This window comes from Nannobrachium achirus, assembly GCF_963921795.1.
Source record: "Nannobrachium achirus genome assembly, chromosome: 8".
NCBI lineage: Eukaryota > Metazoa > Chordata > Actinopteri > Myctophiformes > Myctophidae > Nannobrachium > Nannobrachium achirus.
This window is the reverse complement of record NC_137817.1, coordinates 49,189,489-49,251,410: the sequence shown is the minus strand read 5'-3', so window position 1 is coordinate 49,251,410 and position 61,922 is coordinate 49,189,489. Positions and strand designations below refer to the sequence as shown.

Genomic DNA, 61,922 nt, shown 5'->3' with positions numbered 1-61,922 from the left:
AAAGAGACACAACATTATCATGTTTTATGTTTATTATAGTAGACCAGAAGGCCGTGTAAACAATATGAACAAAGTCTGATATAAAAACACGACTACAATTACTTTCTAAAGCCTTCATAACAGTCAGTGTCAACAATGAAGGTTAGCAGATCAACCTCCCAATTTACCAACTTTACTTCACGAGGCATTTCTGACAACACTGAAGGCACATAACTAACTGTAAACCCCATACAGAGTAGAAATAAGAAGCCGTGAGGGAGTGAAAAGTGGTGATATGTTATACTTTACGCAAAAGAACAAATTATGTGATTTATTAGACGTCATATGGGTAAAATAAAAACACATATTACATGACAAAAAAAATAAATTGTAGCACTTCTACAACCTCACAATGCGTTGTTGTGAGCTTGTAGATCAGCTATTTTTGGTGTGCGACATCAGTTGGATACATAGTACACACACACAAACACGCACACGCGCGCACACACACACGCACACACACGCACACGCACACGTACACACACTACTGGCAACCTTCCCGTCACCATTTCATGCTTGGGGAAATCTGCATGTATTATTTAGTGCATGCTGTGAACGACGGGCCCTATTCAAGTAAAGGTCATTTCTTCACTTCGGTGACATCATTACAAGATAAAGAAAAACAGTAAAGGAACACAGGAAACAGTTAAGACACAATGGGTTTATAAACTGATACAGTAGTGGGTGGGAGGGAAGTAGCTAAAATGCACGATCTGAAGAGGTCAACTTTTATAATGCTATAAGATATCCACTTGATGCTGAACTGTACTCTATAGTATTCATACTCTCATTGTCTGTCGGGTGGAAACCTGTGCAAAACTAGTATACCTTTCTGGATTCAAATTCAAACACATTAAAAGTAGCAGGTCTCTAATGGGCTGTAATTTGACGATGAAAATTATGTAAAATGTTGACCCTGTAAATGTGTGCACATGACAAAAAAAAGTAAAAAAAAAAAAAAAAAAAAAGTAGCAGGTCTACAAGCTCGAAACACAATCTGCTACTTTTGATGCTTTTGTGTGACGCTGTAGTTTGATCAAGCAGATGAGATTTCTTCCCAACAGCGACGATATAAGAGTGATTCACAACCGTTTTCGCTGCCGGCCTGAATGGAGCTTGAGGACACCATGCAAAACAGTCTCCATCTCATTTTGGAAACGAGTTCTTCTCAGTAATATCAGTAGGCTGCACAGGGCCACGGAGAAGTGAAGCCATTATTAAGTGCAGACCGACATTTTAGATGAGAAAATGTGTCTGTCGCCTGTTCTAATGAAAGGGCCCTGTGTGCCTGTGTGTGTGTGTGTGTGTGTGTGTGTGTGTGTGTGTGTGTGTGTGTGTGTGTGTGTGTTGTGCGTGCGTGCGTGCGTGTGTGTGTGTGTGTGTGCGCGTGCGTGTGTGCGCGCATGCGTGCGTGTGTGATAAAGAGAGGGAGAGTCTGAATTTGAAACCATCACTAAATGGATTTCTCACCATACTTTCACCACTTTGTCCCTGGTCGTCCCTATTTTGGCCATGTCGATATAAGTGAACACTGGGCGAAAATAGCTGATCTAGAAGCTCACAACTCGTTGTGAACACTTTTTTTTATTTTTGGAGACAAAATGTTGGTGTTTCTCAACCAATGGATCAAAGCAGTAGGAAAGAGTCATGGAATTATTCAGCCAAAATGTGTCTCAGTCTGAAAGCAGTGAAGAAGCAGCTGAACATATCAGAAGCATTTTCTCTTTTTTTAAATGTTGAAATGTATTTGTCTTTGAAATGTGAAAGTAAAATTATTTTTGAAGACACACCTAACAACATATTCCACTCTAAATGAACCATACTATTCGTTTTATAATAGAATTTATAAATCGTGGTTCAAAGAGTCAGGACTAAGAATTGTCCCATTTTAATTCCATCGTTCAGTGTTAAATGGAAACATTTGATTTTCAACATAATGCCAATTTTTGTGATGTGAGGAGTTAAATAGAGTGTGGCAAAAAATATCCCATGTCTTCTGAAATGCACATTCTGTACGCCCAATGGAACGATGTGTCTAACTGTCATCGTCATAACATAGGCCTACACATTTTATCTGCAATTCCACAGAGGACATAGGGTATATTTTTTGCCATATTATGTAACCAAATGGACCCTTACAAGTGATTTTCTATTCTCTTGAGTTACAAATGGATAAATGAACACATGATTGTACAGTGTGTAAGTACTGTAGGTATTTACTGTAGAAATACTGTAGTAGATCTTATTTTCTCGGTGGGGAGCAGGATCAGCTAGTGTTTATTGAATGATAACAAATTACAAAACTAAGAGTAAGTAACTAAGGCACTAAAGACTAGAGTTCATGTAAACAAAACCAGACTAGCCATTCCAAGATCATAGAATTATTCAAAACCTAAAATGAGTGGCAATGAACCCAAATATGAGAAAAAATTACATGGTCTATGTATCAACGGTACATAAAATAAAACAAAATTGTATGATTTCCAAGTTCTACAAAATAACGTAAACTTAAAAGCGTCAGCATTCTTACATAGTGGCATAACGAAGAGAGTAAACAAATACAATAAAGTGAAACAAGACATGTTGAAACATCTCTGAAGTCAATAATAGCCCCTTTTATACAGAGATCCTGCAATATTGCCAAAAGAACCAAACAACGGGCACCCACTGGCCTACTGGTCCGGGCGCATACCACTTAGGCACTGCCACATAGGCATGGACACCTGGTGGTGTCGCCGGTTCGATTCATGATCCGGACATCCTTTGCCACGTCACCCCCCATTTCCTGTCAGTATACTATCCTGTCAATAAAAGCCCAAGAAACAAATCTTAAAAAAAAAAAAAAAAAAAAAAAAAAAACACCAGCATAAAACTTTACATGCTTTAAGCATGCGGCTGTCCCAGAATTACATGTTGAATGTGTAAGGCTGTGTCACACCGCCACATGACAAAGTATATAATATTAACTGTATCAGCCTGTAGTGACGGTTGCGGTTGAAATTATTTAAAAAGGCGGGAGGATAAAAAAGTAATGCATACCATATAATTAAGGCTTACAGTCCTTCCCGCAGCTGACCGGTGTTTGAATCCCACCGCTATTCCACAGTGAGGTGGAATACCAGCACAACATTCCCACCTTGAACAGGCTGTGTAAAAGGGGCTAACGTAATATAGGCACTGTTTTAGGCAATGAGCAATGATAATAGCTTTTGGTAAATGGCACAACATGAAAATATATACATCAACGTGGAGATTGGTAAACTGGCACAATAATTCACGTGGAGCACAGTAATGTGGGTGTCAAAATTAACGAGCAAAGATATTGTCGCTCAGCTGCAATGAAATGTCAACAAACTATTGCACAAAATGGCACAGTCTTTACCTCAAGAAGGCCTCAACTAACCTCTTTCTCTCAGATTTCAGGACACTCTGCTGCCACCATGTGGTCAGAACTGGTAATGAATAGTGCTCAAAACTACTGAAGGAGCATTAATATAATATTGTGCAAATCTAAGAAAGGTCAGATGTACATAAAAATTGAGGTGCATCAATCAAATCCATTATGCAAATTAATTATAAAATCAAGGCCACAGGAGGCTTTGCTTTGGTTTGACTTGGTAACACACAGCTGCTGGATTTATCTCCCTCTGTCTTCGGTTGGTTCAAATAACAAGAAATACTTTCGACATAAGAAGGTAGCGATAACCAGACTATTGCTGATTCAATTAGTATAGCTTCTATTATAATTTTTGTTTAATGGATAAAAGTGACAGTGTGTTGTTGACCACATCCCAATAGCAACAGCTCCAATTTGGCATCCCAGCCCAAAAGGCATTGTTCATTTTTAAATCAAAATGGCACAAAAATGGCAATTAAAAAATAGTAAAAGTAAATATTGGCACAATAAGATGAATGAAAGAGAGGGAAAAGTATACATGTATACTTGTATAGAAGAATATTTCTGCATCGCCCTGATATACGTCTCTCCTCGAGAGGAATACACGTACACTTTAAGTTAAAGTGTTGTTTTCTGTTGATTGTATCGATGGTTAATATCAGCTTGAGGTTGTACTTGGTCTTTGACACGAAAAACAGGTAATTGAACGTTGGTTGCTCTCTTTTTTCTTATTACAACAAATATTCCATCACACCCCAAACAAAAAGTCTAAATGGACTAATGCGATTCTTTGCATGGGCTTCTGTTGGCCACGCTACAGCAGATAACAACACATGTATGTTTAACTTTGGTCCCAATAAGAGTAGAAATTCACTGAACATACTGTGTATGATGAATGACACGTAATATAAACTAATAAACAATCCGCTATCATTATTTGTACGGCACTTGTGCATCACTTAGGGAGGATTAGGAGGTCATGCTGTGTTGTGAATTGTGAAGTCATGGGTTTTCAGCTCACTGTGTAAAGTGGATTTATAACAATAGTTTCTAATTGTAAACAATGGTAAACATGGCAATGTTATTTGCTACCTGGTAAGTAACACTATTTCATATACGGTATTTGATGTAACCAGTGATAAGAGTCTGATTGGCCAGCCAGATTGTGTGTGTTTTTGTGTGTGTGTGTATTGTCTCTTACCCGTTAGAAACGAGAAAGCATTCCATGTCATTTTAGATTTCAGCGTTGGCTATTTCCAAAATAGTAGCTGTACAAGCTCGCAGCGTGCCACAATGCTATATTGGAAAATGTTTTGAATAATCTTGAATCTTCTCGTCTGGGTGTCCCTGGTAGCACAAAACATTCTCAGAAGGGAGAGGGTTCCATCATGGCCACAAACACATATCAACTTTGGGGGGAGAGGGGGTGTGGGGGGTCCTCCTTGGCACCAAAGGGTTTGAGAACCACTTGGTTTAGAAGGCATTTTGTAGAATTTGGTCTTAATGAATGAGTTAGATTTCAGTGAGCACTCGCTAGTCACCAGGACCATGGTGAGGGTTCCAGGGGGTTAGATTTCAGTGAGCACTCTGCTACAGGGATGGGACGATAAGCGATATTTATCGTGATAAAAAAACACTCACGATAATCGTATCGTGGAGATTTAAATTATCGTGAAATAGTCCTCCGTCATGCACTGGGATCAATTCACCTTTTATTTGCCGAGCTGCATATCCGGTACCATTTAAACCCTCTATTGGTAAAACGTACTTATAATATACGTACTTGATATAGTCTTTTTTTTTTACGCTCTACCAAATCTCTTTGCCAAAACATTGCTGATATACAAGCTCACAATGTGTCGCAACGCAACGCATTGTGAGCTTGTAGATCTGCTATTTTTTGGCAAATGTTCCGCCCCAGGATAAAGGATGTTGGGGATATTTTGATTATTACGATAATATCATAAATTTGATTTGATCACAATAATCGTGATATGACATTTTCATATCGTCCCATCCATACTCTGCTAGTCCTCACCAGCACAGTGAGTGAGGGTTAGATTTCAGTGAGCACTCTGCTAGTGCTCACCACCACAGTGAGGGTCCCGGGGAGGTCGTTGTCCCGCCGGTCACCTTTGTCCCTCAGGTGGATGGTCTGCTGCTGCTGGCCGCCCGGCTCCGCCGGCAGGGTCACCTGACCCAGGAAGGAGTCCCTCAGCATGTTGTGGTTGTAGATCTGGTAAAACAAACAACAGGTGAAGGAAAACACACACACACCAAGCGGGCTAGATTTGTTCGCTGGAATTGAAGGCCATTTATCATTCTGGTCTGGACATCTCTTAATACGTGCATGCGCATGTGCACACACACACACACTCACACTCACACAGACACCCCTACTGTACCTCTATGCTGATGGTGTGGTTGGCTTTCTTCCTGTAGAAGAGACCCTTGGTGTCAAAGACGGGGCTCCGAGTGTCTTTATGGACCGGAGAGCGAACCTTCTCTCCCTCACAGCGGATGATCACATAGGGGTCTGACGCTGGACGACACACACACACAAACACGCACACAAACGCACACACACACACACACACACACACACACACACACACACACACACACACACACACACACACACACACGCGCACAGGTTACATATGATCCCATCACAATCTAATCTATGAAAGCAACAGCGAACGTGTTAACCCGTATAACGTTGTCATTCCTTTTCAATCTGAGAAAGCGTCTGTGTACATTTTAGTTGTTACTATATATCGTTGCTGTCGGGCAGAAACCTTGTATGAGCAAAGCTTCAAATTTGTATGTTTTTTTTCCTAAATTAAAGCCTTTCATCATCATACAAGTGTGTCGCACAGCAGAAGTGAAAATAGGCGATCTACATTGTAGATTGTTGATTTTCACATTTTTAAAATCATTTTTAAAATAATAATAAAAAGAGAACATACAAGGTTTCCACCTGTTTTTCAGAAAACCTTTAGAAGGTGTTCGTAGTATCAGCCTCAGGATTAAATGGTTAAGCACTTAAGGTAAAGTGTAAAGTGTACCTCCGTCAGAGTCCTGGGCGGCCAGGCCGTCGGCTCTCATCACGTGGACCTGAGTGACCAGAGTGGGGTAACCACACAGCCCCGACCAGCAGGTCTGAGGAGGCTCGTCCAGGGTCAGCTCCCTGGGGACGGAGAGAGGTTCACCCATTAAAACCTGGAAAGCATCTGTGCCATTTTAGATTTTAGCTATATACTGTATAAACATAGCACATTGGTTGGCTATTCAAAAATAGCAGATATAAAAGCTCATTGTAGATCTAGTATTTTTGAGAAATCGTGAAAATGTGACAAATCCTTGAATATATATATATACCAGTAAGACTCCCTAATCGGGAGATAAGCGACCGTAGGTGGCTTATCTCCACAAATAGGGCAAAAATGTGTTTTTCCAAAATCTTCCTGATCCATGTTGATGACATGAGTGTAGACATGCTGTGTAGTGATATTCGTGATTTTAGGGCAAAAACTGTAGGAGCAGTGTCCAAAAATGTGTTTTAAAAATCGGCCTGAAGGTGGCGCTAGAATAGGGCCATGTGAGAAATGAGGGGTGGGGTCTCCGCGTTGCGTTGGCGGACGAATAGGTACCGGCCCCGGCTCTCCCGGACGCTCCTAGCCCGAGTTACGACATTTTATGTGCGCTGCAGTGGCAGGGGGTCCTCCACTGGGGGCGCCACCACTTTTGCATCCGTTCTGGAGCACCAGGAGTCCCCGGGAATTCCCCGTGAGCAGCCCCGTTGGGGTGGTCATTTGGTCATTTTTGCACATTTGGTCATTTTTTACATCTGGGGGTCCCCCAGGGACCTGGGGGTCCCTGGGGCTCCGGGGGTCCTTGGAGGTTGTAGTTTGGCAGGCAAGGAGTGTGTGTGTAAAATCTGGCATGGATCGGGTCAACGGGTGCGGAGATATAAGCAGGGAAAAAGTGTGACGTGTGAGCACATTTGGTCATTTTTTACATCTGGGGGTCCCCCAGGGACCTGGGGGTCCCTGGGGCTCCGGGGGTCCTTGGAGGTTGTAGTTTGGCAGTCAAGGAGTGTGTGTGCAAAATTTGGCATGGATGGGGGCAACGGTTGTGGAGATATGAGCAGGGCAAAAGTGTGACGGACGGACTGACTGACTGACTCACTCACTCACCCACGGACAGCCGGTGGAGGTTTTGGTAGTAAATGCGACCTACGGTCGCAATTAAAAAAAATCTTTGCTTCTGGGGGTCCCTGGAACAACGTATTTTGAGAAGGGAGGTCCTTGACATGAAAAAGTGACAACCACTGATATAGCAACATAAAAAGGATTTACAGTTGTCTAGAGTTGTAGAATTGGCCTCAGGTCTGAATGGGTTAAGAGGGCTAACCAGGTGGTACAGAGGGTAAAGTTCCTGCCCAACACCCAACTGGTTGTGAACGATGGGGATTCCACCCGCACCTCAAGCCAAATAAAGGCCTGTCCATAGTATCTCCGAAATGTTCGTGAGTTGTGATTTCCGACGAGCAAACTCTCACTCGGTGTAATGCTTTTCAGAAGTCATGAGTGACAACATTTTGGAGTCGAACCAGGTTTCAGTCAAAGTATGGACAAGTAGGAAAGAGGCAAGTATTGTGAAAATAGCCAATCTACAAGCTCATAACGCCTCGTAGTTTGGCTATGTCAAACTAAATGTAAAACGTACAATTCCAAGTGTGGAAGGGGGGTCCCCAGTTCAAATTATTTGGGGTGGGGCACGGCCTGAAAAGTTTGTGAACCCCTGACGTACAATGATCTCTACACCAGGGGTTCCCAAACTTTTTTTGCCCCAGGGCACCCCATAAATATCTTTTTAATCCGAGGCACCCCTACAATATAATTTTCACTCCCAGCACCTTATATTTATAGCATATCGTCGTTGTCGGGTGGAAACCTTGTATGTTCAAAAACGTTCGTTTTGTATTTATCATCTATAAAATGTACTAAACTAGTGAAAACAGCAGATCTACAAGCACACAACGCCCCCGATATGTGTGCTTGTAGATCGGCTGTTTTCACTAGTTTTGTGTGACAGTCTTGTATGATGAAGCAGGGCTTTGCTTAACAAAAAGACGTACACATTTGAAACTTGGAAATACGAGGCTTCTGCCCGACAGTGACGATATATTATAGTGATTATGTTGCGAGGAAAACGTTGAGATAATAGCCATTTTAGTTAGAACTGACTGAAAATAACTCTGTACTTCAAGTTTAAAATGACACTAAATATTTTTTCAAGTGTCCAAATGAATTCCAATCCAAATATCATCAAATTATCTCGCAGCACCCCTGGACTGCCGTCACGGCACCCAAGGGTGCCCCGTCACCCACTTTGAAAACCCCTGCTCTACACCACATCACCTTTCCTCCAGTGATAGTGGATCAGTGGTCCATACCTGCAGTCAGCGGGGACGTCGGTGAAGATGCGCAGCAGGAAGTCTCCCTCCAGGCCGGGGTCAAAGGTGGTGGGGATGATGACGTAGCGGCCCTGGTTCATGTCCATGCGCAGGAACACAGACCTGGAGTTGATGTAGGTGCTGCCCCCTACCTTCTGCTGCGTGACGTGCATGCGGTACGTCCTGTTCATCTCCACCTACACACAACCATATGGATGGACGAATGAATGGCTGTGGTTCGTGGCCTAATACTGTGGTTCTCAACCTTTTCAGGCCGCGACCCCCAAAATAATCACGTTTTAACTGGGGACCCCCCACCCTACAAGCACTAAAGGCCCTTTTCCACCGGCAGCGATAACGATGACGATAGCCATAAAATATCACAGCGATAATTATGCCTTCACATTGATGTCCGATAAAGTTATCGGACATCAATGTGAAGAGGCGCCAATTAACAGCCGCTCGCGCAGAGCGCACCTCGAGCTGTTTGTCAGAGACCCAGTTCCATATCACTGTGATCTTAACCACATCGTTGTTGATCCTAACGATGTAGTTGTCGGCTATCGTTGTCTGTATCGGTGTTGAGTGGATGCTGCCGATCCACTTCAATTGAAAACCCACTTTTTTAAATCGTTATCGTCATCGCTGCCAGTGGAAAAGGGCCTTAAGAGTTGAGGCATTACATTTTGTATAACACGGTTCTATTGTGAAATTGGCAGATCTACATGCTCACAACGCCTCGCAATGCGAGGCGTTGTGAGCATGTAGATCGGCTATTTTCAGTTTCTGGCCAGTGTTTAATTTGTCATTTTAGATGTTAAAAAGTCCTTAAATTGTCACAGTAGAATGTGCATACACACTCTATACACTTAAACTGTATGTTGGTTTGTTTACTGTTGAGTGAGAAAACAATGTTGCACATTAAGTTAATCATCTGGGGACCCCCCAAAATAATTTGGGGACCCTACCCACAGGTTGAGAACATACCAAATGAGTGTGGAGGGTGTTGCTCTATTTTTCAATCATAATGTCACTTTGCAAAAAAGCACCAAGCACGCGCGCGCGCACACACACACACACACACACACACACACACACACTGTGCTGACCCTGTGTATGTCAAAGCCTATGGCCAGGTTCTCTCCTCGTCCGTGTTTGAGCGAGGCTCTGCGGTCTCTCTGCTGCAGGCAGAACAACACCTCGTCCTCTGGCTTCTTCACATCGAACACATACTGCAAATAACACACAAACACATATATTAATACTACATACTAAGGAACACTTATTCTGAATTAACATTTCAGTAAATGGATGTAGATGCATGCGCACATGCATTCATGCATACACAGTGTTGTGCGGGCGGACATTTACATTTGAGGTATTTTTTACTTTAATGGAGTATTTACAATCTTTTTCCAATCTCCACTACATCTCAGAGGCAAATTTTATACTTTTACTCCACTACAATTATTTTAAAACTTGAATGTAGATTTTGATTATTATTACAAAGCATACATTACCCACTTCAGCCCTATATACAGTACATTTTGGCCATTTGAAAATTGCAGATCTACAAGCTCAAAATGTGCGAGCTTGTAGATCTGCTATTGTAAAATTGGACATTCTGCATAATGAGTACTTTGGACTTTTGGTACTTGACTCAATGCCAATACATTTATACTTTCATGCAAGTACATTTTGAACTTGAGACTTTCACTTGTAACAGAGTATGTCTACATTATGTAAAAATAAATAGTACTTTTTCCACCACTGCACGCGCACGCATGCACGCACGCACGCGCACACACACACGCACACACACACCTGTGGGTTCTGTAGGAAGGTGGTCTTGTTGTTGGTGCAGCCCCCGGCGCGGTTGCGGAGGGGGTCGTCGTGGCGGGACCAGGAGCCGGTGAGCACCGCCTCCTCCCAGGTCTTGTGGAAGCTCAGGTATGACGTGTTGATCAGACGACACAGGATGAGGTCTGTGAAGTTAGCCACGAAGTCATCGAACGTCATCCTGGATGGAGGAGGAAACAGAGAGAGAGAGAGAGAGAGATCAGACAGTTATTGACCGGGCAGGGTCAAGGACCCCTGGGGGTCCTTCAGGGGGTCCCCAGTAAAATGTGTTAAAGGACATTCTGGAGAAAGAGTAGGACAGAGGGGACAGAGAAAGATGAGCTGGACAAAGAGGAAGGACGGAGGGAATGAGAGGGTGTGAGAGAATGTGTTTGAGTATGTGAACATCAAAACTTTCAGACTGCTACTGTAACTAAAGAGTTATCATTCAACGCCATCCTGAAAGGAAAGGAAAGGAGAAAATCTAATAAATAAACAGAACAGATTGAGAGAGAGAGAGAGAGAGAGAGAGAGAGAGAGAGAGAGAGAGAGAGAGAGATTCAATGATGATGATTTGTGATGGGATCTCCTTGTTTCACCTGCAGGGGGTGCCACTGACCAGGGATTGACCGAGGACCACATGTTTTACTGAATCATAGGAACATTTTGTTTGGGTATAATTACATCATGTGTCATTATGTAGCAACTGAAATACAGTTGAAGTAGAAATAAACTCTTGAAGAAATGGAAAAAAATATAACCATGGGAAAAACTTGATGTTGGAGAAACATGAAATCTAGCATATCCGAAGTAGCAGATTGATCCGTGACGCAAAGCGATGTTGTGAACTTGAAGATCTTGCTACTTTTTAACCCATATAGGCCTAGAATTATTGAATGTTTTAACCAGTGAAAAATAGCAGATATACAAGCTCACAGCGCGGCACCGAGTGCCGCGCTGCGAGCTTGTAGATCTGCTATTTTTGAAAAAATCTTGAAAATGTGTGCAAATCTTCGAATATGTATTTTCAAAGCGAACGTTTGTAACTCAAATTTTGCTTCTGGGGGGTCCCTGGAACTAAATGTTTTGAGATGGGGGTCCGTGGCCAAATACATATCATTTTGGGGGTCCTTCACATGAAAAAGTTTGAGAACCACTGACATAGTAGTCTCTCAAGAACAGACTAACTGAGCTCCAGTTAAGTGAAAAGGACCTTTTCTTTGACGACGGCTCACCAGAATGCTGACATAGAAACATAGGTTTTTCAAAAAATCTTAGAAGGATTCAAAAGACACTTATAGAATCGGGTCAAAATTATAATTTTAACGATTTTTCAAAAATAGCAGGTCTACAAGCTCGCAGCGCGGCACTCGGTGCCGCGCTGTGAGCTTGTATATCTGTTATTTTTCAATAGCTAAAGCATTAAATAATTCTAGGCCTAATCCTGAAAAGTAACAGTTTTGGACGTATAAGGTTTCCACCCGAAAGAGACGATAAGTATTTATTACTCACCAGAACTCTCCGTCATCTTGCACTGTCACTCCAATCTTCTCCCTCTCACTTTTACTGACCTTCTGCCACTCCTCTGAGCTGAGACCAGGACAACATACAAATAACAATGATTAAACATGTGAACTGAATTATATTGCAGGCTCAAAATACTAGAAATACTTGATAAACATAATACACATTATATACATTCTCCTGTCAATGACGGTTCTTTATCAAATGAAATGCTAGTCTAAATTCTGTTACCAAGGCCAATCTTGAAGAAATTAAGACTGACCGAACTGAATCCTTCCATATGTAGATACTTCAACAGTGATGTAAAACGTGGTTGTGATATTAGTATTGTGATTGACATTTATCTTGGTATCGACTTACACAAGCCTTTATCAAAGCATTAGGATTAAGGGGAAGAGAATAATAGAAGTAATAAATACTTATTCCTAAACGGGTTAATCCTATGTATCTACTGCTTCTCTTCCCCACTCCCCTTTTTCTCTATTCCTCCCAACCAGGGGTCATTGCCATGTTGGCTTGAGGTGGACATTTTGGTCAAAATTAATTACATTTTCCCACGGACATACAAAATTGGATATTCAGTTCAAGACATACAGTAGCCCCTTTAGTCATTCAGATAGCCCTGAATGACCATTACAGTGACCATTACAGGTCATTCAGTCACCAAATGGACCATTTGGTTCCATTTGTACACTTTCTTATTCTATTCATTGTAAATAAAACATTTGAGAACCACTACTCCTAATGTACCATACATAGTGTCGTAGTAAATCATTGTCATACATTGTCTGAGGAAAACCTGGAGGCTTGACATTTAGTAATTACTTGCGCCAGCAGAGCGCGCAAGTGCTGTGTTCGGCTGTATGTCGGTGTCTTGTGTCTGTTTAAGCCCATAGCCCAATCAGGGACCAGCATTTCTGGCAACGTCATCATTAACAGCCAATGAGGGATCGTCAGTGGTGAAGCCAGTGGTGAGCGCACCTCATGGCGCGCTCTGCTGGCGTAAAAGTAGGCCATACATGTCCTACTTGTGCACGAGGCGCAAGTTGGCACCTCGGCAGAGTGAGTTCTAGTTGGATCTTATGATAAAAATAAAAACATTATAATGTTGTGGAAAAAATAAAATCTAAAATTTACCACGGACCAAGACTTAGCCACACACACATATATTATTAACACATTGGGTGCCCCAAGATTGAGCCCCATTTATCCCCTCTCGATGCCCAGACCCACCACCATTGTATTGAATACGGCCCTGCTGCGTCAATGCATGCGTCATGACGTCACTTGGTCACATGACCGCAGACAGGATGTTGTTGTGTAACGATCAAAAGTTGGTCATTTTGCCGCAGCCTGCCACAGTTTTAGCCATAAAACAAACATCAGAGATAAAGGGCGTTAAAGATGGGGAAATGCATTGGAGTATATGGAGAAAAACGGCAGCGCGATGCTCTCAGCGTCGATTCGAAGCAACCCGTGGTGAATGGGCTACATCCCGGCGTAGCCCCGACCTTACGGTGAGATTTAAAGTTGTTACTGTAAATACAGTAAACGCGGCAAACGCGTTGTGTGCCTCCAGCGACATCAAAGAGTTTGACGCGTGGGCACCCTCTGAGTTAATGACCCCTGCTCCCTCTCCTCACCTGTCGCTCCAGGCTCCGTTCCACTCCTTCTCCCCCCAGGGGTTCCTCATACGGATCATGGTCAGCTTCTCTGACTTGAAGAAGGCCAGCAGGCCGTGGCCCAGCCTGACCCGCCGCACGTCCGTCACGGCGTACGCGTGACCTTTGACCAGGCCGCAGCTCAGCTTGGCCTCCATCTCCGCCTCGCTGGTCGCCTGCAAACGGGAAAGTTCTCGGTGTTGGTTTTAACTCTGAGGGTGTAATGTATTCAGCATTTGAGCCCCAGATCACCATTTGATGAAATTTAGCCTCTCAGACCCAAAACGTAGAATATTTTGTTGTTGTTGGATAAGAATTTGTCCACAATTTCATGCTGTATTGATGTTGGTACCATAGGAGAGGCCAACATTGATCAAAATAAGAATTCTTCTACATTCTCTATTTGTGTAGACTTCTGGTAAACTAAGTAATGCAGATGTTTAACAATAATTTAACTCTTGAGAACGTAAAATGAATGAGTGAATTGTTTCAAGAGTTAAAAAGATTTATAAGGGTCCATAAGGGTCCATTTGCTTACCAACTCTCCATCATTTAGCTGGGAACCACCTGGAATTTCTGGAACACAGTTCTTATATGACGCAATCTAAGATTTCTTTGTGGGATTTTCAAGAGAAAGAATGACGCTGTGACCCAGTGGTATAGCGCCCTATAGTGGCAGTGATGTCAAACTTTGGAGGTCTATTGGTCTATATAAAAAACACTCAAGATAATCATATTGTGGAGATTTAATTTATCGTGAAATCGTCCTCCGTCATGCACTGGGATCAATTCACTTTATATTTGCCGAGCAGCATATCCGGTACCACTTAAACCCTCTATAATTGGTAAAACAGACCTGTAAATAACGTACTTGATACAGTCTTTTTTCACTCTCTAAAAAATCTCTTTGCCCAAAAATAGCCGATCTACAAGCTCACAACGCAGTGAGCTTGTACATCTGCTATTTTTTGGCAAATGTTCCGCCCCAGGATAATGGATGTTGGGGATATTTTGATTATTGAGATACAGTAATAGCGTGAATCGCAATTTCTTTGGTCACAATAATCGTGATATGAAATGTTCATCTCTTCCCGTTCCTAGTGTGTGTGTGTGCACGTTCTTGTGTGCTTGCGTGTGAGTGTGGTCTCCATACCCGTATAGAGCAGCTGATGAGTCCTTCTCGGTCGTGGACTTTGAGGACTCTCTCAAACAGCTCGTCTCGTTTCTCCTGCTCGTCTTTGAAGCCGTTCTCCGTCAGGTCCATGGGCTCCGACACGCCGCCCGTGAAGTCCACCAGGGCGTCGGCCGTGTTCCCCCCGTCCAGCGCCTCGTAGCAGCCGTACATCCTGCACACGCACACACACACACACACACACACACACACATTTACACATTGTATTATGTGTTGACTCTCGGCTGGTTTCTGTTGGCAACGTTCATTCCCCCCAATCCCAGCAAGTTAACTTAATTCAAGCCCTAAACCTAGAAAAATAAATGTTTTGCTATTTTGCTATTTATGAGTTAATTTCATTAAGCATCCCACGAAGCTTGACCAATGTGACCCTGGGCGTACAACAAACATTGAGCGCTTTGTGCCAAGATGTAGGCCAGATGTAGGCCAGATGTAGGCCAGATGTAGGCCAGATGCAGGCCAGATGTAGGCCAGATGTAGGCCAGATGCAGGCCAAACTTTGCGGGACGCAATGTGACCCTGGGCGTACAACGAACTTTGGACAAACGGACAAAGCCAGATGTTGAACCTTAGCTCCTTCCAGCAGCAACACTCAAAAAATAACCCTTTGAGAGGTGAGTAATGAGTATCAAGAAAATACAGTCACTAGTTAAATATCCCCTTCACCACTAATTCACACCCTAAATCACTGAAAGCCTCCCCACAAAATGAAAAATCACACCCGTGTGAAGTGGAGCTGTGTGTGTGTGTGTGTGTGTGTGTGTGTGTGTGTGTGTGTGTGTGTGTGTGTGTGTGTGGATCATGTGTACCGATTTTTGTGACATTTGAAGAAAATATGTAGGAAAAGGAGCAAAAAGTGTGTTTTGGAGAAAATTCAAGATGGCGGAAAATCTATCATGGCGCAAATGGGCGTGGCCTATATGGGGAGATGCGTCATGACGCAAGGAATCCAGGGAAAAAATATTTTTAATTTTCCGACCTACGGTTCAAGAGTTACAGGCCAAAACGTAAAGTGGGGTGTTATGGCGCCACCATGCGGCCAAATGACACAATTATTTTTTATTTAATCCTTGAAATCATTATGAACCTCCTCTCCAAGTCTTGAAACTCTAGCCCCTATGGTTTGCGAGAGACAAATAATTGAATGTGAGTTTTTGCGATTCCCATTATAAGTCAATGGGGAAAATTAATTCACTAATAAATTAATATCAATTAAACTATAGAACCTTTCTCTTAGAAAAGTAATAGCCCACGATTCCCGAGTAAGCCGGTCGATTTGACATATGGCGCGAGTGTGTGGTGGCAAAACTGTGGGACTAGTGGCGTGCCGAAGTTTAGGAAGTTCAGGCTACATACAGACAGACAGACAGACACACAGACAGACCCACCCACACGGCCACGTATAGGGAGCCTGTGCTTCACACAGCTCCAAAAACACAATCTGCAGACCACTGGACTTCCCTCATTTCCTGCCCTCCCTTCTCTGGTTGCCCTCCCCTTCTGTGCTGTGATTGGTTGTAGATTAGTTCCCCTCCCCTCTCTGTGCTGTGCTGTGATTGGTTGGGGAGGATTAGGGCTGGCACGATATGACATTTTACATGACGATTAATTGTCACTCAAATAATTGGCGATTAACGATTTAATTGTGTTTTTGTCGTTGATAATTAGATTTCTGTTTGGCTTATAGGCTTTGAAGTTGCATATGGCAGATATGACACATAAGTAACCTAAACACACCAAATAAATTACTGACATATTTGACAACTTACTACTTAAAAAATAACATTGATAGTGGAAATAGCCGATCTACAAGCGCACAACGCGTCGCGATGCGACGCGTTGTGAGCTTGTAGATCTGCTATTTCCACTATTTCTGACATTTTTCAACATTCACGATTATGACGATTATGACAAAATAATTGCGATAATGTCAAATAATCACGATTAGACGATTATGTAATAATTGTGACAGCCCTAGGGAGGATGTTTATTTACTTACTTGGCGTATGCTTTCTCCACCAGTGCGCTCCAGAACTCATTGCTATCGTTGGAGTGGCAGTAGACCAGCTCTCCTCCGTTGACCGTGGGCAGCCGGTCATCGATCACCACGTCCACCCACTCCCCGAAGCGCCAGAAGTGGAAGTGGAAGATCCCTGCGTACGCCTCCGACTTGTCCTTGTCCCACTCCTGGTCCTTGTGCTCTGGAATCACCTGGTGACAAAGAGGCGTGATTTCAGAAAGAAACAGGGGGTGGCTTGAAAAAAAAAAAAAAGTGGATCTACAAGATCTCAACGCGTTGCTTGGCGACGCATTGAGCGCTTGTAGATAAACTATAAACTATAAAATGTTCGCTTATAATGACCAGGGGTCACGCAACATGTCCGTACGCGGACAAAATGTCTCCATGGCAATGTTTAGATTTTATTTTTTACACACCATTGTAATGTTCTCATTTTGATCATAAATACCCAATTACTGAATGTCAAGTCCCTAGGTTTTCGTCAGAATATGTACAACGTTGATTTACTACGACACATATAGCATATTATTCATTAGTCCAGTACAATTTACAATTTAGGCATTTACCAGACTTAATACAGAGCGACTGTACTACTAGTGGTTCTCAAATGTTTTATTTGGACCATCATACGGGGAAAATAGGGATGCCACGTTGAAAGTGGTGAACAAATGAATAGTAAATGAATAAGGTAATATAAAACGTGTCACATGTAGATGGAAGGGCATTGATTGCAATGAAATCAGATTAATCTGCTAAAACAATTCAGAGTTGGGGAAATTATGATTCTAACAGAATTTGAGGTTAAATGTGAACATGCCTGATGATGTGCCTGATGATGTGTTGCCTGATGATGTGTTGTGTGACGATACAACTAGTTTACAGTGTGTTGTGTGACGATACAACTAGTTTACAGTGTGTTGTGTGATGATACAATTAGTTTACAGTGTGTTGTGTGATGATACAATTAGTTTACAGTGTGTTGTGTGATGATACAATTAGTTTACAGTGTGTTGTGTGACAAAACAACTAGTTTACAGTGTGTTGTGTGTTGCCTTAGTTTACCTTTCAGAACCAGGCTTAACAGATGGGTGTGTATTATGATTCCATGTCCCTTAATCCCCATGTGGTTCTCACACTCGCACGCACGCACGCACGCACGCACGCACGCACGCACGCACGCACGCACGCACGCACACACACACACACACACACACACACACACACACACACACACACACACACACACACACACACACACACACACACACACACACACACACACACACACACACACACACACACACACAAATTCAAATGTCGGATCAGCAACACACACTTCCATACACACATACAGGACATGTGTGTATTTGTAAATAACCCGGTCCATTGAGCTAAGACTGCTCAAAGACTCCCAGAAGCCCCTAGGAAACTCCCAGAGTTCCCTGTCGTGCGTCATTGTCGGCGCCGGTTGCCTAGCGCCTTCACACTTCCCTCCCACCCGGCTCAGAGCTCAGAGAGGAGAGAGAGTTTCACTTTCCAGTAGAATCACACTCATTATCCCACTGCCAGGCCCCGCGGGGTGGTCCGTTTCCTCCTTGGAAATGTCATTTTAAAATGTCACTGTGTTGTCTTGTGTTGCTCACTTTCTATTGCTGCATGAACAGTATCTCAGCACAGTACAGTACACAGGTCCTCAGTGTGCATTTGACTCAGAAGGTGTACAACTTTGGACATATGAGGTTTTTCTGCCCGATTTCAGGGGTCATCAATTTGTCCGTACACAGACAAATGTGTCCATGGCAAAGACTTGGTCTTGTCCGTACTGAAGGTAAACTCTTCAGAATATGTATGACACTGATTTACTACGACACTATGGCATGTTAGGAGTCCGACTAGAACTAGTGTGGTTATAAAATGTTTTATTTGCAAGAACTCCCTTAACTCTGAGAGTTTACCTAATGGGATTCCATTTGAACTCTCTCAGGGTTACAGACATGTTATGGTCATTCAGGGCTATGTCTTTATGTGTTTTTATTTTCATGAGAAATTCAACCTGTTATAAAGACATTCTCTGGAGGGGGGAAAATTGCACTTGTTTCTGTGTCTTTGGACAATGGGGTTCTATGTAGACAGACAGACACATGGCGGATTTGAAATGTTTTGAGAAAAGCTCACATGAAGTTAGAATAAACAATAACACAGCTTATTGAACTTGTGTGGTTACAGTAACAGGGAAGAGACACACACACACACACACACACACACACACACACACACACACACACACATACACACACACACACACACACACACACACACACACACACACACACACACACACACACACACACACACACACACACACACACACCATCTCTCTCTTTTCTGTGTCACAGGAATCAATAGAGCCACAGGCAGAGGACTATAACAAGCCCACTGCCCTCTGGAGGAGAGAGAGGGGAGAGAGAGAGAGAGAGAGAGAGGGAGAGAGAGAGAGCGAGAGAGAGAGAGAGAGAGAGAGAGAGAGAGAGAGAGAGAGAGAGAGAGAGAGAGAGAGAGAGAGAGAGGTGGGGGTTGATGGATGTCTATGAGAGTGGCAGTGAGGTGGAAAGGGTGAGAGAGGTACAACAGGGAAACAGACAGAGAGAGAGAGAGAGAGAGAGAGAGAGAGAGAGAGAGAGGAGAGACAGACAGAAGACAACACACAACAGTGTCAGAGGGACAGGGAGAGGGAAAGTGTGAGACGAATACAGAGTCCATCTGACCTGGACGCAGCATCAGAGGACAGACGACCCCCAACACCACCTCCAGACAGGCAGGCCTTGCCTTTCCCCGAACCCAGGACTATGAGCTCAAAGACGGACGCGACCCAACAAGCCCCGTCCAAGGCAATGGTGCTGACATTCAACGAGGATGCCTCGCTAACAGAGGTAAGGGCTCTGACGAACTGTGTCTTATAAGTCTTACTTATTATTGAATATTTATAGTTTGCATAGCCAGAATATCATGTGAAGTTTGACCAATCATCAGGCTTGCATACAGGCGCTCACTTGACACTGGGCAGACAGACATTTGGTAGATTAATAGTAGATAGATGTTATTAGTTGAATTCTGAAAATGTACAAATGCAAAAGCTAAGGTGTGGCTAGATTACCTGGCCAGGAAACATTTGGTTTCTGACGTAGGCTATCGATAGAACAGTGTCACATGACAAACCGCATCGTCATTTAAGTATCTTCAACTAGAATTCTCATTCAAGTCTGACACCTATACAAACATTCAGTGGCAGCTCTGAGGCGTCTTTATGACAAGCAATGGCAGGTGGACAACATTGTGACATGTAGTGAGAGAGGAGGGGACAGGTTGAAGAGAGTCTGGAAAGGTGGAGGTATGCACCGAAGAGGACAGTCAGCAGGAGTAAGACAGAACTAGAAAGGTGCAATTCTGGAAAATTGTTAAGTGTGGTACACTGACGCGAGTCATGAGGAATCCTCTAGGAAATTAATTCTGTTTACCATCTATCTATTTTATAGTTATTACTTGCGCCAGCAGAGCATGCAAGTACTGCGTTCGGCTGCGTACAGTGTGTCGGTGTCTGCCCGTGTTTTAGGACCAGCATTTCTGGCAACATCATCATTAACAGCCAATGAGGGACCAGCATTCCTGGTGATGCCAGTGGTGATGTCACTAGCATCGCCAGTGGTGAGCACACCTCATGGCGGCGATCTGCTGGCACACAAGTAGGCCATACTTGGCCTACTTGTGCACAAGCTGCAAGTTGGCACCTCGACAGAGTGCAGTTCCAGATAGATATTGTGATGTCAAGTGAAGCATCATGTCCAATCCTGTCAGATTGGACATGATATTGTCCAATCAGAAAAGGGACAGAAAAAGTCCATTAAACTCAATTTGGGGTTATGGGTTTACAGAGAAGGTTACAGAAAACACCAAGTAGACTCAATGGACTTTTGAGGTTACAGAAAAGTTAACTGAAAACAGGTTTACTCAGGTGGAATAAAGGTTTACAGAAGACTTTAGGACTAGAAGCAACCAGACTGTGTGTGTGTGTGTGTGTGTGTGTGTGTGTGTGTGTGTGTGTGTGTGTGTGTGTGTGTGTGTGTGTGTGTGTGTGTGTGTGTGTGTGTGTGTGTGTCCGCGTGTGTGCGTGCGTGCGTGTGAATGAGAGGGGGCACAGTGGAAATACCTGGGGTCAATTAGGAGAGAGGTGATGAAGAGAGAGCAGGTAGGGTGGAACGCATGGAGGACATTGTCAGGAGTGATTTGTGACAGAAGGGTACCAGCAAGAGTGAGAGGAAAGATAGTATACTGACAAAAATGACAGAGGGCTGAGCTGGAGGTGGCAGAAATAAGGATGCCAACGATTCTCATTAGGAGGGTCAGAGAGGCGAGGTTGAGAAGGTTTGGGCACGATGCAGGAGGGACGAGGGGTAGTACATTAGGACAGGGGTTTTCAAAGTGGGTGACGGGGCACCCTGGGGTGCTGCGATGGCAGTCCAGGGGTGCCGCAAGATCATTTGTTAATAATTTGGAATTTATTTGTACACTTGAAAAAATATTTAGTATCATTTTAAACTTGAAGTACAAAGTTATTTTCAGTCAGTTCTAAAAATGGCTATTATCTCAATGTTTTCCTCACAAATAATGGCTAAAATATGCTATAAATATAAGGTGCTGGGAGTGAAAATTATCAATATCGTCACTGTCAGGCAAAAACCTCTGATCTCCAAGTTTCAAACGTGTTTTTTGGTCAAATAAAAGCCCTACTTCATCATACAAAAGTCTCACACAAGTAGTGAAAATAGCCGATCTACAAGCACACAACGCCTCGCGATGCGAGGCGTTGTGTGCTTGTAGATCGGCTATTTTCACTATTTTAAATCGTTTTTAAAATAATACAAAAAGAGAAGGTTTTGGACATACAAGGTTTCCACCCGACAACGACGATATAATGTAGGGGTGCCTCGGATGAAAAAGATATTTATGGGGTGCCCTGAGACAAAAAAGTTTGGGAACCCCTGCATTAGGAGAGGGAAGTTGAAGATGGAACTGACAGGTAAGAGGAGAGGAGAGGAAGGCCAAAGAGGAGGTTCATGGATGCAGTGAGAGATGATATGCAGGTGGCAGGAGTCACCGAGGAAGACGCAGAAAACCTAACCAGATGGAAACAGGTGGTCCACTGTGGGAACCCCAATGGGAATTAGCCAAGAAGAAGAAGAAAACATTATAAATCTTGGGACAACTTAAGCTAGGCTTTCAAATGCAGTCTCACCCTTCTATGATGAAGAAGCTACACATATAAATCGATGATTAATAATTGTAATTCATTCTCTCTGATGTGCGGTTTATCAGCACCATGGACAGCATAAGGGACAGAGAGTGAAAGAAAGACAAATATGGTCGTGGGGATTTAGCAGAGATATATATTTTTATTATTGAGGTGAGGCCTGTTGCAGTTGTTATACATGTTTCAGTTGAAAAAGGTATAACAAACAACAAACTACTTTTGGCTAACCTTTTGGCCATTTATTTAATAACTTGAAAACTTGGGGGACATTCTGCACAATGGGTACTTTCTACTCCTGGTAGGCTTTAAGTACATTTTGATACCAATACCTTTACTCTAGTACATTTTTAAATCCGGACATTTACTTGTAACAGGGTATTTCTACATTGCAGCATTGATTGACCTGAGGCCGATTAAAAAAAAAAAAAAATCAAATGAATAACTAAAATGTGCAGTATGTTGCTATTGCTAATATATACTGTACACAGCAGCAACTACACCAAAAGGGGTTCCCGAACTGAAGGGTATAACATAGTAACGTATCGGTGTTCCAGGTCTGTAAAACATTTGAGTACTTCTGCTTCTGCTTCCACAGGTGATGCGTCAGCGCGCCGCCTCCCTCCAGCGGACGGGCCAGAAGCGGCAGGACGGCGAGCGGCTGCTGCTGCCCCACGAGGCAGTCTACCGGCTGGACTTCTCCGTCCAGGAGCTGGTCTTCCTCCGCTGGCACGTCTCCCTGGAGGGCACCGGCCGCGTCACCGTCACTGGCACCTCGCAGCTCTGGACGCCCGACCTCACCAACCTCATGACCCGCCAGCTGCTGGAGCCCGTGGGCACGTTCTGGAGGAACCCCGGGGACCCCCTAGACTCCCCGCTCAAGTGCCTGGAGGCGGACATGCAGGAGTTCGGCGAGAGGATCGCCGAGCTGGCCAAGGTCCGGAAGGTCATGTACTTCCTGATCGCCTTCAAGGAAGGGGCGGAGCCGGGCAAGGTCAGCTGCGCGGTGGAGTTCGCCCCAGAACAGTGATCGATCGGGGGGGGGGGGGGGGATTTATCGGCTTGTTATCGGCGGTGGAATATACGGAGCAAAACTGGGCTGACGGATGATAATATTACCGGAAAGCTCTGCAAGGCCAGGAAATTTCTAAAATATCGTCACTGTCTGGCAGAAACCTCGTATCTCCAAGCTTCATCAGACAAGACAAGACAAGGCACACAAGTAGTGAAAACAGCCGATCTACAAGCACACAACGCCTCACACCTTTCACTAGTTTAGTTCATTTTTAAAATGATGAATATAAAACGTACAGTCTTGGACATACAAGGTTTCAACCCGACAACAACAATATTTGATATGAAAATCATAACACATAACCTGATATTACTCGGGTTTTAACCCCTAGATTTTCTTTGGCTTCCTTGCTTTTTTTAAAGATCTCATGACATCAAGTGTATATTTTTTTTTTAGCTCAATTACAAAAACTGAACTTTGAACATTCAGTAGATTTTCTGTGATCTGGGGTTTTCTGAATAATTAGGCTCGGAAAAGTTAAATGATTGGCCCCCCATTTTTGATGTCACAGTCTCTTAATTCGGCCCCCTATCCTCCCAGCCCCTCCCCTCCCCTCTCTTTCTCCTGCAGGGGGGGGTCGGAGAAGAGGCAATGATTGAAAGGCAAAATCCCTGTCAACACAGAGAGAAAAAAAAGCCTGCCATGCCATGGCTCACTGGAGTGGATTTTTCAGTTAAAACCTTTTAATTCACCTTTGAAGGACCATGATAAAGACTTTTATGTTTTGTAAAAACAGCATGTCATGAGAGCTTTAAGACCGCCCTTTTTTAGATTGTTTTATTAAAATGTTTTTATTCTGTACTGTAGCACTTTTGTTTCAAATGTAAGGTGCAATATAAATAAAATGTATTATTATTATTATTATGTGTTGCTTTACCTAAACAGAAAAAGAAGAAGAAAATCCACTCAAAACTCTCTATTTTAAATGAGCCTTTTTAACTTTTTCAGGAACTAAAGGAATATAATGATTTTTTTGGGGGGCGAATTAGCTCTTTCATCAAACAACAACATTGCGGTACATGCAAACACCCTAGCACATGTATAAGGTTGGTGAACCATTCCCCTTTTAACTCAAAACTCAAAATGCATCTATTGTTAGACTGAACACAGACATACAGCATATGTCTGATCAGTTTGGTTTGATATTTAACACAGTTATTATCACGTTTATGTCTGAGAATGTAGCATTGCTTTGTTATTGCAGATAACTTGTCTCGAATGGACCTGTGACAGCTGTGTCCATTGAGACACATAGACAGAGGAGTATCAAAACAGCGTCACGGTTTGGAGCCTGTGGATAGGGTTAGTTTTGTGTGACGCTATAGCAAGTAGGGCGTTCACTTACGACAAAACACAGTAATATACACTTTGCATGTCTGTCAGCCTGAAACAAACAGTAATCAATAGAGAAACATCTATTAAATATCGACTGAACTCATCATGTGTCCGTGTGCTCTGTTTTCTGCTGATTGCTATTGGTAGGAGGGAATAGCTCGGGGGGGGGGGGGGGGGGGGGGGGGGTACTCTCAAATGCTTCCGTCAGAGTGTAAAGCGGATGTGACGCCTCTTCCCGGCTTCTGTTTCGTCATTAAAGGCTGTTGTTTCTATTAGCGTGGAATACCCGTCAATTATGTCATTGTTAGGTCAGGTTTCTAAACTGTCCACAGCCCATGAGATTTAGCCTGAGTAGAGGGAAGATGTGTCATCTTACAATGAGCATTAGTGAGGACCAAATAAGGTTGAAAATGGGTGCTCCGTTAAAAGTAAAAGTATGTGTTTGTCTCTTTAATGTTTCCTGCTCGTAAAGGTCATTTAAGGTTTAAATGACTCTATGTGCTCCTGGCTGACCTATAATAATAATATTTATCAGTTAATGCATGTTTTGTATTAATACTCTACATCTTCAAAGTAATCAGTAACTAGATAAAGGGGAGAGGGTGAACAGGGGTGGCAGGGTTAGAGTTAGAGGCTATTATTGTAATATTAGTGTGGGACGATCAATGGACAGAACCGAACATACACACACATGCACGCACACACGCACGCACACACACGCGCGCACACACGCGCACACGCACACACGCACACATACAACACCACATTCACTCACTTAACAATGTTACCATCAGGTTAGGATACAGAGAGAGAGAGAGAGAGAGAGAGAGAGAGAGAGAGAGAGAGAGAGAGAGAGAGAGAGAGAGAGAGAGAGAGAGAGAGAGAAAGAGAGAAGGCAGTTCGCAAGAGAACAAAGGACAAAGAGAGAGTGTGGCAGACAGAATGCTTGACAAAGCAACAAAGTTCAAATGTATTATTATTTGAACTGAAAGGTTTGGGAACCCATGAACTATAGAGACTGAGGACAGTGCCAGCTTTCATTGTTAAAACTGGGCGTAAACAAATGGAGTAAAAAAAGGTTTAGTCCTTCATATTGGGGCAGTGAATATAATTGTTTTCCAAAGCAGTGGTTTGTTGTTAGCAGCCACTGTTCTAGCAGCTATACATTGTACTTTAGAAGTCCCCGATGGACAGTAGTATCTGTAGTTGGAAGTCTCCGATCGTCTAGGTCTAGGAATGTGACAATAACATAGAGGGAATTTTGCATTTGCTGTTTCTGTCTGTAAAAAAATACAGTAGCTACTAGTACTACCTTTGTGTTGCTTCATTTAGATACAAGAGTAATGACTATTATGGTTAATAATGTATTTTTCATGCTTTTGTGGTGAAACCTGTTTGAGTGTAAAGTCTCCTAGTACTGTATGTACTGGGCTGTACCGTGCAGTGCAATGCCCTGTCTTAACACCCAACTCTATGGAGGGAACAGTGAGCTCCTACTGGGCCTCATTTATACTCAGTCTAATGAGCAATTACAACTCTGTGTTGTCATTCATACAAACACATGTGCACTCGCACGCACGCATGCATGCATACACGCACACACACATAAATACATGATGGCCCAGGAGGCCTAACAATACAGTCTGTTAAGCAGAGCATCATTGTCTGCATGTACAGTAAGTACACTAACGTGGAAGTGAGTGGCTGAAACAACAACAGTGTGATTCTCATGGGGTCTTCTCACAAAGTGAGAGTGTGTTTTTAACACTTTATAAGACCTGAGGCCAATTCTAAAAAATGTCTTCTGAAACACGTACAATATGTTGCTGTATCAGTGGTGCTCAAACCGGGATCCCCTTCGCAATAATATTTTGTCCCAGGGACCCCCAGAAGCAACGTTTTTAGTTAAAAATGTTGGCCAATAAAAAGATGCCTTCTAAAGTTTTCTGAAAACGTTTAGATTTTTCATTTATCTTTTATATAATATTTTTTATGTTTATTTTCTTTGAAAGTGAAATACCCTGTCTGTGACAGGTCGCTGAAGTGGTGCAGGGATAAAGTTCCATGCCCACCACCATGGGAACCTTCCACTCCCTGAGCCACTGCCACCTCATATGGGTTTGAATCCTCTACGGGGCCTGCAGCTTGCGTGAGCGTTGCAGCAAGCCTTCTGGCCGTGGGTTGACTGCACCTGTTGCAGTGGAGCTATATACAGTACATACTATACATTCATGCTATACTGTGAATCACAGTCAGAGGGCTAAACAGGCCAGACCACTGGTATGGTCTTTTAATTGAATGTGTTTAGTATCAGTATTCCTCCTATTGTAGCTTTATTCATGCATCCACAGGGGTCGGATAAGGCCTCTCTGAACACAACAGCTGCTTCCTCTATGAGGACTGGTCAAACTGCACAGGAAACAGTACACAGCTGCAGCCATTGAACAAGAAATCCTCATTTGTGAATCTGTTCCACATTTAATCTAGAGCCCCCCACCCACCACACACACACACTTCATCCTACAGCTACTGTGCACTATACCAGTAAGACTCCCTAATCGGGAGATAAGCGACCGTTGGTCGCTTATCTCCACAAATAGGCCAAAAGTTTGTTTTACCAATTATCAAGACATACGGGCAGTTGACAGTTTGCCATGGTTACTCATTGAAGTTGAATCTCCATATATGGAGACATAAGTTGCTCATACCATAGCAACCATGTTTTTTACAGGGCCTGGGATTGATGACATCAGAAATCTCCATATATGGGCATGAAAGGGATTTTGTTTCTGGAAATATGTCTGTGGGGTGCCACATTTGGAATAAAACACTTACATCACACATCTGGATATCCATACAGCCCATCTAGTTTGCCTGTGTCCATTTATGCCCATATATCTGATGACATTGGGACACTGATCTCCATATATGGGCATAAAACTTATGTTAATTAGTAAAGCCTGGGGATCTCCATATATGGGCATGAGGGGTACCCTAAAAGGGCATCATCTGGGAATAGCAAATATAGTTATCCTAGAAAGTGAAAATCTTACATCAAAGGCCATAACTACCTACCTACCACCATACTGCATTCCTCATTAAACTACCTACCAGTAAGATGCCTATAGGGAGAAAAGCAAAGGGCGAGGTTGCACCATTTCTTGGTCTTCTGGCCAGTGATGTATATCGGACCATTTAACCATATATGGAGACATCTGGTACCCAAAGATATTCACAGATATGGGCTTAATATTGATGACATAAGGGATCTCCATATATGGGCGTAAAAGGGATTTGGTTCCCCTGGCATCACAGGGATCTCCATATATGGGCATAAAATGGATTTGGTTACCCTGGCAACACGGGGATCTCCATATCTCCATATATGGGCATAAAAGGGATTTGGTTCCCCTGGCATCACAGGGATCTCCATATATGGGCATAAAAGGGATTTGGTTCCCCTGACATTACAGTGATGTCAGTGGCTGGTTCTACAGAGGGGATCTCCATTTATGGGCATAAAAGGGAATGTATGTATGATGATGTCAGATATCATAGACGTCATAGGACTTTCATATAACGAATAACTGAGTAAGCATGTAAACCCGTAAAATCTATATTTGGGCATGGCTGATTTATGACCTCATCATGATGACACGAGCAAACACAGCTGAATTGTATAAATGATCAGTGCAGAAACCAACAGAAGTATTTGACCAAGACTCTTCGATTTAAAAATCAACAAAGGTGTGACGTTTGTTGATGGTCACAAAGGTGTGACGGACGGACGGACGGACGGACGGACGGACGGACGGCCGGTGGAGGTTTTCATAGTAAACTGCTCCCTGACGGTCGCAATGACATCACACTGCTGACATCAGTATGACATCACACCGTACACAAATGACCCTTATATAAGACCGGCATTATCTACCGACAGATTAGTAACAAGATGTCAAAATTGTTGAAGGTTGAATCTCCAGATATGGAGATAACCAACACATCCCTCCATATATGGAGATAACCGACGAATCTCACTAAGTCTGACCTCACAAGCCCCATATTTGGACACGAACAACATATAACTCCATATATAGAGACATAGCTGCTGACATCAGTATGAAATCACACTGCTGACATCAGTATGACATCACACCGTACACAAATGACCCTTATATAAGACCGGCATTATCTACCGACAGATTAGTAACAAGATGTCAAAATCGTTGAAGGTTGAATCTCCAGATATGGAGATAACCAACACATCCCTCCATATATGGTGTGATGTCATACTGATGTCAGCAGTGTGATGTCATACTGATGCGGAGATATGAGCAGGGCAAAGGTGTGACGTGTGACGTGTGACGGACGGACGGACGGACGGACGGTGGAGGTTTTGATACGTCGCAACAACATATTTCAGCTTGCGTTGGTTGACTGGACAAGAGGTGAATGCTGATATAGAGCAGACTCTCACACACCATTCCTTCTCCAATCCCCTCCCTCTCCCCCCATACCCGCCACCCCTTCCTACTCCCTCTCTCTACTATGACTTGCTGCCTTTGTCTCTGACTGTTATTTTCATTGGTTTCGCTTTCGAGACATTCAATCACTTCCTTGGCAGTGAACAGTACAAAGCAAATATTGTTTCAGATACAACTGACTTTTTGCGTGTTTCTTTGGTACTCCTATACTGTATGTACTTCACTTATTCTTGTTTTTTTCTGTTTAAATAATTGTTAGTTGTTGTTTTTTGAGTCAAAACAAGTTTTCAAGATCTTATGATAGATTCTGTTCTCTTGGACGAACGAATGTTTTTCCAGAAGGGAGGATCTTGGAAATGTTTCTAAATCACTGATTGGCTAAGGGGTGTAGTCCCTTTATCTATTTAATTGAAATAATAAATCTCTTGGCAAGAAGAGGTTATGTGGGAGTCACTTATTGACACAAGGCCTCTTATTATAAACCACCAAAAGGGAGGAACCAAGAGACAGACCAAGTTGATAATTTAGAAAATATTCTGACGTTCATTTCTGATATTTTGCCAGAAGATAATGATTAAAGGACATGGCCATAACAAGTAGCAAGAGAAGAAGTACAAGTATCGGTAATTGGAAATAAGTACAATACTTAAGTAAATGTACTTAAGTAGGGTACTTAAGTAAATGTAATTAAGTACAGTACTTAAGTAAATGTACTTAGTTACTTTCCACCACTGTCTCTGAGTATGCAGGGGTTTTTCAATTCCTCTCTTTCTGATCAGGACAAACCAAGTGAAACTGCATTCCAGCAGTTCATGGTCATGGTTTCAGTCATAGTCACTGGGTCATAAAGTTGCAACCTTTCCAGTCAAACTTTCCTGGAGCAAGATGAAGCCAAGCCTCTGAAACAGCAATCTAGGAACCCATTGTCAAATAAAAAAACAGCGCCCTCTCTGTTTTGTTACTTTTCACTTCATCTGTCTTGAGAGGTTACTGAAACAGTGGTCCTTTCCACCATCAGAGGTTGGCAGAACCATTTCAAACTGTTTGCCAACTGAAATTTCCCCTCTAAAATGTTCGCTTGTTATCTTAATCCCAATCCTAATGATTGGAACTAAGTTTGTGCATTTTAAGACCTCCACTACACATATTGCCCTTTACATACAGACTTTGTGTGACCTCACTGGTCTTATCGCCTTTTTTTTTTGGGGGGGGGGGGGGGGGGGCTCTGTAATATTTTTCTCAATGTACCCCTTCCTCCTCTGTTCACAGCTATGGGTTAGTAACGTTGTTCCGTGTCATTAGTCCGACGTTTCGTTCGCCCAGGGCCGGTTCCTGGCATAAGCAACATAAGCGGCCGCTTAGGGCCACAACCAATAAGGGGGCCACATCACAGGAAGAAGATATTTTTTAAACATATTGTTACATTATGTCATGTATCCCCTATCCAAAAACTAGCGTTATTATTTTAATATGCGCTCCCCTTCCTCCTTCCTCATAATCTCAAACTTCACTCTAGGCCTGGCTGCCTGTACTTGATTCATGAGAAAGTCAATATGCCTCCAAAAAGAACATTTAGATCTGGTGCTACAGATTATTTTAGGTGGCCCCTCACTAACGGATGCGCACGTATGCGCGCATCCGTTAGTGAGGGGCCACCTAAAATAATCTTGCATAAGGCCACTTGAGTCCTAGAACCGGCACTGCGTTCGCCCGTCTCTAAATGAATAAATGAATACATAAAAGACCTCCATTCCACCTCAACCGTTATGATCCTCTCCCCTCTGTTAACAGGGGCCAACACAACAGAGCAATGCTGTTTGTTTTTTTGGTCGCTTGTCGCCAGGACAACAGGCTGTCCCTGGGAGCTTGCTATAAGCAGATAGTTTCCCTTCAGTTACGGAACACTCAGAGCAGACGAGCCCCCTCCGAGACCCCGAGAAGAGGAGGACAGGGGAGGATAACAACAAACCGTGGAAAAAAGAGACACGCGCAAACACTTAAGCCCTGTATACTTTGTCGTACAATTTACTGACCGTACATTTGTTTCTGTGACATGCATACGTTACATTAATACTGTGAGGGAATCTTAACGCATCATGTCAGCAGCTGTGAGGGAAAACTGTACTTATGTACAAATGTCAAGCAAAAAAAAAAAAAGAAATCTAAGGACTATTATGTCAAAGAGACACCTAAACATACTGTCACTCATCTGCGAGTTCAGTTGGACAACTTATCAATGACTTCTCTTAATTAAAAGAAGGCCAGAGGAAAACCAGTGGTATATGGAATATAGGCTATTTTCACATAGTCTGTTTGACCATTCAAAGTGCAGGGCTTGACATTAAGGCTTGTACTGTTCTCCGGGTCAAGAAATAAATCCTTCCGGACAAGCTAATTAAAAATGTACTTGTCCGTTGGACAAGTGGCTCTTGGTTTCACTTGTCCTATCATCTTTGTGCTGTATGCAGACTATGGACTGGCGATACTATGGAGTGGAGGGAGCAAGGAGGGTCGTTAGCAGTCCTTTTGTTATTTATTCTATTTCAATGTCTGACTCCTATGCATGCATTTAAGAAAGAAATTACTGTGAAATGTCTCATTTTTATCCGGAAAGTTACATTTGTGCCCAGACAAGTGAATGGGAAACGTACTTGTCGAACGGACAAGTGCCTCAAAAAGTTAATGTCAAGCCCTGAAATGTCCACTCTATTCAGTGCTGTACATGGCATTTATAGAACAAAATAGACCTAAAAACGGCAGTACTGTATCTCAAAATAGCATAATTTCAAAGTACTACATAATGCTGTGTTTTTGTGGGTTGCCATGTGCTTGGCGAAGCCTCACAAGAGTACTATGCGTGTGTATGTAATACAGTATGTACGCAGGGGCCCATGGCGAGTTTGTGTCCAAGGCCGTGGTCATTATCCATCCATGTCTTTAAGACGAGGGCCTCTGCTGAGACCTTATGAAGTCAAGAAGGACTGCTCATTATGTTACAGACTGACTACACCCTTAGCGCACACACACACACGCATGTGCACACAAACACAAACACACACACACACACACACACACACACACACACACACACACACACACACACACACACACACACACACACACACACACACACTCACCCACACCCACAGGTACGGTAAATATGGGCACATACTCAGCTACCACTAATGACCACCTCTGCTCTCCCTCTTTCTCTCAATCTCTCCCCCATTCACTCTTTATCTCTCCTCTCTCCCACACACATTCTCTCTCTCCGAGGCAGAGGTTCTCAAACTATGGGTCTTGATCCCAAGTGGGGTCGCAGGAAGGTGAAGGTGGGGTCGCACATTGACAGCTGAAAAAGCAATAACAATCTATCCATCCCCTTAATTGTGTTTTGAACCCATTTAGACCTGGACAGCATCTGTGTCACTTTCGATTTTAACCACTTTAACCATTGTTTTATACATTAGCTATTCAAAAAAAGCAGATCTAGATCTGCAATTTTTTTTTAAACCATGAAGATTTGTGCAAATCTTTGAACACATACGTTTTCAAAGCAAACTTTTGTTGCGACTGTCAGGGAGCAGTTACTATGAAAACCTGCAGCGGCTCTCACACTTTGCTCTCACACCTACTCTGCCATACTTTTTCCTAGCAACATGATTTCAACTTTAAAACGCTCACAGGACTTGGGCCTTTTTCTGGTCAATAGAGAAGAGCTGTAATTGTTGAAGGCCCGCTCCCTCTGTCAACTAACTAACAACTCACACTTACTCTGGGATACTTTTGCCTAGCAACATGACTTCAACTTTAAAACGCTCACTTTTTCCAGCCTATAGGGACAAGCTGTAATTGTTGAAGCCTCGCCCCCTCTGTCTACTAAACGTGCAGCGGCTGTCACACTTACTCTGGGATACAGTACTTTTTCCTAGCAACATGATTTAAATTTTAAAACACTCACACGACTTGGGCCTTTTTCCGGCCAATAGGGAAGAGTTGTAATTATTGAAGCCCTGCCCCCTCTGTCTACTAAACGTGCAGCGGCTGTCACACTTTGCTCTCACACTGACTCTGGCATACTTTTGCCTAGCAACGTGATTTTGATTTTTAAAACACTCACACGACACGACTTGCCCTGGCGGTCACTCTTACTGGTAACTAAAATCTTTTGCTTCTGGGGGGGTCCCTGGAACAACATATTTTGAGAGCCAAATACATATAATTTTGCAGCCAAATACATATAATTCTGGGGGTCCTTGACAGGATAAAGTTTGAGAACCATCTTACCTTCTGCCACAGAGCCTCTCTGGAGGCCAGGCTGGAGCATGCTGCTACGAACCAGCAGTTTCCCAGCTGGCCCTGGTGCAGGTCGTGGGCACTGATGCCGTCCACAAACAGATGGGGGTCGGCACATAGCTCCTAGAGAGAGGATGGAGGGAGAAAGGAGGGAGGTTAACAAACAGATGAGGGTCGGCACATAGCTTCTGGAGAGGATGGAGGGAGAGTGACTTTAATGATAATAATAATAATGATGCTTTTCTAAGTACATGTTTGGGGGGAGAGGGCAAAAAAACAACAATTTGTGTGTGTGAGCGTTGTGAGTTAATTTCATTGTCCAGTGAAGTGTCCAGTGAAGCTTGGCCAATGAGACAATTGTGGGACATACGTATACTTACTGTACATACTAACAGACAAAGCCAGATGTAGATTTTTGAACGGTTAGCACCCTCAAAAATTATGACAAGTCGCTGAATGTGTTTTCATGGCTCTATGAAGGAATAATTAGTTGGGTGGAGTGATGGAGAGGCAGGGTGGTTCTACTTATAGACTCCAACCACAACATCCACTGTGCCCACCATGCTGCTGTGGCTGCTGCCCTCTCAGCCTCATTTCAGAGCACCAATCCTGGGTAATCCATGCTCAGGTCTGGATCACAACTAAGTCTAGCCACAGGTTGATGTCACACCAGGGCACGTGGGTACATGCATTAATCAGCATATCGCCGTTGTCGGGTGGAAACCTCGTATCTCCAAGTTTCAAATGTGTACGTTCTTTCGCAAAGTAAAGCCCTGCTTCATCATAAAAGGCTGTCGCCAAAAGTAGTGAAAACAGCAGATCTACAAGCACACAACGCCTCGCGGTGCGAGGCGTTGTGTGCTTGTAGATCGGCTGTTTTCACTAGTTTAAATCATTTTACAAATGATAAATGCAAAACCAACGGTTTTGGACATACAAGGTTTTCACCCGACAACGACGATATACTTTGTGTACTATTGGCAGATCTTGGCAGATCAGCAGTTTGGTCTCCCATTGGTTCAGAGATCCCGCTTGGGTCATGAAACTTACATTTGTAAAACAATGACAGTTATAGGTGATGTGAATGTGTGTACCTGCCTGCATGTATTTTACGAGGCAGGGTGTTGTGGGGAAAAGAGCAAATGTGCTTGGTGAACCATCAGTGGGCAAATCACTCAAAAATATATATTCAGAAGACTAAAACCTTCTCCAGAAGGAGAGATGCCCTTTAAATCTTCAAAGAGGTATTAACTACAGGCCAAAGAGAGGCAGACTGATAGGACTGCAGCCAAATGATAGAGCTCACATAAACCCAATCCACCACACACCCACACACGCCCTTCAAGATCTCAGCATGTACACGCACGTACACACACACCCTGGAAGATCACAGAACACACACAGGCACGCGCGCGCGCGCGCGCACACACACACACACACACACACACACACACACACACACACACACACACACACACACACACACACACACACACACACACACACACACACACACACACACACACACACACACACACACCCTAATCCACCAGGTGACAGGGAGTGGATAAATAGCATAGGGTGGATCTGTTTACCTTATTTCTCAACAGTGGTGTTTTCATTCTCCCTTCCTCTCTCTGTCCCTCTCTCTCTCACACACACACGCACACATGCACACACGTGACGCACCCATACACGGAGGCAGGCAGTCTTTTAGTGACAGCGTTGTCCTGGGCTGGCAATTATGTTTTTAATGGCATGCATAAGTTTGCATATCTCTGTCGCTCCGTCTCTGCTAATAAGCTATAGTCAAATATTAGTCTGCTATCTCCCTCTACATCTCTCTCCCACTGTTCCCATCCCACTGTGATGCCTACAGCACGCTCTCTCAGGGACATGCTGGGCCCCTGATTCAGCCCGGGAAAAAGAGTTGGAGAGGCCCTCATTGCACGCTATCGAGAGAGATCTCTCTCTATAGCGCTGCTGCTACTCAAAGATTTGCCATTTCAGATCATGACAAGTGACAAGCCAGTGGGCCAATTACATGAGTTATATTTTGTCGTTGTCGGGTGGAAACCCTGTATGTCCAAAACCGTTTGTTTTTGTATTTATCATTTTAAAAATGATTTAAACTAGCGAAAACAGCCGATCTACAAGCACACAACGCCTCGCACCGTTGTGTACTTGTAGATCTGCTGTTTTCACTACTTTCGTGCGACGGCCTTGTATGATGAAGCAGGGCTTTGCTTTGCGAAAAAATCTACAAATTTGAAACTTGGAGATACGAGAATGGAACGAAGGCCGACATTTTATTTTTCATTTTTTTCCAAATGGCCGGCCTGCACCGGCCGGGAATGAACCGGCCGTTCGGGAGTTGTCCCGCTTTTCCCAATGGCCAGCACGTCCCTGCTCTCTCTCCCATTCTGTCATATCTCTCTCTCTCTGTCTCTTGAACACACACATCTCTGTCTTTAGGAGTACATTCAGAAGGCTGACTTCCATGGACTGTAATTATCCTATTGTACAATAATTGCCAATAGCATCTTTCACCATACAGTATCTCCATTTCATCTGGCCAGTGATATATATCGATGACATCAGGGATCTTCATATATGGGCATAAAAGTGATAACTGTTACTCGCTATCAGAGGCGCATCATTCTCTGCAGAGACACAGATGTGCTGGTGTTAATTCTTATGTTTGCATACCAACTGAAACAAGAAATGTGGATACATGAAAAAGTTCAAGATATCAAAATGTCAAGTGAGATATTATAAGCCAAGGTCTGTTAGCATTTAATGTTCTCACTGCCAGTTCACTATAGGAAAAAAGAGACCTCTTTAGGCCAGATGCTTGGAACCTACAGTTTGTGGATGCAAGGCAAGTGGAAACCAGTACAGGGCATCGTGTTTGTCGTAAAAGAGGGATTTACTGTAGTGGAGCATATGGATGTGCCCGTGCAGCTTGGTACAAAAACTAATTTGACAAATTAAGAAATAGACCTTAAGTAGTGCCTCAAAAGTTCACCAAAATCGTATGTTATTACAAGCATTTTACTGTTATTACATGATTGTATTATTATTATTATTTTCAAATTATTTGACCATACCAGAGTGCTTCTTGTTTACTGATTACACATATTTCCATTATTAGATAATACCCAGGACGGTACAGTTTGCCATAAGCATTGAGTGTTGTCATGTTATATTCAATTGTATTGTCATATTGTCTATTTAGCATGACACATTTTCAATGTTGTAAATGTTCTTATTCTTAGTCTTGCTGTTATTCTTTGACCTGCTATTTATCCATTTTGGTGTGATGTGTGTTTTGAATTGTGTAATTTCTTGTATACTCAAAATGGACAAAAACGCCATTAAAGAAGTTGCCTTTTACCATAATATTTACAAATCTATTGCAATACCATTCAAAATAACTTTCCATATTGTTCTTTTATCTATGTCCTTCAATATAACATGGAAAGAAATACATTTAAAAGTAAAGAATTAATCAAATGCATATGATGTTTAATCGGATTATTTGACTATAGCATGAAATGGGCATTCAAATATTGAAGGGCTTATAAAAGTTACCAGAAAATGAATTCAAAATGCCAACCACCTTAAAACATCTTCTATGGGTACCTTCTAACACAAAAAAAAGGTGAAATTTTTTGTGTTAGGGACATGCTGGGCCCCTGATTCAGCCCGGGAAAAAGAGTTGGAGAGGCCCTCATTGCACGCTATAGAGAGAGATCTCTCTCTATAGCGCTGCTGCTACTCAAAGATTTGCCATTTCAGATCATGACAAGTGACAAGCCAGTGGGCCAATTACATGAGTTATATTTTGTCGTTGTCGGGTGGAAACCCTGTATGTCCAAAACCGTTTGTTTTTGTATTTATCATTTTAAAAATGATTTAAACTAGCGAAAACAGCCGATCTACAAGCACACAACGCCTCGCACCGTTGTGTACTTGTAGATCTGCTGTTTTCACTACTTTCGTGCGACGGCCTTGTATGATGAAGCAGGGCTTTGCTTTGCGAAAAAATCTACAAATTTGAAACTTGGAGATACGAGAATGGAACGAAGGCCGACATTTTATTTTTCATTTTTTTCCAAATGGCCGGCCTGCACCGGCCGGGAATGAACCGGCCGTTCGGGAGTTGTCCCGCTTTTCCCAATGGCCAGCACGTCCCTGCTCTCTCTCCCATTCTGTCATATCTCTCTCTCTCTGTCTCTTGAACACACACATCTCTGTCTTTAGGAGTACATTCAGAAGGCTGACTTCCATGGACTGTAATTATCCTATTGTACAATAATTGCCAATAGCATCTTTCACCATACAGTATCTCCATTTCATCACACTTGTGGATGATGTCGTGTTTAAGACGCACATTTTTCTCACAACCACATTCTGGCTAATCTCTCAAGACAGACTCTGATAGCTAGGAAAAGGAACAAACAGAGCGGGCATTCCCTTTTATTTGACGATGGTTAGCCAGACTGCATTCTGGCTGATGGGTCAAATCTATTCAGGGCTTTCCTGCTGTATATATATGTCAAATAAAGAAGCTAAACTTAGAACACAGGGAGTGTACTGCCCTTCCAACAACAATAACTGGAGAAATCTCGCTTTTGCGAACGCCCATCATTTCGACCGGAGGGTTAGCGACTCACTCCACGGAGGTTAAGGTTAGGGTGAGGGTTAGAGTCGGGTGTTGAAAAGATGAGATGTAGTAACAGCGACAGTGACACGCTCCCCAATAACTAACTGTACCCAGTGATGGTAAAAGTACTCAATTGTATCAATTACTGCAATGTAGAAATACTATGTTACAAGTAAGTGTCCAGAATTCAACATTTACTCGAGTAAAAGTGCAAAGGTATCGGTATCAAAATGTACTTAAAGTACCAAAAGTAAAAGAAGTACTCATTGTGCAGAGTGTCCTATTTTCAAATGTATAAAAACCTTTTGAAAATAGAAGATCTACGCATTGTGAGCTTGTAGATTGTCTTTTTTCAAATGGCCAAAACATATATAGGTGGCTAATGTTTGGTTAGTAATGAAAATATAAATTTACAAAACTAGCTTAAGTTGTCTAATAAATGTAATGGAGGAAAAGTACAATATTTGGACATTGGAAATACTCAAGTAAAGTACAAATACCTAAAAACTGTACTTAAGTACAGTACTTAAGTAAATGTACTTGGTTACTTTACACCACTGATTGTACCACATAGTAAACAACTCCACTTTCATCAAATGAATCACAGATTCATAAGCAGGTGCGCTTGCAAAAACAAAAATTGTCAATGTGTTTACTTTATTTACTATGAATCATCCCATCCTCTGTTCCGTCCACGCCCTTGGACAGATCAATCAAACCGATCGATTTTGGGGGCGCCTTGCATTTTCTTCACAACCTTTCGGCGGCATGGATCATTAATGATTTACACTAATGGTCCATTACATGACTAAAGGCTTGTCTTATCTCTACAGCTGTAAATGATACACTGGTATCAGATAATTATTTTTAAGCTTAGATAGTTAGAGAGATACAAATAAATCTAGGGTTAGGGTTAATGCTACTGCTCTGCCAAGACAGACTCCCTGCTTGGAGATATTGAATGTTGTATGAGATTCAGGCACTACTGCTCGTCAACCACTAGGTGTCCTACCTCAATTAAAATGATTTCTGAATAGCAGCTTTAAATATATCTGTCCTGGTCAGGCGTAAAAGCTATTGAATTAAAATAAAGAGACATTTATATATTTGTGTCTGTAAACATTGGTCTCTGGAGACAGTTTTATTGGGTCTATATCTGCTCCATACTTATGGCTGACATTAACATCAATTCATGCAAAGTGTAAAATAAAAGAATGTAGAAAATCCTCTTTATGTCTCAATTGTCGTGAATGTGAAGTGACTCAAGCTGTGGCTGGAGCAGCATTCATTCCTATGACATGTACAGTACTGGCCCTTCCCTATTGAGCTAACATGGTGCACTTGAGCCTCACGCATGCACACACAGATTGCATGCACACGCACGCACACACAGACAAACGTACAAGTACACAAATGCAGCCAGCAGTAGCAGACTGTTTGTTCCCATGTCTGCTCATATGGTCATGATGATGAGCCCTCGGAGGGAACTGTTAAGGGTCTTGCATGCGTGATACGTCAACACATGGGCAGGCCGGGAGGCAAAAGTGTGACTTTCTGATTACCACACCTCTCGAGTCTCTACCCACTTCATGGGTATGCAACAGAAACCAGAAATCGTAGCCTAAATAATCTGATACTAAACAGCTTGGCTTATCACAAAGTCATAATGGTTCCAGTACAACAGGATCATATTTCAGTACCAGTGGTCTGAATCAGAGGAAACAGCTCTGGGCGCAGCCACTAATGCTGCACAAAAGGATGCAATGTTCAAAATTAGATCAACAATGGTTGAACAGTTAAATAATGAAATAATAATCACATTTTGGACTGTGGAATGCTGAGTCAGATCGTGTCTGTGTGTGAACAACACATGGCACAGGTCTAACAAATCCAATGTTTAAAGGTGCAATCCTAACGTTTGAATCAATACAAATTTATTTTAAATCAATCAGTTCTGTATGGAGATGGTCTAACAGGTATCTACTGGGCAGGACCAATGCATTCAAACACCCGTAGCGACAAACAGGTGACGAGTTGGGACGGTCGGAATCTGCCGTGAAATGGCGCCCTGCGTTACTAGTGGGGATTGTCTCTTGGTTGAGTGGTAGGCTCAAATATCAGGTTAGAAAGTAAAAGTTACAGAATTCTGCTTTAAAAGGCAGCTTGAAAGAATTAGGCTAAATGGTTCAAATCAGCAAGTGGAATGGAGTGCCCACTTTTCCTTTATAACAGAGTGGTTTTAGATAGCTAGAAATCACATCCCAGTACACAATATTAGAAACTATGTAAACCTCTGCTGTGACAGTATGTACGTACACTGGGAAAACATAACATCAGATGAAAACATTAACAATAATTTGTGACTAAATAATAGCTGCACTGGATTCGCAGAAACGTAGGGTTCTTTTGGCGTTTGGATTTTGGATATACAAGGTTTCCAGCCGACGGCCATGATAAGCACATCCTTCCATTGTGTAAACATTGTGTGAGTTTGGCTTTGTGCTTGAAAGTTCACCTTATGTAATAGAACTCTGTGGAACGCAACTCCAGAAACATCACAGGAAGCAAAACGCAGTAGCGTGAAAAAGATCAACTTAAGAGTTTATAGAAGACATTTTTAGTTCTTATTTTAATCAAAATCAAAGTGTTTTTTTGTTGCTCCAACACTGAGGTTACTTCAACTCTACGAGAGGGTTTCCTAAACAGTGGGTCAGGAATCAAAAGTGGGTCACGAGATGTGCTGACATGGTCATGGTCAAACAGCAACTTTAACCTTGTTAACCCTAGCATCACTATTTTGGGCCGTTATAGGATGTATGGCCCATGTACAGTACAAGCTCATAACGTGTCGTGATGTGATTTGTTGTACCAAGAAGCATAGGGCTTACAAAAATGGTTAATAAACTACCGTAATATTCAGCAAAGGGACTGTTACTTTGGGTCCTGACATCTTGGCCAATGCAAAAGTGGTTTCAGGGCAAAACAGTTCAGAACGAGTGCTCTAGGTCTTTCCTTAGAAACAATAGACAATAGAAGTGAGAATAATGGCTGTTGATTGGTAGGCGACTTAATAGAGGTAATCAACTCATTACACAACCCCACTGATAATAACCTGCTATTACCGATACAGCCCACAGGTGCCTGAAGGTGAGTCACATTGTGAAGCAAGCAGGAGGGTGGGGGTAGTTCAGGACATGGAGAGGGGGGGGGGGGGTTGCTCATCCTGTGCTTAATTGACCTTTAGTTCCACTGCTCCTTTACGGAACAAAATGCATTGATTGATCTTTAACATAAACCCTGAGCCCACCCATGTGACCACTTAAAACAGCAGCTGACAGGTTGCCACTGTAAGTGGTCAGATGGGTGGGCTGTGAATATTTTGAGAGTTTCAAGTGGGTCCTGATCCAGAAGAAGGTTGGGAACCACTGGTCTGAGCCGTTTGTTGACTTACGCCACTGACTGCTCCACTGCAGCCATCGAGAGTTGCGTCATTATCAACGCTGGGAACGTTCCCTCTTTAATTAATGAAGGGTGGTCCACTGCCGACGTTGTGCTGTGTTCGGAGCCAACTTTGGATGCCCAATTCGCCCCCGGTAAATTTTTTGACGCCAGCACAACGCAACGCTCCTGGTGGAGCCCTGGCGTAATACTGTAATGTTAAACCCATGCAATGAAAACTAAAATTTATGTAAATTTCAACATGATAAACGGTATTGTCACTGTTGTGGCATACTCCACTTTTAGAGCCAAATTAATTTCGGTACGGTTCGGGGAGTCACAAAATCTCGGCAGCACCAAACAGCCGAATTAATGACGGTACCCGCCCTTTCTTCTCGTAAATTAACGCAGAACTTGATCATACAACAGCGTCACAAAAGAAACATCAAAATGAGCAGATCCACAAGCTCGAAGTTTTGAGCTACTTTTCTTTTTGAATACTGAAAAGTAACAGTTTTGGACATGGTTTCCACCCGACAGAGACAGTGTAGTGTAGCTGTAGAAGAATCCGTTGTGGTCGATGACGAACACACCTAGCAGGAAGAAATATCACAACTGGCTGTTCAAACATTTGGCCACAGAGCAAAGGTTGAGGACAGTCACACACACAGACACACAAATGCACGCACACACGCATGCACGCACACATACATACATATACAAGTATGAACAGAGACACACACAGACAGTGACATGACAAACGCACACAAGCATATACACATGAAGATCAATGTTTGAATGGGGTGGGGTCATTCCTTGAATTCCTGCTTCAATTCATGCCTTCATGAGAGCCAGTGCTCATGTGTTCTACCTGATAAGGGGGTCTACGCCGTATGCTGTGAAAAAGAAAAAGAGAAATAGAGCCTGCCCTTGTGAACCTTTCAAAGTAGAGTATCTGATAGGCATTATGCACTGGCGTATGCACTGGCCACAGGAATGGCCGCGGAACATAGATCATAGTATACCCTCAAATAAATTCTAGAACACACCACTGATGAGAGCCCAGCCGCCCCCCACAGCCATGCTGCTCAACCAGCGGCTGTGGGCCCCAAAGCCCCTCCTCACCTTGGGTCTCTTCCAGGTGATGCGGCCGATGCGGTTGCTCTGGTAGAACAGAGAGCGGTCAGCAGCGGGAAACAGAGGGTCCTCAAACAGGGTCCCCGTCTGCTGGCACCGCCTCCTCAGCTCAGAGTAGGACTGGCCCTCGTACGGGACCACCATCACCTGTAGGAACACAACGCACACCCACAGCAAGGTCATTACAGGACCTCCGTCACCTATCCACAAGTTTCCAGCGTCCCATCGTGATTCCGGCTCGCAGCTACGTCACAGCCGAACCGAGCCGAGTGTGACATAATCGTAATCGCTCTCTCACACACACACACACACACACACACACACACACACACACACACACACACACACACACACACACACACACACACACACACACACACACACACACACACACACACACACACACACACAAGAGATGCTCCGATTGTGATTTTTGGGGCCGATACCGATCACCGATCAACTGGAACCAGTATCTGCCGATACCGATATTCCCGATCACAGTGTCAAATCCATAAATTCTTCTATTTATTGTGTTACTGTAGCAGCATTTATATATTTAATGATTCTTCTTACAAAACATTGATATTGTATATTAAGTATAAACATTAGGAGGTTGCAGGCTGAGGTCTGTTAGTATAAATAGATAAATATTGTGAAAATAGATGATTTAGCTTGTAGATCGGCAAAGCCGATAGAGGCAAAGCCAGTACCGATCAAAGCTGATAGATGCATTATCGGCCGATCGCGATCTGTCACCGATCAATCAGCACATCTCTACCACACACACACACACACACACACACACACACACACACACACACACACACACACACACACACACACACACACACACACACACACACACACACAGGTTTATTAGGTTCATGTTGTTGGCAGGCAGCTGGGTACAGGAATGAACCATTATCTGACAGAGCAGCTGGCAACTGTTGGAGAAAGTAGCTACAATCAGCGGACAATGGATCCTTACAAAAACACTATGAAGAACAGTTACTGTAGGAACAGTCCATTATGGGCCAATTTTTACACTCTTCTCAGACTCCCACGTCTTTTACAGTGAAGCTAAAGCCATGCAAGCCCAGAGGGGTCCTGTTCAGTGGTGGGAGCTTGGAGTGCTTGGAATAGATCTGGGATTGCTACTCATCTGTGTGTAATGAGAGACACATTCTGTGTTTGTGTGGATGCGTGTGTGCGTGCGCGTGCGTGCGTGCGTGCGTGCATGAAATTCAGAGTCTTGTTTTTTATCACTGGCTAATAATAAGCTTATACTGTCTCTCTATGTGTCTTTACTAGTGTGTCTGAGCATGAACTTCTTCAACTGTTGGAAACCACTCTAGATGTATCTGATTCCTCTGTCTATTTGCATTCTAATAGCTGCCCACTATACGCCCAGTCATCAATTATATACGGTAAGGATTTGCAACAAGGATATCCTCCTTTTCAGCATACGCATGTGCGCGCACACACATGTCATAAAAACATCACACCCAATGTGAAATGAGCGGTGGTCATGCTTGCATAACGTCTTCAGACTAGGATATAAGTCTAGGATGTACAGGCTACAGACAGGCTACAGAGTACAGACACACACACATTGCTATGGCAAAACATGAGGAGAAATGGCTACAGACACACACACACAGCCACTCTATGGAGCGGTTTACCACCGCTCAAAAAGACACGCAGAAAAGTAGCCTGTCGGTCACATGACAGGAAAATAAAACAGAAACTCCCATCATGTTGAACTAAGGATCGCCGCCAGCAAAGCAAACACAGCTCAGCTGACCTCAAACACAGACAAATCCTTAGTGTCAACTCAACTCTGGCTCCATTTGTTCACTTTGAGGGGTTAAATTAACACTGAGGATTTTGCAGCGTACACTACCGCTGCTGACATAACTTCCAAATTATTAGAGCCGCAGCTGCTCTATGCATCCAAAATCATTATGATTATTTTTGCATGTATTTTGGATTTACACATTACCAGCCAAGAGTCCACTGAGCTCGCAGGTCTGCTTCACTGTCTTGCTCAAGGACTATAGGAGGCTGTGAACTTTTCAACTCTCCTTCATTTAAAAAACCTGATACTGTCACATGATCACAGTCATCACTGGAAACAGCACAAAAACGAACAAAGGAACAGTCGAACACACAATGTTTTCTATCACGTTGGGCCTAAAGGCACATTTTCTGGACACAACGAAGATGTTTTTCAAACAGGCTCCAGTCCAGATCTTAACCGTGATGGGGTTATAATGATGTTATAGCATCCCACATTCTGGGATGCTGGTTACCACGGTGATAGTTTATGGGATGTAGTGTGTGAAACAGAGAGAGAGAGAGAGAGAGAGAGAGAGAGAGAGAGAGAGAGAGAGAGAGACACACACAGAGAGAGGAGAGAGAGAGAAAGAAAGAGAGAGAGAAAGAGAGAGAGAGACACACAGAGAGAAAGAGAGACACACAGACAGACAGACAGACAGACAGACAGACAGACAGACAGACAATAAAATACAGGGAGTTTTAAAAGCAGTGGACATTTAGTTTAGCCTACTATACGTTTATGCACCGCAAGCACCTTCTGCGGCCCCCCATTTGAAAAGATACGCCATGGTCCAGGGACCCCCAACCCCCATAAGAGAAGATTTTAGGGCTCTAGCAGTGATTCTCAACCATTTTAATTTCAAGGACCCCCAATTTGACATGCAAATGTACGTTTGTACTCACTCTGAGTTACAGACCTATAAGGGTTCACTTGGTTCCTGACTATCTATCATTTAGCTGGGGACATCCCGGAACTCCCTCAAGGACTCCTGGGGGTCCCCAGACCCTGAGAACCAATGCTTTAAGGACCCCAGCCAGTCCAGGGACCCAGAATCTACCTCACTCTTTTGTCTCAGGGGAGACGTAAGAGTGATTCAGTCACACTCTAAGAAGACAATTATGTCTAGTTCTGGAGGTGTGTATATTAACCAACACACCATTAACTGTCAGGGACAGGGACCAAATTAATGTTTTCAAGATGTGTTCAGATGGATTCAAGTATTAAAGCATGGGTGAGGAAGAGCCACCAGGATTGAAACTGGGTGGTAAAAAAAATACCATTGGAACTTTATCCAGTGTGCAGATTCTATTCTCTTGTGATGTTTGCTGCTACTGCCCAGCATCAGCTTTTGAAAATGTGCATGCTTTATTCACTTGTTTATTTCCCTAAATGACCACAACACAACCATCGTAACTATGGAATGACTCATTGTCAGCCGACTCATACGGAATAGGGAATGAGAAGAAACAAGGAATAGTGTGTGTGTGTGTGTGTGTGTGTGTGTGTGTGTGTATGTGTGTCACAGTCATAAACACAGCATCTGCATTTATACATGTTCCTGCTAGCCATACAGTTGTCTAGCACTGGTACTGCCTCTGTAACTACATGTAGAGTACTGTATGTTCTAAATCATATCAAGGTCCATTATTTATTTGGCTTTTGAGCCCAAACTATTATTTTTATCTTTGGATAAGATTTTGTACACAATTCAATGCTGTATTGACGTGGTACCATAGGAAAACTAACAGGCAAACGTTGATCAACTCTCCATCATTTAGCTGGGGACCACCTGGACCCCCTCAAGGACCACTGGTTTAAATCCACTGTTCTAAATATTCAAATCTAGGCCTAAATGTACCACAGAGAAAGTCTCCCTCTCCTCAGATGACCCCTGCATGTGTTCTTCTGAAGCTGTGTTTGCCAACTGGAGCATGGCAGTGTCAGAGGAGGTAAAGGTCCCAGCGACTGAAATGGAACAGTCTACTCTAAACAAGCGTCTTTACCCAGTCGGTTACAGGAGAATTATCCACATTAAACGGTAAAGTGAGTGTTATTAGTTCAACTAGGGAACAGGTTTAATTACACCCCAGGGCAGGCTATATACACCATGTGAGAGCATATGTGGCAAACACATGGACAACTTGTAAAGAAGGGTGTGTTGTAGTCTGTGTTGTGTCTGTGTGACAAGTCTGAAGGAAAGCTTACCATGGGCTGAAATGGAACACAGCCCTGCTCGGAAGAGAGTCACCTGTCCAAATCACTCAAAACCAGCCGTTACTGCAGTGCTCTACACGACTACTTATACAGCCCTCAATAGCCTTCCACCAAGTGTATTCAATGACAATCAATAGCCTATATTTGCCTTTGTAAATGGCTCAGATATCTAGCCCAAGAAGTAGGTTTTTAATGTCCCTTAATTGGAGATATCTGCTTTTACACTTGCAGCAGAGCACCAGGAAATGTTTAGACCCAAGAAGTGCTTTTTCCCCCTGAGTAGCCAGCCATACTAGCCAACATGTTTATGTTCAAGAATGACAGTCAGATCTGGGTTATACATGGTGTGACATGGGTGTGGTTACATGTGTGGGAGTTGGCAATAATAACAGAGAGAATTGTGCCACAGTAATGTAGGCCTACAGCTTTGTTCATCTGGTAAATGGGTGGCCACTGGCCAGGCTTGGTATAATTCTATTCTACAACATACATTTAGTAAGTTAGCCTACTACTACACGTTTATAACCATAGAGTTAGTTTATAACGCGCTGCAAGTATCTTCTGCATGAAGAATCGCTAAAAAATACGAACAAGATACGCGAAAAGTTAATTTACCATTTGTAGCCTAAAAAGCTGAGACTCTGAGTTACAAACGTATAACTTAACTCATTTGTATAGCTGAGCCTACAACACAGTACTCTTAAACAGTGTAGGCTGGCTGTAGGCTACCATAATTATGCCAGCAGCACTGCAATTTGCATATAGGATACTATTTCATAACAATAACAGTCATACATAGCCTACGACGCAGATGTTAAGGTAACGACAGAGTTCAGCATGCATGGGCTCATGCACCGCATCACTGTAGTGTTAACACACAGCCAGGAGGGAATTCATTAACCGTTTTCCATCATCATTAGTTTTAATTAGTCGTACCTCGGAAAGTGAAGCGTCGCTATGATCCTTCCTGTGTGCCTTCTTCTTGTTGTGTTGTTTTCTTCACTCTGTCTCTTCAACGCGCGGATCGGGGGTCTCCAGAGGGTCTGTTCTCACTTTATTATCCCCAAGAGTCACGACTGCTGCTTGTTGGGGGATGCACGGAACTGCATCACTGGCTCTTTCAGTTTCAACACACACACACGCACGCACACACACACACACGGAAGGAGGAGCAAGCAAAGGGGGGGACAGTGGCCAAGTTTTAAACTACGAGCTGCCTACTTCTACAAGGCTACTACTACTCACAAATGGCACATTCAGAATTTCAGACCAGACCAGAACCCCATGCTGAGTTTATGTAACATAAAACAAACAAAATAAACGATAAAAGCACTAAAGTTAAATTTCTGTTTAATTTGGATTTATTTGTAGTCTATATATGACAGGCCATTTTGTTTTTATTATATTTTGACACTTGCTTTGGCAGTTTAAACATGTATTCCCATGCTCCCTTGAATTGAATTGATTTATTTGCAACTTTCACACAAACGGTTCAATGAGCCATGGATGGCATGGTCTGGACATAAAATAGGTCTAAAATAAATTAAAGGATAGGCCTAGGGCTCTGCTTCTCGTAAAGGAACACGGAGGGAGAATCTGGGTTTAATAGTGCCGCGGGTTCAGCTTCAGCCTCAGGACTTCGTTCGGAAAACATGAGGAATGAAGGCAGAGGCAGGCAGGCGAGATGGAAAATGACGATGGAAAGTTTCAATTCTGCTGTTTCCTGACATGCTAGTGACCTCTGGTGGCTTTCAGGTAGTAATGCAAATTTGTTTTCTGTTCAATGCAAACTGGTGTGCCCTGATTTGAATTTAAAGATGTAGCTTGAGACTGAAAATTATATTTGTCTTTTAAAACAAAAAGTAAAAAAAAAACCTCAAAGCTCTGTCTATTCTCATTATTAGAGCGTTTGTTCATTAACAGCGTGGGCCTCCCTATAGCTCTGGTCCATAGCGGTCAACAAAGTCAACTATTAATAGGATTTTTTAAACCCAAGAAAGCGCAATGGCTTGTTTACATTGGGGTCATTTTGCACTCAATTTTAGTACTGAACACACAGTCAATAGCAGTGATTAAGAATATAGATATGTAACCTAATGCTTACAAAACAATCAAAATGACTTACAGCAACTTAAACATGGCAAATGTTTGTATTAGTAAGTAATCCATTGGTTTACAAATAATTATCTAATCTATCTGAATACTTTTGGATTACTTTTGAATGACTATAGGCCTAGAACAAAACTAGAATTAGAAAAAAAAACTAAAAAGTAGCCTATCACGTTATACAAAAAATGGATGCTGTGATAAAAAATAGTTCAAGACAAAATTTTCTCGCCTCAATAAAATAACCATTCAGCATTTACAGTTACAAAAACAGTAGAGTAAAATGATCTGTGTTAATAAAACTTTTAATGTAAATGGAACCAAATTATAGGTCCAACATGTTCCATTTGTATATTGAAGTCATACTGTGTTCAATTATAATAATTATGTTGTATTATATATTACACTATATCTTTCACAATAGCCATTCCACCTAATCTTAAAAAAAGATTAATGTTGCATAATATGACTTGAAAAATAAATAAAAGGTTGGTTAGATCATCAAATATGCAGGAATTGGTGACCCACAAATCCCATGGACATGTTTCATGTGTACTGTATCTCATCTGAACAAGTTGAATTGTTATTTTATAGGCACTGAATCTGATTGATGTTGCACACAACAAGAGAAATGTGCACGCCAGACTTTGTAGCCTAACCCAGGGCTCATCGTGGGGTGCAGCACTCAGATCATGAGGAGGCTATAAGGGAAATACTGTAAGAGTTACAAGGACAGACCAGAGTGAAAGCGGTGTGCTTTACAGAGGCCCTTCAAACATGTAATTCCAATTTGGGCATGATTGTTTTGTTCATAACAAATGTTATTTTTTTGTAGGAAATAGGCCCCGCCTAGACATTTCTGAAGGCAATTTCCGGTGAACGGAATGGAGTATCAAAAATCACTCCTAGTGTGAAGTGAGCGGTGCTATTTATGAGCTAATTTCATTAAGCGTCCCGAGAAGCTTGGCCAATGTGACCTTGCACGTATAACAAACTTTGAGAGCTTTGTGCCAAGGTGTAAACAAGATGTAGGCCATGCTTCAGAGCCCGGACAAAGCCAGATGTTGGAGCTTAATTTAGCAACCCGAAAAGATATAACATAATCTCTGACGGTCATTGGCACAAGACTCACACACAAAAACAACACATTTTGGCAATAAACAGTGACAACACTTTGTCGCACCCCATCATTGTGCTTGGTCAACTAGAAGTGTGTCAACTCAGATCGGTCCAGCAGTGCTTCAGAGTAACTGTTCACTCACTCACTCACTCACTCACTCACACACTAATCTGAGTTCCCAGAAGTTCTTTTTTTCACACACACACACACACACACACACACACACACACACACACACACACACACACACACACACACACACACACACACACACACACACACACACACACACACACACACACACACACACACACACACACACACTATCATTACGACTATCATACGACGTACTGACGTCATCAAAATCATTTAAAGTTGGTGACTCGCGGCGGGTTGTTCATTTTGTACTAGCCATTGAGCATGGAATAATTAAAAATTAGTGGTCAGAGAAATATCCTTACAATATTTACATCGACGAGGAAGTAGGAATCATAAGTCAACATTTTAATTTACAAAATCCAGGGATCTGTTTGTGTGTCTGTGTCTCAATTGGCTTTACTCTGCTAACCAAGTTCTCTGACAAATCTTGATTCACGTGCATTGTTCCAGTTAAATAAATAAAGAATAAAAAGACAATTCTATTCAATAAAACTATCATTCCAGTCACACATACACTGAGGACCTTCATACAAGAGACGCGATGTCCAATAAGACGGTGGTGGTCACGCTGCGGATCACTGATGACAGCTCGGCCCAGCCCTCCGACAGCAGCGGGTTGGTGGGGTACCTGAGCGTGCCTTCGGCCATGGCAGGGACCATGAGCATAGGGGACCACCTCGAGAGCAGGCTTCGCCACAAGAAGTCTGTGGCGACTTTGGAGGACTCAACGCCTGCAGCTGTAGAGTTGAAAGCAGATGCCATGCTCGAGCCCCAACCAGCGGCACACACAGCTGAGGAGAACACGGAGAATACCTACACCCCTACCCCTGTCCCCATCCCCGCTGCTGACACCTATGAACAGAATGAAAAGAATGATCAGAGCTGTAATAGATCGCAACCTTTGCAATATTCAGAATGTAATGCTCTGGCGGTGAAAGGCAAAGAGTTCCAGAGTTTCTTGGAGGACCGGGTCAAACTTGGCAAGTTCAAGGAATTCTACAAGCTCATCATGCATATTTACCACATCGCCAACAAGGGCATCAACAGCGTTGACGTACATGACGACTCGTTGCAAATGAACGATGGTGGAAACTTCGGCGATGCAGTGTTGACGCCACACCCACTGCTGAGGCTCTTCATACAGAGACAAGAAGAGGTCGACAACCTCAATTTCAGCATGCTGACGCGCAGAATGAAGACGTTGGTCACACTTTGGAACGACATGAGCTGCAAGCGACCGCACACCAGTACAGCCCTGGACGTATTGCCTGAGTCCCCCTGCTGCATGCGTCTCTACTGCAGCGGCTCGGACAAGCCTCTGGGATTCTACATCAGTTGCGGTACCGGCGCCTGGGCGATGCCACATGGCCTGGGGACCTTCATCTCCTGGATGGCTCCGAGTCCGGGGGGCCCGGCCAAAAGCACCGGGCTGCTGGCGGTAGAGGATTTCAACAGAATCGAGACGACAGGGGAATCGCTGGACCAGCTCATGGACAAACCTGTTGTGAAGGTCAAGCAAGTGAACCAGCACAGCAACGCAGTCAGCAGTAGCACGATCTCCGGCAGCTCGTGCCAGAAGTCTGTGGCGGCTCTCAGCCAGGAACCCTCGGCAGAGGCTGAGAAGACGACGATGCCTGCAGCTGTGGAGCTGAAAGCCGACACCACAATGGAGCCCTATCCAGAGAGAGACCCAGCTAAGGAGCCTGTAGAGAAGAGACCCAGCCCTGTACCTGCTTCCACCACTGCTGCCTTCTACGAACAGAACAAAAGCATTGATCCGAGTTCTAATACATCGCAACCAGAATGTAATGCTTTGGTGGTGAGAAGCAAGTTTGGTGCAGAGTTCTCAATGGACTGGGCCAAACCAGACAAGTTCGAGTTCTACAAGCTCATCCACCCCATCGGCAACATGGGGGAGATGATCAGGTATGCTGATGTTCATGGCGACCTGCTACAAATCAACAATGGCAACTTCTGCAAGGTAATGTTGACACCACGCCCCCTGCCGAGGGTCAACTCAGAAGAGGTCAACTACGACAATGTCAGCACACTGACACAGGAGAAGACGGAGGTTGTGCTTTGGAATGACACAAGCCACAAGGGCATCTGCATCCCGCGGGACTTACAAAAGCACGTCGCCTCCATCACAGACCTGGCCGAGTCCCACAGCCACATGCGTCTCCATTTCCACGCCTCGGACAAGCCTCCAGGATACTACATTCAGGACTACACCAGCGTGTGGATGACGTCACTTGGCCTGGCGAAGGTCCCAAAAATCTGCATCTCACGGATGGTTCCAGGGGGCCTGGCCAAGTACACAGAGCTGCTGGCGGACAACGACCAGGTGCAGGGGGAAGTTAGCGGCATGAAGGTGACGAGGAAATTGATGGAACAGGTCATGGACGTGATCAACAGCCACAACCCGATTGTAACGGTGGACCAGCGCAGCAATGTGGTCAGGAGCAGCAGGATCTCCGGCAGCTTGTGCCATGGTTACCTGGATGATATGATAGCAAGCCCTGAACACAAGGTGGCTGAGGAGGTGGCGAAGCCTGCAGCCGTGGAGGTGAAAGCAGACCATCACGTAGCTTATAAAAAGTTCATGACTGACGACGAGAATGAGTTGTTGAAGGTCAATGGGGGAATTGACATGAACAATCACCTGGAGGTGTTTACTACTCTATTCAACAAGGTGAGCAGCTCCCCAGCCTCCCTGCTGTTGTCCATCCGACAGACGCTGCTGCTGCTGGGGCCTGAGCGCATCTGCCAGGCCCTGGCGGCCCTGGAGGCTCTGACTAAGACTCTGGCTCAAGACTCTCAGATGGAATCCAAGATCACGCAGCAGTTGTCCAAAGGCAAGAGGGCCGCAGATCATTGTGAGGTCGACAGCCAGCAGCTGGTTAGCAATGCAACCAAGGTCAATCAGACAGGCCTGATGAACGCAAACGAAGACACACCTGCCAGAAGCACGTCGACTCCTCAGATGCCAATGTTTGAGTCTCCCCCTCCACCCAACGTAGGTAGTGGACCCACCCCAATGTTTGGCTCTCCCCCTCCACCCAACATAGTTAGTGGACTCACCCCACCTCTGCCCTTACGAAGAAAGCCTCCAGCGATGCCACCCCTTTTACGCCCACCAGGCAAGGGGGGCTATAGAGGGAATCCTCCACCTGGTGTGCCTTCCGCTCCTCCCACAAGCTCCTGTTCCTCCCCAACCAACGCAGGGCCAAGCCCGACCCGGTCGATGAAGAGGTTATTCTGGAAAAGCCTTCATGCCCTTTCTGACGATGGTCAGTCCATGTGGGCGTCAGCTCAGAAGGACCCTCCCGCTCTGAAGCCTGACTACAGCAGCATTGAGAAGCTGTTCTGCATCCCAGTGACCCAGCAGAAAGACAAGGGTAAAACTACTCCTGTCAAAAAGGAACCCAAAGAGATCACTTTCATTGATACCGAGAAAAACTTTAACCTGAGTATAATATTGAAGCAGTACAAATGCACAAACGAGGAATTTGTAGCTATGATCCAGAGTGGGGATCGGACCATGTTGACGGAGGAGGTGCTTAAACAGCTCCTGAAACTCCTTCCGGATAAGCGCGAGATTGAACGTCTGAAGTCATTCCAAGGGGACAAAGACAAGTTGGCTAATGTAGACCGCTTCTACATCTCACTTCTCACTGTCCCGTGCTATCAGTTGAGGATTGAGTGTATGCTGCTGTGCGAGGAAACAACCTCAGTGCTGGACATGCTCAAACCTAAAGCCGAACTAGTTGATAAAGCCTGCCAGTCCCTCAGGGAGAGCCTCCTCTTACCCAGTTTCTGCAAGCTTATTCTGAATGTTGGAAACTTCCTAAACTACGGAAGTCACATGGGGAACGCAGTCGGGTTCAAGATCAGTTCTCTTCTCAAGCTTATCGAGACCAGAGACAATAAGAGCGGCATCACACTGCTTAATCACCTCGTGGAGGAAGCAGAGCTACACCATCCGGAGCTGTTGAAGCTGCCAGACGATATAGAGATCTGCGAAAAGGCAGCAGAAGTCAACTTGGAGTATAGCCAATCTGAGGCTACTGACTTACTGAAACGACTGAAGCACACAGCCCAGAAGGTCTCCAACTCTGTGGAAGATGTGACGAAGAAATATGGGAAAGTAATTGAGGAGAGCCTGTGGGCATGCAAAGCTTTAGATGAGAAGTTCTCAGAAATTGGCAAAAAGAGAAGTGAGCTGGCCGTGTACCTATGTGAAGATGAGCTCTCCCTGGATACGCTCTTTGGAATTATCAAGACTTTCCGCGGACTCTTTATCAAGGCCTTGCATGAGAACAAATACAGAAAAGAACAAGCGGCCAAGGAGGGTAAGAGAAAGAAGCAACTGGCAGAAGATGAATCCAAGAGACACAAAGGAGAGAATGGGAAAACAAACAAAAAAGCCTTCCTGCCACAAGGCGGCGGCAGCATCATTGACCATCTCATGGCAGATATCAGAAAAGGTGTCAGCCTCAAAAAGGTTCAGGCGCAACTTGGAAAGCCTGACATGCCACTGAGCTGCAGTCCCCCACCGATGTCGATGGTTTTGTCCCAGGATGCAGACGAGCCTCAGCCATATAGCTGTACAACAGATGATCACCAAACAGAGCTCAAGGTCATCAAAAAAATGAGTCCATCTACTTTCTCAGACTCCGTCTCAGTCTGATAAAGGAGAGGTCAAAGCCTAATGAACCAGTGGATATTAGGCTCAAGGGTCACCACAATGGAGGGCACAAAAATTGGGGATTATGGTGGAGGCAATGCCTGCAGTCATGGAGCTGAATCTTTCTTTGAGCAGGAGGGTCCCAGAGAGAGGTATGGCAAATGTCCACCCTGGACTGTCCCACTACACTATGGTAAAGCAGCATATACAAGCTCACCGCCTCCCCTTGGATACTTATGGGTGAAACCAGCAAAGAAAGTATCCAAGCCCCAAAATTACATTAAAACATATATATACAGTATATAAAACGCATGGAAGAAAAAAGCTCTGGACAGACACACAGACAGACCCTCTTATTGACGACTAGCACACTTCAGAGCCATGTCATAAAAGAACCATACAGTAGAATACAACATTATTCTATATGAAGCTCAAGTTGTGTGTCTGTCTGAGATGGGGGAGCAGGGGGGAGGGGCTATCATGACACTTGGTAACCTGGGGAATGCTGGGTACCGAACTTGAACCCAACGCATCATGAAGATGAATAGTGGGAGGTGGAGAGAGGGAACCCACACTATAACCTGGGGCGGCAGTGGCTCAGGGCAGGGTAGAGTAGGTTCACAATTCGATCCCGGGCTCCCTCAGAGTTAGTGTAGAAAGTGTCCTTGAATGGGTGAATTTAAGGCTCATTCATTGTAAAGCGCCTTGGCTAAAGGTGCTGTATAAATGTACCGATCTTCAACAAGCTGATCCAACGCACTACACACTACAACCTGGCCCATGCTACGAAACCTGACCATGATGATCAACCATTGTAAGTAAACGTTTTTCTCTTTCACTTTTTTTATTAACTTTTTTCGTTATTGTATATAGAGAAGGTGTATTTCTGTCTGCAGAACAAATTTTGCACACACACAGAAGTACATCTCATACGCTTTATACTTTTTGAAATTTTTAACTTTATAATTTTATAATGGAAGTCGATGGGGCTGTGGTCGTGCCAAAACCTTGCCCAAATTTGGAATTATACATCATAGATATATGTGACGTCATAGATGGGTCACATGGAGTCCCGGATCCACACTGGAGCCATGCTGTTTCTACGCAGATTCCCAGATCAACATAATTCTTTAGTCACTAAAGCATTAGTGGATAGGGGATCTGTGTTAGGCGAGAGAAATCTACTTCATAGTCATTACGCTATCAGCATGCCTATTCAGAGCAAGCTGGCTCTAGAGAACTGCTTGTCTAATGGACTCCACACTTTTTTGCATCATGCACGTAGCTGGGTTCTTCCCCAGATGTGGCGCACACAATCTCTGGAGTATATATTTATACAGTATACAGCCTAAGGTTTTAGTCAAGTTCAAAATCACTGATGGCGGGCGGCATTGGCTCGGGAGGTAGGAGATCTGAAGGTTCCAGGTTCAATCCCCAGGCTCCCCCTAGCCACACTTCGAAGTGTCCTTGAACAAGACTTTGAATCCCTAATTGCTCCTGATGAGCAGGTTGGTGACCTTGCATGGTTTCCTCTGCCATCGGAGTGGTAATGTGTGTGTGAATGGGTGAATGTGAAATACATTGTAAAGTGCTTTGGAGAAAATGTAGTCCATTTACTGTTCCCTTTACTATAGAGTTTACAGTAAGTTATATATAAATGGACCCTTATGGGTCTGTAACTCCAAGAGGGTACAAATAGATCCAAAATAGACTCCAATCTACACTGTAAAATCTCCAGTGTACAAATGGAACCAAATGGACCTTTTACAGACAGGGCCCATTTGGACCTGACGTTGAGAACTAGTGCTTTAAAAGGGACATGGATGGTGGGTTTTGTACCGTTCCTTTCTGGTTTGATTTCCTGGACGGGTGGAAGGACATCCGTGCCTCTGCTTTGGATATCCCACCCTCTGGTCATCCATTTGCTATGGCCAGAGGATAGATTTTATCTCCGCTTCTGGAAAATAGAAGATCTACAGCAGCTACAGCTTTTTAGCCCGTGACCCAAACAGCAAAATTAGACTTTTGCCCGGGACCCAAACTAGTGAAAACAGCAGCAATCAGCTATTTTCACTATATAAACATTTGTGTTCTAATTTATGGAATTTCTTCGATTTTTCTTTTATTTATCCATGAAATCTTTGAAAAATAGCTTTTTTGGGAATGTTTTTTGAAAATATTTTTGAATAAAAATTTTAAAAAATGTAGGAGAAAAAAAATGTGTCCTGACCCAGTGTTTGGGAACCAAAGTACAAGCTCACAACATGTCACATCATGACAGTTGTGGTGTCCAGGTTCCCTCAGGGTTCCTTGAGTGGGTTCTAAATGTTCCCTTACAGGTCTGTATCTGTAACTCTGAGAGTATACAAATGGACCTGTTAATGGGGGTCCAGAGTTATAGTTAACTCTGGTTAAGAAAACGTGCTCGCTTTTATTACTATATTTTTTTACATATTGAACCCTGCGTTGTACCAAACTATCACGCGCATGTGATGTGAGGCCTTATGATACGTATATATTAAAGAAGCAGGTGCCATTTATTTCTGGCCTTATATTAATTGTTATTACTTGCTGCTATTGATATCCTCTTCTGGTCCTTTATTTTGATACGGTGCTTCTGATCAGACTGAATTAAATGCATGGATTTCCTTTTTGGAATATTATGTCTGATAATATCGCAATTCAACAAAATAAATATTATGTTAACCCCCTATTTGTCAAGTCCCTATTTTTCTAAATAAAATCGGTCGGGTTGAAAACCGTGTCGTGATTGGAGTCCTGCCTACATTGTTAATAATACTGTGGTGTTGGGCTATAAGAAAATAGACAATCTACAAGATCACTTGTAGATTGTAGATCTGATATTTAAAAAAAATAATAATACAAAAATTGTGAAATGGGACATTCTGCATAATGAGTACTTTTACTTTTGGCACTTTAAGTATATGATTTAATTTTGAATACCGAACTTGTCCTTGTAACAGACTATTTACAAATTACAATAGGGTATTGATACTTTTACTACTAAAACATGCAAGTACTTCTTCCATCACTATGGTGTACTGTAGATACAGTAGATCTACACCACTTGCCAAATGAATTCACTCATGGCAAATGTGTAATAAATCCAGGTGCCATCTCAAGTCTCTCCTGCTATTAATCTTTAACGCCATCAGGGGACCAGCCACACATAGTGTCATGTGAGAAACTGCACTTTACACTTTTCCACAAACAACAAGGGTCCTATGAGAGAGACTTTCTGACACAAATGGAAGCCAGGCTGGATTTGGAATTTTTATAAATCTTTTATAAACCTACACGACGATTGAAAAGGTAAGCCGGGAAGATTCCAATCCCAAAGTTGGTTTCTGTAAACATCTCCAGCTTTGGCTTAAATGGTGAAATGTGCTTTTTGCCTGTTTGTTACTTTACTATGCCACAATGTCACAAGTGCAAATCAACTTCAAATAAATTAGATTTGTATCTGTATTTTGTTAATAATTAGCTGGCAGAGCAGATGTTTAACAAAATAGGATTCCCTAATGAGGGAGTACATGATGATGAGACGTGAATATTAAATAGAGGTCAATGTTTGTTTTTTTGTTTGTTTTTTCAGTTATCATCCTCTTCAAAATTAGGTAAGCACTTATGTTCTTATGAAAGTGATGTCTTGTTTGATAACACACAATCCCAGCCAACAGGGACATCATACTGTAGCAACAATGCATGTACAGACACTACAGTGGCAAAGCACGAGAGACTGCATTTTTTCTGCTGCTGCAAAACAAAGTGAATGGAAATTCTCGTGGAACATTGGTGTCATATTGGTCCCAGAGGTGCAGACACAGACATGTTGTCAATACACTCCGAGGATCTTTCCATCTGCTTACTGAGAGACAAAGTCTCCTTTAAAGACACATGCTGCCTTGCACTTTATACTGAAAATAGCCCGTCACAATGCGACAGCGTTGTATGACAAATCATGAATCCATCTTTAAAACCACTAGGATCTTCGAAATGATAAAGTCACCAATAGTATGATGCATAGGCCTATGTGAGCATGTATGTACGTCCCCTTGCTCTGTGTGAGGTACTGTGGTACTGCACTGTGTATTGTCTGTTGGGAGGAAACCTCATATGTCCAAAACTAGTAACTTCTGGATTAAAAAATAAATAAATAAATAAATCAAAAGTAGCAGCCGTAGGATGATAAAGTAGTAGGGCATTAATTCACAAATAAATAAATAAAACAAAAAGTTAAAATGTGGGCCTGGACGGTTGGCGTAACCTTATGGGTATCGCCAAAATAAAAGTCTGGGTTTCCGAGGCTACCTTATGAGCACCTATAGGCTACTAATTGAGCTCGACAGCACGTTGCGGGTTTGAGTACCGATCCCGACAACCTTTGCTGCGTGTCACTCCCCCATCTCTCTCCCCATTTCCTGTCAGTCTACTATATCTATCAATAAAAGGCGGCCCCATAGGTTGATGTGTATCTGCACACACTCACTGCCAAGACAAATCTATGTATTATTTTCAAATGGCCAGCAAACACTGAGTGTGATTTCCTTTTCCAGCAGCTGGTAATAAAAATGTCACCCGGGAGCGGCAGGTGGCTGCTGCTCACGGCCATTCTGATTGGCTCAGCAGACTGTCACTCGACGACAGCGCCTCTGACCGTGGCGCTAACCAGCAGGGTCAAGGTTCAACCAGGGACACAGCTGACTTTACGCTGTGGAGACAGAATGACTTCTTCACCTGCTGCTGCTGGCCCAGAGCCACTGCATACAGGTGTGACGCATGCACGCACACACACACACACAAACATCCACGCGCACGCGCGCACACACACACACTCACGGGTCACAACACAACCACACCCACAGATCTACTGATCTACTGATCTACTGCTGCTCGCAATCACTTGCACCAGCTGTTAGTAGGCTATATCATTGATGTCGGGCAGAAACCTCTTATCTCCATATTCTAACTTTGTATGTTTTTTCGTAATGTCCTACTACAGCGGCACACAAAAGCATCAAAGGTAGCAGTAACAATTCACCCTTTGTCAAGTCCCGTCCGTTGTCCCGCCCCTCTTCACACCCATTGGTTGCTGTGTCTTGGTGGGACATTCGGTGGGACACTCCATCCGCTACCATTGTAATTCAGTTGCTTCGTATTGTTATTCTGTGTATTCAATACTCATTTCAAACTTGGTTTCAGTGAAATGGAGCTGCTCAGTGGCAGTATAGTGACTCTGAATGGCATCAATAAATATGTCCATGTGTTTCAGGCAGGCTACATAGACCATGTGTGCCCCCCAAAATATCTATTTGAACTTTTTATTTTTTACTGGTTTTAGTTTACCAAGGCCTTTGTGAGTAATCTATTAAGTGGTTTGTTGCAGCATAGCTGACCCAATACAAGTGAACCTGTACAAGTGACCAATTGTGGCCCAGATCGCTGGCTTAGCGGTCCGCCGGGCAACTAGACCCAATGTAGCCTGACAGCGCAGGTTTGAGTCCCGTTCCTTATGACCTTTGCTGCCTGGTCTCTCCTGGTCTCATTGTCCATCTTCAATGAAAAAAACTATCAATAAAGGCAGAACAGCCAAAAACGAATATTTAAAAAAACAAAAAAACAAGTGCCTAATTGTACTGTATACTTCTCTACCTTCTAGGTGTGGTCCAGCTCTGGCACACGCCCTTCGGAACGCTCCGGGATGCTCCTGGCGTCCACTACAGCGACCTGGACCCTGTTAGTGTACAGCACGATGGCAGCCTGCTCATCTCAGACGCCAGCAGTCACCACAGCGGACTGTATTACTGCCTCCTGCAGGACACGACAGGAATTATGATTCAACCTTACCAGATACACACTGATGATGATGATGATGATGATGAAAAGCTTCACGAAGAAGAGAGCAAAGAAGACACAAACCAAGACGACCACAATAATTCAGATACGTTTGGAATCAGTGCTGGGAACGACGCCGTTCAACACACCCCAGTCAGCCAACAAGCAGGACATTTATTCCAACTAAGTGATCCCTCTGGCTCTATGGGTGATCCCACAAAACAGCAAGCAGCCCGAGAAGAAAGGAGTGGTTACTTGTGGCGGGCGTTCAGAGTCAGCAGGGATGTTGGTGGAGTCGGGTCCAATGAAGAGGAGGGGGCAGCCCTCTCAGTCAGCCATCTTGCAGGAGCGGTGGCAGCATCGGTGGTGGTGACGTTTCTGGTGGGCCTCAGCGCCGGGGCTTTGAGCAGGGTCTACGTTCTCAGGTGAGGTTCACTGTCATCTGCTGAACTTGGGACACTACATTAAAAGATTCCTAAACTCTGTGGACTGTTTCTGTAGTTCAGTGTAGGGCTCCGTAAACGGATTCAACATTGATGAACCGGAATCGGTCCCATCATATTTAGTAGTTTCCTGTAACCTGATCCCAAGCCTAGTCTAGTGTCAAAGCTGTGGCTCTGAAATAGAGTCCTGAATACCCAGAGACAGGGCTTCTGATTTGAATTATTTCAATTTCTTTTAGATTGGCCAATATTTATTTTCCCAGTATAGTCATTAATTGCAGCATTCCCGATTCCCTACACATTTCTCTGTAGTCTGATCACTGTTTCCCTAATGGCTCACCTGCCAGTGATGAGCCCCCACAGTGAGGACCTTGTGCTGGAGGCCCTTCTACTCCCATTCAACACCCAGCCCCGCTGACAGGCACAGCACGAGCCCGCAAACACAGCCAATTGTGCTCGTACAGACACTCGGCGTAGTCGGCTGCACAGCAGAGGATTCAAACCCCCTAGTTTATTTTGGTCAAACAATTAAGATTGTGTGTAGGACAGAGAAGGATATGTAATCCTAGCTAGTATTTTCCGTTGGACTTCAGTTGGCATTCCAGTGACTGAGCATGTACGGTACGCA

General features: G+C 43.5%; 2 protein-coding genes across 2 annotated transcripts; one reads left to right on the top strand and one right to left on the bottom strand.

Annotated features, from left to right (window-relative positions):
- Positions 1–1,392: 1,392 nt before the first annotated feature.
- Positions 1,393–48,010, bottom strand: LOC308290336 (calpain-5-like). The gene is made up of 13 exons (XM_080732132.1): positions 47,860–48,010; positions 42,858–43,016; positions 33,617–33,748; positions 17,113–17,324; positions 15,075–15,267; positions 13,904–14,097; positions 12,249–12,326; positions 10,722–10,917; positions 10,007–10,129; positions 8,898–9,094; positions 6,505–6,626; positions 5,842–5,978; positions 1,393–5,672 (listed from the first exon to the last, which is right to left on the bottom strand). The coding sequence occupies exons 2-13, from the start codon at positions 43,011–43,013 to the stop codon at positions 5,493–5,495; spliced, it is 1,920 nt and encodes a 639-aa protein (XP_080588258.1). The 5' UTR covers positions 43,014–43,016; positions 47,860–48,010; the 3' UTR covers positions 1,393–5,492.
- On the top strand, positions 19,980–23,465 carry ompa (olfactory marker protein a; the record flags this gene model as incomplete). The annotated part of the gene is made up of 2 exons (XM_080731099.1): positions 19,980–20,063; positions 23,034–23,465. 2 exons carry the CDS (start codon positions 19,980–19,982, stop codon positions 23,463–23,465), a joined length of 516 nt encoding a protein of 171 aa, XP_080587225.1.
- Positions 48,011–61,922: the final 13,912 nt, after the last annotated feature.

Coding starts and splice junctions, on each gene's coding strand:
- LOC308290336 (XM_080732132.1), bottom strand. CDS start 43,013: ATGGTGGTCCCGTACGAGGGCCAGTCCTACTCTGAGCTGAGGAGGCGG. Junction 15,268..17,112: donor GTGGAGAAAGCATACGCCAA/GTAAGTAAATAA, acceptor GTGCGTGTGCAG/GATGTACGGCTGCTACGAGG. Junction 6,627..8,897: donor GACGTCCCCGCTGACTGCAG/GTATGGACCACT, acceptor CTCCGTCCCCAG/GGAGCTGACCCTGGACGAGC.